The 72,089-nt window shown below is 39.7% G+C and overlaps 2 non-coding genes across 2 annotated transcripts; both read left to right on the top strand.

Moving 5' to 3' along the window:
* Positions 1-37,489: 37,489 nt before the first annotated feature.
* Positions 37,490-37,596, top strand: LOC141618595 (small nucleolar RNA R71). The gene has a single exon (XR_012531438.1). It is a non-coding gene; the product is annotated as a small nucleolar RNA R71 (small nucleolar RNA).
* A 27,034-nt stretch (positions 37,597-64,630) lies between these two features.
* LOC141618174 (small nucleolar RNA R71) lies at positions 64,631-64,737 on the top strand. Its single transcript, XR_012531323.1, has one exon. It is a non-coding gene; the product is annotated as a small nucleolar RNA R71 (small nucleolar RNA).
* The last annotated feature ends 7,352 nt before the right edge of the window (positions 64,738-72,089 follow it).

The raw sequence follows: 72,089 nt of genomic DNA, 5'->3' as shown, positions 1-72,089 counted from the left end.
TAGCTTGTCTTTTGCTGGTACTTTGCTACTTGGATTGGACCTTGCCCCGTTTTCAAGCTAGCTTGAGGGGAGGCTTCTACACTTTAGTATGCTTTCTTGTCCTTCTTTATTTTTCGCATGTGTCATCTCATCTCCCCTTGTTGGTTTTTGTTAGCCCGTCTTTGTGTCACACATTGAGGATAATGTGTTGTTCTATTTTGGGGGAGGGATTTAGTGTGTCTTGCTTTATTGCTTTCACATATATTCAAAAATCCATAAAAATTGAAAAATTGAAAAAAAATGAAAAATAAAATAAACTTTGGTGTTTTGTTGTGTCCACCCTTTTGTCTTATGCATAATGTCAGTCCTCTTTGCATTTTCCATATTGTAGCTTTTTAAGCTAATGAATCATGCTTTATTGACGGGTTTTGCTTTCATGGGGATGTCTTGACATAGTGGGTGAGGGATGGATTTTGGACAAAGTAGACTTGATCTTGTCATCGGCAAACTACATAAATGGTAAGATAGAGCCTCCAAAAGGTCGGTACATCTTTACCCGGTCCTATTTAGGTGTGTGTAGTTTCTCCTCTTGGTGTGTGTTACATCTAAACGCACAAGTATGGTTTTTTGTTCCATTTCTTATGAGTTTTGCTATCATGATTGCATCTAGAAGCCATTCACTTGTTTGCTTACATATAATGCCCAAAAAAATCACCCTTTCTAGCCACATATAAAATTGCCTACCCTTGTTGAGCTATTGACTTGCTACTTGTGTTGGGGTGCTTTCTTATGTAGGATATGGTTATTTGGTGAATGGTGGTAAAGAAAAAAGAAAGTTGAAAAAAGATAGAAAAAAATATGAGAAAAGAAAAAAAAAAAAAGAAATGAAAAGAAAGAAAGAAGCATGAGAAAAATGAGAAAAATGATAAGCAAAGAAGAAAGAAATGTGAGTTGCTTCCATGTTTGAGATATATTGTTTTGGGAAGTAGTCTCTTGTGCTATAATGAATAAATGAGTCATCATCCTATTTTTGGCTCTAGTTCTTGCTCTTGGGAAAAGTTTGTTGGAGCTTGTGTCCTCCACAAATTAGTGTGATAACATTTGTAAATCTCTTACAGGTTCACAAGGGTATACTTCGTATTTTAATCAGTTGATTAACGATTACCTAATAACGGTTGGCTTGCTAGAAAGTTTGACGTTATTATCATACAGATGGCGGTGATCAACTGGTCCCTAAAGGTCACACCTATAGGATGTGTTTGAGAGATGTGGTTATGGAAATGTAATCACATTGATGCCTTATATGACTAAACAGTTAGTCAATGTGTTGATGAGACAATTATTTAATGTAGATTAAATAATATTAGTTGAGACGAATTAACTTTCAATTCGTAAATTGAATATAATAAGTTATATTTAATTAATGTATATAATGTTAGCTTGGACGAATTAATATGTTAGTTCGTAATTAAATGTAATCGGTTATATTTAATCAACAAGATGAATGTGTCATAGTGGTAATAGTGAGGGTACTCAAACCAAGAGGTTATGGGTTCGATCCTCACTAGATGACAATTTATATTTAACACATTTTATACATTTTGGAATAACCGAAAATAAGGATTTTAATCCTTATTATTTCGGTGGGATTTGGGCCGAAATGAGGAAGAAAAAAAACTCCCCATTCATTTCTCTTTTTTCGGTTATAATAAGAGAAGGAGGGAGAATTTTTCTAACCTAATCATTCTAACCTAAACCTAGCCTCCATCTCATCAAAGAAAAACACAAAACTTAAAATTAACCAGTTAATTTGTGGATCGATTCTAGCAAAATCAAAGGGCATTTCTCATATCGTCTTGGGTGCAACTGATAGGCGAATATCAACTTTGATATTGTTCTTAGGCCGTTTTTGCTAGGACCGAAGGTTATTTCTTAATCCTTTATGCTTTTGTTTATGCAATTTAATTTTATGACTAGTATTCATTACTTTATAATTCGTTATAATCCTTAAATTAAAGGGATGCATACAGATAAATCCCACAAGTGGTAACAGAGCCAAGGCCACGAATTTTAATTTTGATGATTCTCATAAAATTGTTTGTAAACAATAATTAGGGTTTCCGAAAAAAAAATTATAATCGGCTGAATTTGTTTTTGAGCCGTGAAGGATTTTTTTTTACAGCCGATTGTTGCGTTTTTTGTTGTTGTTTTATTTCCATTTGATTTTCATATTGTTGTTTTAATCAGTTAAGATAATAATTATGATAATTTGTAGATTTTTCGATTTTATAAATCGAGATGTAAATGGAAATCGTTTTTTGTCGGATTGATGAATTATTTTTGCTGTTTTTGGCATATAACTTAATTTAACAAAAGTTCAAATCAATTATGATAATCGGTTATATCATGATTTAGATATTCTTTTAACATGTTAAATTTGAATAATCTAGTTTGAATATGTATATAAATTATAAGTTGTATATGTCAATCTTGTTAATAGCAACTTTAAACAATTGTTCGTTTTTCCGATCGATGAGTGCGGCTGTTTTTCAAAAGAAAATTTTGTTTTTTTTATGTTTTTTTTTTCAGCCGCAAAGAAAAAAATAAGGGCTGTTTTTAGGCCGAGACAATTAAAAAATAGGGTTTCTATTTTTGTTTCGGTTTTTCAGCCGAGAAAAGATAAAAAAAAAAAAAAAATTTCGTTTCTGTTACTGTTCACGACTGGGCAGAATAAAAAAAAATAATAATAATTTTTCTGTTTTTTTGGTTTTGCCGAGACAAATAAAAAAAAAGGGGTTTTTATTTTTGTTTTGTTTTGGCAAATTAATTATTGTGAAGCGGTTCATAATTAATAGATACCTAATTATTATAAAGCAATTTAAAATATTGATGGATTAAATTCATATTATAAGTTTAATATGAATTAAGATTGAAATTAATGTGATTAATTGAGGAATTGTCACTTAATTTGATAATTTAAATAGGTGGTTTGGATAAAATTAATCAACATAATTAAAGAATTATGTCTTGCATATTTATTTTTTTTAGTTGATGCTTTTATTTTGTTGAATGAATCGTTGAATGAATTTATTTACGTATTTTTGCAATCGGTTGTAATTTGTAATACTTAGTGTGGCCTTAGTGAAATTATGTTTTCGTAATGATGGGAACATAATTTTTATGTAATTTGAGATCTCGAATCTCCTTTATTTTTCTTTAGTTTTTGGGTTTTGAAATTAGAATGTAATAAATAGGTTTATTATGTAAATTTATTTATTGTATTTTTCAAAGAAGACTAAAGATGGAAATTGGAGCTCACTCCCGCTACATGGATCAAGATGGAACATCGAGACAAGCTTCTCGGGTCCAAGGATGGATTCCAAATTTGTATTTAATGTTCATTTTGATAGGATAGGCCACACTAGGACTTTATTATTGTTTTTACGTTTTTCATTCCTATTGCTTTTCATTCACATGATAGTTTATGCATCATTTTCCGCCTAAAACCAAACCACCTACTACTAAAATGCATGAAAATTGACACATATAGGTTGTATGTTAGTTTTCATAGACATACAGATGTCACATGTTTATTAAGCCATCATCTTAGTTTATTCATTCACGCATGCTAGATATTAGTTCACTTAAAATGAATCAAAATAAAGTTGATGGGATCTTCCTCTAAAACGGAAATTGAGATTAGTATTTATAAGGGCAAACAACTATGAATCCCTTCTTCGTCGGTAGGCATAATATGACCCCTTCTACGTTGGGTAAGTAGTTAGTGTTGACTTAGTTTATCTCAACATTATAGCCCGAAGAGTTTCTCGTGATTATGATGGTCTAAAGATAGAATTTACAGAAATTTATCGACCAAGAATTCTAACCGTAGAATTAGCCAAAAGGTTGGCTTATCAATTTACAGATAATTGAGTCTTGGGATCATTTATATAATTCTTGAGGAAGGTCAATTGTATAAATGCTTGAGTCTTCCCGTTATGACATTAGATCATTAGACTTAAATTAAAATCGATGCACATGCTTATTATTTATTCTTCTTTTCGCAGTGTAGAACACGTTTACATTACTGTTACAACAAATGGCTGGAAATAACGAAATCCCAATGCCTAGTGCCACACTTGGACGCGAGTCCTGGCTGAAAGTTTTTATGGACAACATGAATCAGTACACGCGACTGAAGAATGATGGGTCCAACTTTGCGGATCGGGAGGCAAGACTACGGAATGCTGCCATTGCTGACGGTAAGCTCAAGTACTTAACTGAGCCAATACCGGTAAACCCAGGCCCCAATGCGGGAGTTAACGAGTCACTTGCTTATAGTGATTTCGTTATGGAAGCGGGTGCGATAAAGAACGTACTCATCTTTGCAATGGAAACCAATTTGCAGAGACGCTTCATTGCCCAAGGTGCGAACAAGATTTTCACCACGCTCACTAACGAGTTCTCAAAAGCACCGAGGATCGTTACTTATGAGCATACCTGTCGCTTCTTTGATGCGAAACTCCAAAAGGGCCAACCGGTTAGCCCACACATTTTTAACATGATTAAGAATGTCGAGAAGTTGGAGGCACTTGATTGCAAAATCAGTGAGAGCATTGTCATTGACCGAATGCTTCATTCTCTTCACGATGGTTTTGCCCTTTTCAGGGCGAACTACTACATGAATGACTTGAAAAAGAGTCCTCATGAGCTACACTCCCTTCTCGTACAGACCGAGAAGGATATGAAATTGAGTGGGAGCATGAAGCAGGATGTTCTCACGATTTCCAACAAGGGTAAAGGTAAGGGCAAAGCTCCAGGCGACCTAACTGTAGGTAAGCCAAAATTCAAGAAGCCAGGAAACGGTAAGAGTGGGTCCGGTGAGACTAGGGGCTCACAGGGTAAGGCAAAGAGCAAGGGCGGTGACATTGAGTGCCACCATTGTCACAAGACTGGACATTGGAGGAGGAACTATCCCGTCTACCGTGAGGAGATCAAAGCAGGCCGCGTCGTTCCTGTTGGTATGTCATCTTATATTCATATGATTGAGATTAACCATGCAAGTGTCGGAACTTGGGTACTTGATACTGGCTGTGGTTCTCATCTGTGTAATCATTTGCAGGGCCTAAGAAACATCACACCTCTCGGAAAGAGTGATGTGGACCTGCGAGTCGAGAATGGAGCCAGAGTTGCTGTTGTCTCGAAGGGAACATATGTAATCCAACTCCCTAGTGGTTTTGAGTTATTTTTAAATAACTGTTACTATGTACCCAGTTTGTCTAAGAACATTATTTCAGTATCCGTACTTGATAAAGACGGATTTTCATTTTTAATAAAGGATAATAGCTGTATTTTCTCTTTCAATAAAATGATTTATGGTAAAGCGGTTTCCATGAATGGAATTTACATCTTAGATCAAACCACGGAAGTATTACACGTGAATAATAAGAAATTAAAGGTTGATGACAAAGATCAAACCTATCTATGGCATTGTCGAATGGGACACATAAATGAGAAACGCGTAAAGAAACTCGTCGATAATGGGACTATTCCCGCATTCGAATTTTCTACATACGGCACGTGTGAATCATGTCTCATTGGCAAAATGACTCGAATTTCCTTCAAAGGTGTTGGAATGCGCGCTAGTGACCTATTAGGACTCATACATACTGATGTTTGTGGACCTATGTCAATTACCGCTAGAGATGGCTATAGATATTTTATCACTTTCACGGACGATTTGAGTAGATACAGATATGTCTACTTAATGAAGCATAAAAGTGAGTCCTTTGAGAAATTCAAGGAATACCAGAACAGGGTTGAGAACCAACTGGGCAGAAAGGTTAAAGCACTCCGTTCAGATCGGGGTGGCGAATATCTTTCAAATGAGTTTGATCAACACCTTAAAGACTGTGGAATCGTTTTGCAGTTAACTCCACCTGAACACCTCAATTAAATGTCCGAACGGAGAAATCGAACCTTACTTGACATGGTTCGATCCATGATGAGTCACACGGTAGTGTCTGATTCATTATGGGGTTTTTCTCTTTTGTCAGCCGCTCTTATACTTAACCGAAGTCCGACTAAAGCTGTCGACAAGACTCCATATGAAATGTGGAAGGGAACGGTACCAAACTTGTCCTTTATTCGGGTTTGGGGCTGCGAGGCTTATGTCAAGTGGAGACACGAGGATAAGCTCGGCCCGCGATCGGTCAAAACATACTTTATAGGTTATCCAAAAGGAACATTTGGTCATTACTTCTATTCGCCTACCGAACATCGAGTTTTTGTTGCGGCTAGTGCGACGTTCTTAGAGAAAGAATTTCTCGAGAACAAGACAAGTAATAGAACCTTCGAGCTGTCGGAGATTCCAGAACCAACAACCGAGGAACAGATGGAGGAAGTTGTTCCTCCAACTGATGATACGGTTAGTATTCCTGAGGAACCTAGGAGGTCGGGTAGAGTCTCTCATTCTCCGGACAGATACATTGGTATGGTCGAGGAGAATGACGTTTTACTCCTAGAGAGTAATGAACCCGCTACCTATAAAGGTGCTATGGCCTGTTCCGACTCAAAGCTATGGCTCGAAGCCATGAAATCCGAGATGGACTCCATGTATGAGAATGACGTATGGGATCTTGTTGATTTACCTAATAAGGTAAAACCTCTACAGTGCAAATGGCTTTACAAAATAAAGCGTTCTGTAGACGCGCAACCAGATACCTATAAGGCACGACTAGTGGCAAAAGGTTTCACTCAAGTGCACGGATTGCATTATGATGAGATTTTTGCACCTGTAGTCATGCTACGATCCATTCGGATAATCTTAGCGATTGCCGCTTTTCATGATTATGAAATTTGGCAAATGGATGTGAAAACCGCCTTCTTAAACGGTTATTTGGAGGAAGAGTTGTACATGATGCAACCCGAAGGTTTCATAGATCCTGAACATCCTAAGAAAGTATGCAAGCTTAAGCGTTCCATTTATGGACTTAAGCAAGCTTCTCGGAGTTGGAATCATCATTTCGACCAGGTGATAAAAGAGTATGGTTTCACTCGATCGGTCGAAGAACCATGCTTATATATCAAGTCGAGTGGGAGCAAGATTGTATTCTTGATATTGTATGTCGATGACATACTCCTGATTGGGAATGACATTCCTCTCCTATCTTCGGTTAAAGAATGGTTGAAGAACCATTTTCAGATGAAAGATCTGGGTGAGGCATAACGCATTTTGGGAATCCGTATCTACCGAGATAGATCACGACGGGCGTTATCACTTAGTCAGGAGTCTTATTTTGATAAGATTCTTGAGAAGTTCAGCATGACCAATTCCAAGAAGGGGAGCCTTCCAATGACGTCTGGGATGCAGTTGAGCAAGTCTCAGTCACCCACGACGCCTGAAGTGATTGAGCGCATGAGTCGTGTTCGTTATGCATCTGCAATAGGATCAATCATGTATGCCATGATATGCACACGTCCAGACGTGGCATATGCATTGAGTATGACGAGTCGGTACCAAAAGAATCCAGGTGAAACACACTGGATAGCTATTAAAAATATCCTCAAGTACCTACGGAGGACTAAGGATAGGGTATTGACTTATGGAGGCGATTCTAAGCTATGCGCAATCGGTTACGCAGATGCTAGCTTCCAAACGGATCGAGATGATTCAAAATCTCAGTCCGGGTTCGTCTTCACTCTTAATGGTGCTGCGGTCAGCTGGAAGAGTTCCAAACAAAGTGTTGTAGCAGATTTTACCACTGAATCCGAGTACTATACCGCTTCAGAAGCAGCTAAGGAAGCGATATGGATGTGTCAATTCTTACAAGGACTTATGATAGTTCCTAGTTCGAATGACCCGATCACCATCTATTGTGACAATAGAGGTGCCATCTTCCAGGCTAAGGAGCCAAAGTCTAGCAACAAATCTAGACATGTACACCAGAAAGCTCACCTGATCCGTGATTATGTGGAGCAAGAAGAGATAGTGATTGACAAGATTGCGACGGATGATAACATCGCGGACCCTCTCACTAAACCGTTGAATTTTGATAAGCATGAAGGGCACGTTATTTCCATGGGAATTAAACGTGTTCCTGAGTTGTAGTAGTTGATTATGAATTTGATACATTATCTTTTTCATATACTATTTATAACTTCATCGTTTTATTATAATATTTTGTTTTTCATGTGGATTGTACTGACAACATTGAACGCCACAAAGTGAACTGAATTACATTATATTTTGTTTTGGTCCGTAATCGCTTACAAGAGCTGATAACTCTGGCTATAATATTGTGCAGTCGATTGATAGTGGGTTCAACGAGCCATAAGTCAAACTGTTGACTGATCGATCACAAATGCGAGATTATAACGATACCTCGTAGGACAAATTTTTGTGACAACGTAATGGAGTTCTAAATGTTTAAAAACATTCGGTGCCAGGTCGTGGATAGGACATCCATTGTGTTCCTAGAGTCGATTATTTTGACTATCGACTGTCTCTTGAGATTAAGGCAGTTTTTGGGTGACTTTGGTTTCTTTCTGACGGTCTGCCGTAACTGGAGACAAGTAGATTTTTTCTGGGTCATTTCATACTGTGCTTACATCTGCAGGATTCGAGTTGAGGAAAATATCCAACCCTTATCAGGTATAGTTATTTCTCAGGGCCACTCGAGGAGTTGTAACTGAAATGCATGGCCATGCTCGAATGATGATTCATTTATCAGTTAAGTTACTCTCTAGTCGGGGAAACCACTCTTGATACAGATCACTTGTAAAATACGACCTTTGTGAATACAGATTTTGCAAATTGTTTTACATTGAGTGAGAGAAATTTTAGGATATGAGAATCGGTTATCGCACATACACTTGTGAGGACAAGTAGGAGTTTGTTGGAGCTTGTGTCCTCCACAAATTAGTGTGATAACATTTGTAAATCTCTGACAGGTTCACAAGGGTATACTTCGTATTTTAATCAGTTGATTAACGATTACCTAATAACGGTTGGCTTGCTAGAAAGTTTGACGTTATTATCATACAGATGGCGGTGATCAACTGGTCCCTAAAGGTCACACCTATAGGATGTGTTTGAGAGATGTGGTTATGGAAATGTAATCACATTGATGCCTTATATGACTAAACAGTTAGTCAATGTGTTGATGAGACAATTATTTAATGAAGATTAAATAATATTAGTTGAGACGAATTAACTGTCAATTCGTAAATTGAATATAATAAGTTATATTTAATTAATGTATATAATGTTAGATTGGACGAATTAATATGTTAATTCGTAATTAAATGTAATCGGTTATATTTAATCAACAAGATGAATGTGTCATAGTGGTAATAGTGAGGGTACTCAAACCAAGAGGTTATGGGTTCGATCCTCACTAGATGACAATTTATATTTAACACATTTTATACATTTTGGAATAACCGAAAATAAGGATTTTAATCCTTATTATTTCGGTGGGATTTGGGCCGAAATGAGGAAGAAAAATAACTCCCCATTCATTTCTCTTTTTCGGTTATAATAAGAGAAGGAGGGAGAATTTTTCTAACCTAATCATTCTAACCTAAACCTAGCCTCCATCTCATCAAAGAAAAACACAAAACCTAAAATTAATCAGTTAATTTGTGGATCGATTCTAGCAAAATCAAAGGGCATTTCTCATATCGTCTTGGGTGCAACTGATAGGCGAATATCAACTTTGATATTGTTCTTAGGCCGTTTTTGCTAGGACCGAAGGTTATTTCTTAATCCTTTATGCTTTTGTTTATGCAATTTAATTTTATGACTAGTATTCATCACTTTATAATTCGTTATAATCCTTAAATTAAAGGGATGCATACAGATAAATCCCACAAGGTTAAGGTTCGGAATAAGCATCCTTGTACTTTTTGGTTAGTTACTAGCTTGACACTTGCTCCACATGACCAAAAACATTTGTCCACCTTCTTACCTATTTCCCCTAAGCCTTCTTCTTTGTTCTTGGCTTCTTTTCTTGTGCATATTTGATCATGATTAGCATTATCTTGTTGACTTGGAATGTTTACCATACTAGATTGCGGGCGCATTCTCTTGAGTCGTAGATAGGAGAGTGTCACATTCACATATTAATTGCCTTTTTCATTTTATGAGTGTGAGTGAATCCTGTGAGGAGTCTGATGTCAATAAGATCATGCAAAAGTTGAAATGTCCATGTGAAGTCCTTTATGCTACGCCATCATATAAATCTCATCCATGTTGTTGCATTTTCCCTATGCCCACGTTGTTTCGGGATTTGATTCATTAAGCTTTAAAGATTACTTGACGGGAATTGCATTTGGAAGGGATGATTTTTGCTCTTACCCTTGTCCTTATCATACATTATATTGTGTGCTTGCTTGAGGACAAGCAAGGGTTTAGCTTGGGGGAGTTTGATAAGTCCATTTTACATATACTTTAACCCCCTATTTTAGCTCGGTTTATTTAACTATTGCACTTATATTAGTGTATTTGTGAGCTAATTCTGTGTTCTAGTTGTGTTTGCTTGTTTCTCATTGTGTTTTGTAGAAAATTAAGCTTTTAGTAGCTTTTTCCCGTCAAAGTAACAAGTACAAGAGTTCACGAGGCTAATAAGAGCAAGTCTTGATCATACAAAAGTGTTTCAAGAAGCATATGGGCATTTTGGGAAGAAATTTGGAAACCCGAGCAAGAAGAAACCAATCTTAGTTGGTGGATATGTAAATAAATGAAATACAAGTAAAAGCCCAAGCCATCTACAAACATTGGATGCCAAATGATGCTTAGGATGCCTTAGACGGATGCATTAAGAAATAAGCATCGGATTCCGCATCAACAATAAGTGCAAAGTTAAGACGAATTTAGGAGAAAAATGATAAAAGTCACGGCCCCGATCGGGGTTACCCTCCTGTAGCTTATTTCCGTTACTCCCTTCACTCCTATAAATAGAAGCTTTGGTCGACACTTCTTAGATACTTCTTACATACTTTCTACACCACTTTTATACTCTCATTTTAGTTCTTAGTTTAGGTTAGATTAGATTTCCTTTTAGCATTTCCATTTTGTTATAAACAATTTTAATTCAAGTTATATACAATTTACATATCAAGTTATTTATATTTGCATTGTTCTTCAATTCCATTTCCATTTTCATTTCAATGTAATTCTATTCTTATTTTCAATATGTTCATCATTTCAGTTGTCATTAGTTTAGTTTACATTTACATTATGCTAGAGTAGTCTACCTTGTCTAGGGAATGAAGGGAGCCATGCATAAAAAGTATTTGTAACATGATAAACTAGGATGTTATAATATCGTTTCATTGTTTCTATCATATGTTTGTATCGTCGCGTTTAATCTTTGTTTAAAGGCCTTATTCATTGACTAAGTTTGTTAATTCGTTCTATAAGTCGAGAGGCACGAAATCGGATTAGACTAAGCATGTGTAGTAGGACGACCTAGTCATAAACGAGAGTTTCTCTAGGACCCGGTCTATGGTTGACACTAATATCGTGAGGTGGGTGTCTCTAAGCCTAGACAACGATTCATCAATTCCTATGTTCAATTTAAGCATTTACATAATTTGCATGTGTGACCCGACTTTCCTGGACTCCTTTTATCATATAGTTTACATCTTAATATTTGCTAATCATCAAACCAACCAACAAACCAATTCAAACGTAATCGACCTTGAAAAAATTCAGCTCATAACAACTAATTTATAACTCCCGTCTCTCTGTGGATTCGACCCCTACGTACTACATTAATTTGTGTCTAAGGTATTTATTTTTGCATAGGTGTGCGATTGTAACACCCCCGCACATCAAGACGCCTTACCAAGGACCATCCCAGTGTATGAGGATGTTACCATCTCGGTCACCCGAGGTAGTAGATCAAATAGACAATAAAAGAACATTTATAATTAATTACTTAACACTTTACAACCACGGTACAAAACTGAATACAAGTGATAAGTATGACTGCTAAAGAACTCATGCGTCTGAACACTTATGCCGGTAGCGTGGTGACTCGATTCCCTCCATCCCCAACAACAATAATCATCTGTACCTACTAAGCCAACTGCTCACCATCCCCGAATGGATCACCACAGTTTTGAAAACATAACACGGGGTCAGTTACTGAATAATTAAAATAAGACACGTATGATAAGTAACCAGCTGATCATCCACCGTCTCCTGTCTCCCGATCTCACACAGTAACCGACTACACACCAAAGTGTGTAGCCCTGCCAGACTACCCATCGCAACAGGTAGCCCACACCGCCAGTGGGGGACCGCAGCCAATCCCCACCAAAATCCCGCTCATCAACGAGCGATAACCCTGTCCCTTAATGTGCACATCCCTCTCGTGACGGGTTCCACGGAGGGCGAACTAGGGTGTGAAGCCAGTCCCGCAAGTGACTCCACCACAATCAACACAACAACATCACAAGCACCACCACAACACCAACACTCCGATGATCAGCAGAATCAGGCATACACAATACAATCACATCTTAAATCAATTAACAGTAACTGAGTAGGGAAACCCTACCTTAACGCCGACCATGAAAATGCATCCGCACACAGCCAAGCAAGACTTCGAGACGAATCCTACAACAATGACCACATCCTAATATACGACTACTTCCAACAATCTACTGAAGGAAACCACAAAACAGCGACTTACCTAATAACGCGGACCGACGGTGACACGGACGACGACCACGCACACATCCTTCCTATGCAAACCCTGTCTTTCCCATGGTTGAGATGTAGGCTACATATATGAGAGTGTATGGAGGTAGGGGTGATTGGTGAGAGATAGGTAGGCTAGGGTTAGAGGAAGAAGAACTGTCGAAAATGGGAAAATGAAATAAATCTTGCGAACTCGCGTTTTTATATCAACGCGTCAACAGCAGCCATACTCGGTCGAGTACTTACATACTCGGCCGAGTAGGCTATACTCGGTCGAGTATAAACAATACTCGGCCGAGTAGTCCCTGCTAGGTCGATTAACCACTCTCATAAGGTACTTATCCTATCCTAGTCTCTCACCCATCCCTTCCTAAGGTCTTTCCTGGTCAAAGGGTCGGTCAAAAGAGTCCTTAAACATCGTGGGTATTACAGTCTTCCCCCCTTAAAAAAAACTTCGTCCCCGAAGTTCAGCCCACACAACTCTAACAACAAGGTTAATCATCTCGAAGACGATCAACATACATAAAGACGTATCAACTTCGACCATTACTTCCACTACCACATCATATTATTCAAACATGCACCAACACGACCACAAGACTATACTTTCATTCATCACCGGCCGCCAACGATTGCCACTTACAGAACATACAACACAACGGCCTTATCACAGATTCACACCCCATATGTTTCATTATACTTGACTACGTTAACCATACAACACAATATTGCTAGAAGCAACTCCACTATTGCTAATAACATTAAGTCCTCAGGCCATCACAACAACTAACTTCTGAAAATAAATTACACCACATGCCATCTTACTCAATTGCACTATAACCGCTATGAAGCTATCCAAAACAATCAAATAAAGCTATTTAAACAATCGTTCACATATTTTAAAATGCCACTAAAAATACCAAAAATACTATAACATTGATATAATTGCATCATTTTTCTTTCGCGACATTACTCTTCCCCTCTTAAAAGGAACTTCGTTCCCAAAGTTCACCACTAAACAACTTCCCTGCCCCGCAACCCGGTACATATCACATCATATTGACATTACTCATAGACCACAACCAACGTTGATTCATACTGACGTAACCTAATCTTTGACATTACACAACTATAACTCGTAGAAACAGAATATCACCGAAATTATGTGGCACACCTCAAGATATATTATTACTTACTAACAGCAATTTCGCCAATTATTTGTTAATTAGTCACATAAATCATGTTACAACATTATAGCCATTGTATTCCACCTATCCAATTGGACTTGCTGTAAACTACAAGGTAACGCAAATATCACCGAAGGCTGTGTAAATTGACCTAAAATGCATATTCGACTCGTGACAGCAACGATACCTTCTGGTCGTTACACAAATATGACCCACGCGATATACATACACACGCAATTTATCACCTTTAACAGCATACTAGCACTTTATGTTACTCATGGCAAATTAGTTTAACGTTCATAGTCCGACAATATATATATATATATATATATATATATATATATATATATATATATATATATATATATATATATATATATATATATATATATATATATATATATATATATATATATATATACATATATATATATATACATATATATATATATATATATATATATATGTATACATACATATGTAACATGACCGCATCTCATTATATAACTCTTGTTTAAGCTAAGCAACATTACTGAGCACCCACAAAAAGGATTAACATAAAAGTATCCAAAGATCTAATGACTCAAACAATGTTAAACTCGAAAAGTCCCTGTAACAGTGAAACTCAGCCGAGTATCACTACTACAAATCCAGGCAACTACAACGCCCCTTTAACAACGCTTATTCACAAAAATTACCATAGACGTTGTAGAATGGATGGCTGTGACACCCCCATACTCCAAGTGCCTTACCAGGACCACTCAGGTATAGGAACGTCACCATCTCGGTTACCCGAGGCAATGATAATCATCAGACAATAAAGAAACATACTTAAATAGTAAATAACGTTTAACGTGATTACATTCCAAAAACTAAAACTGATAAAGAGATACAAGTTCTCCAAAACTGTCTACTATCAAAAGACTATAAAACTATCAGACACAGCGGAAGACTTCTAAACTGCATCGTGGTGACTCCTCCCAGTTATCCCATACGCATCAGCTCATACCTTCTCAATAACTGCTCACCACTCCCGAATGGATCACCACAGTTTTTAAAACATTTAAACGGGGTCAGTACTGATTACATAAAAACAAATGCCACAAAGAAACAACGTCACAAACAGCTCAAACAGTTCACACAAATCCCCAGTCTCCATCTCCAAACTCCACACAACTGACTACACACTAAAGTGTGTAGTCCTGCCAGAGTACCCATCGCAACAAGTACTCCACGCCGCCAGTGGGAGGCCGCAGCCGTACCCACCAAATCCTCGCTCATCTCCATCGAGCGATAAACCCAAGTTCATTAATGTGCACATCCCCTCTGTGACGGGTTCCACAGAGGGCGAATCAAGGGCGTGAAGCCACTCCCGCAAGTGACTCCACTCAGCCAGGGACGCACCCCGAAGAACACAGACAGAGAAACAGTATGTTGGGGCTGGTGTCCTCTACAGTTAGTGCAATAACATTTAAATCTCTAAAAGGATCAAAGGGTATACTTTTGTATTATTATCAGTTGGTCCACGTTTATCAATAACGGTTGGCTTGCTAGATAAGTTTGACGTTATTGTCATACAGATGGCGGTGATCAACTGGTCCCTAAAAGTCACACCTATAGGATACGTTTGAGAGATGTGACGGTATGAAAATACAGTCATGTTGATGCCAAAGTTGACTAAGCAGTTAGTCGGAGTCATTGACTAATAATTAGTCAAACGCGATGTTGAGATACTTATTTAATACGGATTAAATAATAATGGCTAAGACGAATTAAGCGGTTAATTCGTAAATTAAATATAAACGATTATATTTAATTGATGTATATTGAATTAATTATACAATATTGTCTTTGTCGGACATGTATTAATATTTCAACTAATCCGTGTTATTAGTTGATGTTTTAATAACCGATGACGATTTATAATAAAATCGTGTCATATACATTTAGCAATTTCGAGCCAGACCACGAGTTAAAATTAAGAGGAAGTGGAAGCCCACTTCCCCATGAGGGCTCACGGTTGGCCGAGTAAACAAAAGAGAGGCTCTCTCTCTTTTGTAAACTAAGCATTATTCATTTGCAAAAAAAAAACTAGGGTTTTTGAGAGCATTTTTCTCTGAAAAACCTAGATCTCACATCTAGCAAAACTCATAACAATTCTCTCAATATTGCAAGGCAATTAGAGAATACATTCTAGCACAAGGGCATAGTCTCAGACGGTCTTGGGTGCAACGATTAGGAGGAAATCTCTGTTGATTTCTGATCTTAGGCCGAATTCTCAAGGACCCGAGGTTGATTCTTTATTCCTTATCGTTTCTCTTGTATTTATGTTTTATGACGATAATCACATGTTATATCTACGTTATAGTCCTAAAATTTAAGGGTTTTATACGGATATTACCCCTCAAGTGGTATCAGAGCGAGGCCACGTATATTTTCATTGTGATTTTCATAAAAACGTTTTGAAATGATTTATATTGTCTCGGAAACCGTGCGGCCACATGTTATTCTCGGCTGTTTTGTGTTTTTTCCGATTTGTTTTTTGCATATTGTTATTTTACACGATCATTATAGCAATATGTTAATGTTTTGTCAATTGTTGATTTAATTTTATACGAATTAGGTCAAAATTGCCATAGTTTTTGCTTTGTCAAATCTTTTCACGAGGGTTTTTAATTTTTCAGAACTGTTTTGGTCTGGATCGAGTGGTTTTCTAATCGATCGAGAGCTTTTCTGACTTGTTTTTGCTCGATCGAGTACATGTTATACTCGATCGACCTGTTTTAAAACCCCATCTGTTCGATCGAGAAGCCCTCGTACTCAATCGAACAGGTTTGCTAATAAAAGTCCTCGATCGACCACCAGTTCAGTCGATCGAGCACTTTCTGTTTGGCAATCTTCTCGATCGAGTGGCAGCTTTAGTCGATCGAGCCTTATGTTCTTCGATCGAGGACTTTAGTGTCTTGATCGAGGAATTTTTTGTTATGGCAGCGTGTAAAATTTATTTCTTTTGTTTTAAATTTTCTTTTGGCCATAAAATGTACATTATACGGCTATTGTACACTCGCTTGATAGTGAAACGGTTCACTCACGTACCAGATAGTTATTTTAAAGCGAATTTAAAATAACGGATTGTAATGGATTAAAATTAAGTTGATAGAAGCGGTTTTGTCACATAATTTTAATCGTTAAAAAGGTGGTTTGGATAAATTTAACATAATTATGGAATTATGTCATGAATAAATTTTAATTATAGTTGATGCATTTTATTAATCGTTATTTTGAATGCCTTGAATGCTCTTAATTACGTATATATTTTTACAAACGGTTGTAACTTAGTGTGGCCTTAGTAGAACGTGTTACCGTAATGATGGAACACGGTCTTGGTTGTATTTTGAGATCTCGCATCTCCGTTTTGGTTTTTTCCTTGTAATTGCAGTTTTTTTATTTAGAATGTAAATAGGTTTATATTTTGTAATATTTAAATTGTAATTTTGAGAAGACCAAAGATGGAGAATCGGATGCTCACTCCCGCTGCATGGACAAAGATGGAACATCAAGACAAGCTTCTCGGGTCCAACGGTGGATTCCAAAGTTGTATTATGTTCTTTTTACTAGGATAGGCCACACTAGGAAGTTTTATTTACGTTTTGCATTCTTTTATTTATTTTATCGTAACGATAATTTGCATCATATTCCGCCTAAAACCAAACCACCTAATAATTGCATGAAAACTGACTCATATAGAGGTCACGCGTTAGTTTTCTTTGATATACAGATATCACATGTTTTTAATTAAGCCATCACCTAAGTTAATTCATTCACGTAATGCTAGTTTTTCGTTCACTTAAAATGAATTAAAACTAAGTTGATGGGATCTTTCTCGTATAACCAAAAATTGAGAATAGTCTTTATAGGTCAAACTCCAATGAATCCCTTCTTCGTCGGTAGGCATAATATGACCCCTTCTACGTCGGGTAAGTTGGAACTGATTGACTTATTTTATCTCAACACTATTGTCACTCGTACGATCCTGTGATTATGGTGGACTATAGATAGGATTTACGGAAATGTATCGACCAAGAGTTCTTACGAAAGAACTAGATAAACAGTTGGCTTATCAATTTACGGAAATTGAGTCTTGGGATCACTTGTATTATTCTTGAGGGAGATCAATTATGCAAGTGCAAGAGTCTACACGTTAAAATGTATTTTAAATAGACTTAAATCACCTCGATGAGTTGCTTATTTCGTTTTGTTTTTCCTTTCTTTTTCAGTGTAGATCACGATCACTTAAACTGCTAATAACAAAATGGCTGGCCGTGCTGACGACCCAATGCCAAGTGCCACATTGGACCGTGAGTCCTGGCTTCGGATCTTCATGAATCGATGAATCATCAACTCGATCAAGAATGATGGATCAAACTTCGCGGACCGGGAGGCGGCATTACGGAATGCCGCGGTGACGGAAGCTCAAATTTCTGACAGAGCCCATCCCGTCAAACCCAGGTCCCACGGCTGGAGCTAACGAGATCGCCAAGTATAACGATTTCGTCATGGAAGCGGGTGCAATTAAAAACGTACTCATTTTTGCAATGGAATCCAATTTGCAGAAACGCTTCATAGCCCAAGGTGCAAACAAGATTTTCACCACGCTCACTAAGGAATTCTCGTAAGCACCGAGAATCGTGACCTATGAGCATACCACTAGCTTCTTTGATGCGAGACTCCAGAAGGGCCAACCGGTTAGCCCACACATTCTCAGCATGATTGAGAATGTCGGGAGACTGGAGGCGCTTGATTGTAGAATAAGCGAGAACATCGTGATTGACCGCATGCTTCATTCACTCCACGATGGTTTTGCGCTCTTTAGAGCGAATTACTATATGAATGATTTGAAGAAAAGTCCTCATGAACTACACTCCCTTCTCGTACAGACCGAGAAGGACATGAAGTTCAGTGGGAGCTTGAAACAAGATGTTCTCATTGTGTCAAACAAGGGCAAGGGTAAGGGCAAAGCTCAGGAAGACCTAGCGGTAGGTAAACCGAAGTTCAAGAAGTCGGGATCAGGTAAGAGTGGGCCTGGTGAGGCAAGTAACTCATCAGGCGCGACAAAGAGCAAGACCGAAAACATGGAATGCCATCACTGCCACAAGACTGGGCATTGGAGGCGTACATGTCCTGTTTACCATAAGGACATAAAAGCAGGTCGCGTTAAACCTGTTGGTATGTCTTCTTCCTCTTCTACTTTTATTCATATGCTTGAGATTAACCACGCAAGTTACGGAACTTGGGTACTAGATACTGGTTGTGGTTCTCATCTGTGTAATCATGTGCAGGGGCTCCGAAACATCGAACCCCTCGTAAAGGGTGAGGTGGACCTGCGTGTCGGGAATGGAGCACGAGTGGCTGCCGTCTCGAGGGGAACATACGTGATCCGCTTCCTAGCGGATTTGAGTTATTTTTATATAATCGCTATTATGTACGCATCTTTCTAAAAACATTATTTCGGTTTTCGCACTTGACAAACTTGGTTTTTCATTTGTAATAGAGAATAATACTTGCATTTTCTCATTACACGATATGATTTATGGCAAGGCAGTCTCCATGAACGGAATTTATGTTTTAGATCAGACCACCGAAATATTACACGTAATGAATAAAAATTTAAAGGTTGGTGACAAAGATCAAACGTATCTATGGCACTGTCGTATGGGACACATTAATGAGAAACGCGTAAAACAGCTCATAAAGAACGGAGCTATCTCGGCCTTTGATTTTCAATCATTTGGCACGTGTGAATCATGTCTCATTGGTAAGATGACTCGAATTTCCTTCAAAGGTGTTGGAATGCGCGCTGCTGACCTATTAGGACTCATATATACGGATGTGTGTGGACCCATGTCAATCACCGCACGAGAAGGCTATAGGTATTTCATCTCTTTCACGGACGATTTAAGTAGATATGGCTATGTCTACTTAATGAAGCACAAAAGTGAATCCTTTGAGAAATTCAAGGAATACCAGAATCGGGTACAGTAACCTCTTTGGGTAGAAAGATTAAAACACTGCGATCGGACCGTGGTGGCGAGTATCTTTCTCACGAGTTTGATCAACACCTCAAAGATTGTGGGATTGCCTTACGCTTAACTCCACCAGGAACACCTCGGTTGAATGGTGTGGCGAACGGAGAAATCGAACACTACTTGATATGGTTCGATCCATGATGAGTCACACCGTGTTGCCCGACTCATTGTGGGGTTATGCTTCTGTCACCGCTTTAATACTTAACCGAAGTCCGTCTAAAGCTGTTGACAAGACTCCATATGAACTATGGAAGGGAACGGTCCCTAACTTGTCCTTTATACGGGTTTGGGGTTGCGAGGCTTATGTCAAGTGGAGACACGAGGATAAGCTCGGCCCGCGATTGGTCAAGACATACTTTATAGGTTATCCTAAAGGAACACTTGGTCATTACTTTTATTCGCCAACCGAACAACGCGTATTTGTTGCGGCTAGTGCGACATTCTTAGAGAAGGAATTTCTCGAGAATGCCAAGAGTGATAGAACCTTCGAACTATCGGAGATTCCAGAACCAAATACCGAGCAACCATTGGAGGAACCAATTCCTTCAATCCCGGCTGCGGTTAATATTCCTGAGGAACCTAGGAGGTCGGGAAGAGTCTCTATTCCTCCGGACAGATACATTGGTATGGTCGAGGAACATGACATAGATGACATTCTACTCTTAACGAGTAGTGAACCCGCAACCTATAAAGGTGCCATGACTAGTTCCGACTCAAAGCTATGGCTTGAGGCCATGCAATCCGAGATGGACTCCATGTATGAGAACAACGTATGGGATCTTGTTGACTTACCTGCTAAGGTTCGTCCCCTTCAATGCAAATGGCTTTACAAGATAAAGCATTCTGTGGAAGGTCAACAAGATATCTATAAAGCACGACTAGTTGCTAAAGGTTTCACCCAAGTGCCAGGTTTGCACTACGATGAAATTTTTGCACCCGTAGTCATCTTTGCGTTCCATTCGGATTATCTTAGCGATTGCCGCTTTTCATGACTATGAAATTTGGCAAATGGATGTGAAAACCGCCTTCTTAAACGGTTTTTTGGAGGAAGAGTTGTACATGGTACAACCCGAAGGTTTCATCGATCCTATACATCCTAAGAAAGTGTGCAAGCTTAAGCGTTCCATTTATGGACTTAAGCAAGCTTCTAGGAGTTGGAATCATCGTTTCGACCAAGTGATAAAAGAAAATGGATTTACTCGATCGGTCGAGGAACCATGTCTATATATCAAGTCGAGTGGGAGCAAAATTGTCTTCCTAATATTGTATGTCGATGACATACTCCTGATTGGGAATGACATACCTCTCTTAACTTCGGTAAAAGTATGGTTGAAGAACCATTTCCAGATGAAAGATCTGGGTGAGGCACAAAGAATTTTGGGCATCCGTATCTATCGAGATAGATCACGTCGGATGTTATCTCTCAGTCAGGAGTCTTACATAGACAAGATCCTAGAGAGATTCAGCATGACTAACTCCAAAAAGAGGTTTCTTCCTATGGCTCCAGGGGTGCATTTGAGCAAGTCTCAGGCACCAGAGACACCGGAAGAGAAAGAGCGCATGACACGGATTCCTTATGCCTCGGCTATAGGATCAATCATGTATGCCATGATATGCATACGTCCGGACGTGGCATATGCATTGAGTATGACAAGTCGATTCCAACAGCATCCAGGTGAATCACATTGGATGGTTGTCAAGAACATTCTTAAGTACCTACGGAGGACTAAAGCTTGGGCATTGACTTATGGAGGCGAACAAAAGCTATGCGCAACCGGTTACGCAGATGCTAGCTTCCAAACGGATCGAGATGACTCAAAATCTCAGTCTGGATTCGTTTTTACTCTTAATGGCGCTGCAGTCAGCTGGAAGAGTTCCAAACAAAGTGTTACAGCAGATTCTACGACTGAGTCCGAGTACTATGCCGCGTCTGAAGCTGCAAAGGAAGCGATATGGATGCGTCAATTCTTACAAGGACTATCCGTAGTGCCTAGTTCGAATGACCCGATCACCATCTATTGCGACAATAGAGGTGCCATCTTCCAAGCTAAGGAGCCTAAGTCTAGCAACAAGTCTAGACATGTACAACGGAAAGCTCATCTAATCCGAGATTACGTGGAGCAAAAGGAAGTAGTGATAGAAAAGATTGCTACAGATGATAACATAGCAGATCCTCTCACTAAACCATTACGACAAGATAAGCATGAAGGGCATGTTAATTCCATGGGAATTAAACGTGTTTCTGAGTTGTAGTACTCTTTTATGGATTAGATTCATTCTCTTTTGTACTCTATAAGACATCATCGTTTTGATATTTATATATTTTGTTTTTCATGTGGATTTGTACGACAATTTTGAACACCACAAAGTGAACTGAACAAACATTATATTTTGGTCCTTAATTGCCCACGTGAGCTGATAACTCTGGCAATTATTTTGTGACGTTGGTTGATGGTGGGTTCAACAAGCCATAAGTCAAAAGTTTGACTGACCAATCACAGAGGCGATTTATACGGATATCTCGTAGGACACAATTGTGACATCGACGTGGAGTCCTAAATGTTTTATAACATTCGGTGCCAGGTCGTGGATAGGACCTCCATAGTGATCCTAAGAGTCGATTCTTTTGACTATCGACTGTCTCTTGAGACTAAGGCAGATTTTGGGTGACTTTGGTTTCTTTCTCACGGTCATCCGTAACAGAGGGCCAAGTAGATTTTTTCTGGGTCATTTCATGCTGTGCTTAGATCAGAAGGAGTCGAGTTGAAGGAGATATTTGGCCTTTATCAGGTACTCGATATTTCTCAGGGCCACTCGAGGAGTCAGAATCGAAATGCATGGCCATGCTCGAATACGAATTCGTTTTATCAGTTGAGTTACTCTCTAGTTGGGGAAACCACTCTTGATACAGATCGATTGTAAAATACGACCTTTGCGGATCCGGATCTGCAAATTGTTTTACATTGAGTGGGAGAAATTTTAAATGAATATGAGAATCGGTTATCGCACATACACTTGTACGGACAAGTGGGAGTTTGTTGGAGCTATGTCCTCCAGTTAGTGCGGATAATGTTATTACACATACACTTGTACGGACAAGTGGGAGCTTGTTGGGGCTGGTGTCCTCTACAGTTAGTGCAATAACATTTAAATCTCTAAAAGGATCAAAGGGTATACTTTTGTATTATTATCAGTTGGTCCACGTTTATCAATAACGGTTGGCTTGCTAGATAAGTTTGACGTTATTGTCATACAGATGGCGGTGATCAACTGGTCCCTAAAAGTCACACCTATAGGATACGTTTGAGAGATGTGACGGTATGAAAATACAGTCATGTTGATGCCAAAGTTGACTAAGCAGTTAGTCGGAGTCATTGACTAATAATTAGTCAAACGCGATGTTGAGATAATTATTTAATACGGATTAAATAATAATGGCTAAGACGAATTAAACGGTTAATTCGTAAATTAAATATAAACGATTATATTTAATTGATGTATATTGAATTAATTATACAATATTGTCTTTGTCGGACATGTATTAATATTTCAACTAATCCGTGTTATTAGTTGATGTTTTAATAACCGATGACGATTTATAATAAAATCGCGTCATATACATTTAGCAATTTCGAGCCAGACCACGAGTTAAAATTAAGAGGAAGTGGAAGCCCACTTCCCCATGAGGGCTCACGGTTGGCCGAGTAAACAAAAGAGAGGCTCTCTCTCTTTTGTAAACTAAGCATTATTCATTTGCAAAAAAAAAAACTAGGGTTTTTGAGAGCATTTTTCTCTGAAAAACCTAGATCTCACATCTAGCAAAACTCATAACAATTCTCTCAATATTGCAAGGCAATTAGAGAATACATTCTAGCACAAGGGCATAGTCTCAGACGGTCTTGGGTGCAACGATTAGGAGGAAATCTCTGTTGATTTCTGATCTTAGGCCGAATTCTCAAGGACCCGAGGTTGATTCTTTATTCCTTATCGTTTCTCTTGTATTTATGTTTTATGACGATAATCACATGTTATATCTACGTTATAGTCCTAAAATTTAAGGGTTTTATACGGATATTACCTCTCACAGTAATCACAATACAACCTCAACAACCGTCTGAAACATTCAACAATATGAAATCACAACCGTCTGAAACAATCAACAACATGAAATCACAACTGTCTGAAACAGTCAACAATTACTAACTACAGCACAATCACCACAATCATGTAATTAATACGAGTAAGGAAACCCTACCTGGAGAAGCAACCACCACAGACGATTTAGCAGCTAATCAGAATTCTCCTCTACGAATCCTCCTCCTATAACATGTATACATTCAATTACTACCACACACATACAAATCACCCAAAATCCTCAAAATCACCCAATTAGGGTTTTAAAGAAACTCAACCAAATGCTATAAAAATTATACAAGGAACTTACGCTTGACACGATGATCACAACGGCGTAAAGAACAAGATGATCCGACTCTCCTAGCCTTGGGGATTTGCTAATGATGCGATGAATCAACTTACGTAACTTCCTTCTCTCAATTTAGGATTTTAGAATGATCAAAGATTTAAGAAAAGTGACGGAACTCATTGTATATTAATCTCGCATCATTAACAAAACCCGTCAAAACTCAGCCCGTAAACTCACTTACTTGATCGAGTAAGGCACTTACTCGATCGAGTGCCCTCTACTTGATCGAGTACCCAACTTACTCGATCGAGTACCCTACAGGCAGACTACTGTTTTGCGACAAAAACTACTTACTCGACAGAGTAAGCCCCACTCTATAGAGTACCCATAGACTCATAAAACCGTAGTATTACAGTCTTCCCTCCTTAAAAAGAACTTTGTCCCCGAAGTTCAACCCATAAACAAAAACAAAACACACTAACTCGATCAAGACATAACAACGCAAATAAGAACTCAAAACAAAACTCCAACCCATCAAACATGGACTCCCAACACCAACTCCACCAACTATGTCTACCCCCACAACATGACTCACGATATCATATCCACCACATTATAGCCTCTCTTGACACTAACTCTAAACACTACCAACTACTATCCACAAACGCTGCTAGCTCCGTAACATATTATCCACTAGAAAATGCGATATCAAAACACTCGTAACATCAAACGGAAAGTTACATTCTACCACCCTTAAAAGGAACTTCGTCCTCGAAGTTTACGCACACTTATAAACATCATCATCCAACTGCCAAACTATGGAACTCATAATCATCATCATCATCCAAGTGTCAACACTATCGAAATATTCTCCCATTCCTAAACATCGAACTACTACAAGCACGGCCATGACCTTTAATAAAATCAATCACAACAAAGATCCATCCTTTATGCTACACCAACACTCTACTTCCAAATATACTACAACATGCACAACCATGAAACTCTCTTTTATCGCATCCTGCTCCTCTTAAGACAAATGTTACGTCCTCGTAACTCACTAATACTAAATCCTTAGCTATATCTTCTCATTATCCTCATCACCGTCACATGTCATAGATAACCGCCTATAATCTAAACACTCACCATTCCTATATCCAAGGCTCTCTTACATAAACAGTTCGCATACCTCAATTCACTCGGCACACCACCTAACCTATACCACAAAATCTTTAGCTTAACCAAAACTTCAACTGTTCCCCATTACCGCCAAAACGACATAGTCCTTTATACATGCACCTATCTCCATACTCAGAACGCACGATCCACAATCATTACACACACTCACACTAGATCCTCAAGTTCTTTTCTTTCATTACCGCCAAACTCATCCATAACCTAACATGAAACTAATTCTTAACACCCTATACTCCATGTCTAAAAAAAAAATCATGAACTATCTGCAGCTTCCAGATCAGGACAACACATGTTCCACAAATCACTTGCCATTACTATGTCTACCTAAGCCTCACCTAAAACAAGGTCAAAACAACTGTAACAACCTCTCACAACTGTGTCCCATCAACAGAATATCAATATACCATGACAAAAACGGAAACATACACAACTCTCTTCCATATCATACTCTATCCTCACTCCCAAGCTGAAACTGGTAAGAAGCATCAATAAACAGAACAACCGTCTATCCGTCCAAACTAAAACTCACAGGATACAACAGCAAAAAAAACAACAATATATGTATAACTGATATGTATTCGTATCGTAATCATCCCGCCTACTCCACCACAACCAGTGTCGACATCGCAACACCGCCACCAACAGCCGCACCGCAGCGCAAAAATACCCGCATCACAACATGAAATACCGTGCCCGGATCACCCCCGAGGCACAACAACCACGTCGATAGACATCACAACCACATACAATGCCCATAAACACTGACTCAGTATAACTTTCCGGACAAGAAAAACTTACTCAAATCCACTTTACTAAATCACAACGCAACATATTATATGAATTAATTAGGTAATAACCTCATGGATATCATTCCCTTACCATATCACGAAATGACATATATCATGAATACATACAAGTATAACCAGTCATGCCAGATCACTCAAATTATTACCTTTTTAATCATCATTCCACTAGGTTACCGTATCCAACATATATAATAGAACATTTAGATAACAGCTTTATAACTATCACACCATACCACTTCCCGTGAGGTCAGAACCTCACACAAACATTTATATACATATTAGACCCGTAATGACATCCAACCAGTCAATCATGATCACGTAAGTTACCACCTGATAAAGGTTAGCTCTCGCCCATAACACATTCCTCCATTCGCATAACCATCATCCCCTGCCAAATATAACCATACAGCTAATACTCAACCACTAGCAACCGCCTCCTAAGACCACAACTTATACTTCCCCACAAACGTACATATCAATCCGGCCTCTACCAAATCAACATCTTCAGGATTTCTATCTTTCTAATCTATCATCACCCTTAACCACTAGTGACAACACCACAATAACCCCACTGCTCGTATAACAACCCTTTTACACTCATCTCTAAACATCACGGTTTCTTTCCTACCTTTGGTTAACATCCCCAAACAACGAACATCAAATCCATCAACAAAATTACCTTAACACTATTCCCAAGTCCATCCTTAAATGCATCGTCACCCAACTCACCACCAAGGTCTCATATCGTGTAAATTCTTTACCCGACTTCTTACTTTCCTTAATTCCCCGAAACTCATGACTAATCATGTTGTCCTGAAACTCCTATATAACCATTAACTAACATCCTCATGATAGTATCATACATCTCGACGATTCCTTACATCTATATCACATAACTCCGGTCAACATTTTTCTCAGCTTACTTTTATCCTTCTTTTCTCTTTACACTCAACGATACCAATTAATAGCTCAACTACTTATTACTTCTACCTAACTCTTTAGTAATCCAGTTACCCTTTCGTTGCTCCAAAACTCAAATTCCATTATTTCATATTAGTACCATCTCAATCTTTCTTACCATGGATCTTTTCTTATCATGCTATCACTCACACTCATCACCAATCATCATTTTTTTTTTTGAATTCCAAAACTCATTTCATACCGTTAACTGCCCAAGGAAATCACACATTAGTTTCACCTCTTGATAACATAAATTCTCAAACTCACTCTCTATCTGCAAATCCATGTCGCGACAGGTCTCCATAAAGTTCACTATATACCACTCTTCTCAATCCCTCTAAAACGTCCTTTCATTACATATATTCTTAACCCACACGATTTCTAACCATCTCCCTCCATAATTCGTTATACATCTCAAATTGCCACTATCCACATCCTTCCTTTCAACCTTTTTATTCTCACGTTCCTTAGACTCACATCATCCCTTGCTCACATTCACTTACTTTTACGTTACTCAACACACAATCATAACACTCATCTCATCTCAGAAAACATGCTCTATGCCTCAATTAAGCCATAACGATCTTCCTTTTCATTTTCCATTATCTATCACAACCACATATAACTCATGTCCTCCCACCGAACTCATACTCACCACAGGTGCCACTCCTTACATCATAAGGTTGGGTAACTTACGTATCAGGACCAATACATACGTAAAACAATGCATAAAGAAACAATATAACACTTTTGAATTAAACATAATATGCAACGAAGTAAAAAGGTAATCATATGACTCAAAACAGGGGTCACTAGATCGAGTACAGGCTACTCGATCGAGTGAATAGCCTACTCGATCGAGTAGGTGAAAGTTAGAGACACGTATAACAAATTACCAGGGTTACTCGATCGAGTAAGGGTTACTCGATCGAGTAACAAGAGGTTCACTCGATCGAGTGAGGGCCACTCGATCGAGTACCCTACGCATTTCTCAGCACTGTCCAATTTTCGTAAAACAGTCATAACTCACTCGTTTCTTGATCGTTTTGGGCGTGTGACCTATCGTTAGAATCTTAAAAGAACAAGCTATCACCTCCAATTGGAATCACATCAAAATAGTTTATGCATCTCAAGTTATAACAGTTTAAAGACAACTTCGTTGTAATCAGACGACATAACTATTCGATTTTTACTTCCAAACAACTTAAACAACAAGGTAAACAAAAACAACTCAATACTCATAAAACCAGTATCCATAACCACATGTTACTATTTACAAAAGCCAAACAACAACTTCCATCATGCGCATACATTATTCAACTTACCACTCATGTAATGCCCACATGCTTTTATTCTATAACCTTACATAAAAACAATGACAATATATATAACATAAAATTCCCATTCATGTGTTACTAACATATCAACATTATAAAAAATCCAATTCAGTCATATAAACATGCTTAAATCATGAAATCATATTTTTAAGCAACATTGTCCATCATCCATCATACACTTTATCTAACGCATGCATATAGTATACAGCTTTATTATATAACTTTACGGAACAAAATCATGTATAACCATATCACATCGCCTAATCTCATGTTACTAAGATTGCCACATTATAAATAATTCATCCTGCAATACATTATTGATCGGTCCGTTTAGCATTCACAAATAAATAGATGTGGTGGTTGGTCACGGTCGAATCAAAACACAATTTATAGCTTAACAAGCAACTCTACAATTAGTAAAGAGGCAAGTAAAGGTCGGATCCCAAGGGACGGGAGTTGAAATGAGATTTCTATTGTAACTAGCGGTGTCTAAGGGGTGTCACAAATTGGGTTGATGTAGAAGGTTACTAAACTAGAATAACAATGAAAATAAACAAGCAAGATGAATAAAAAGGGGTGTAAACAATTGATTAAAGGCACTAGGGTGTCATGGGATCATAGGGGAATCATGGGATATGATCATACAAACATGTTCTCAAATTATAAGCAAGCAATTATTGTTGTGATGGATTGAGTTGGGTTATATCTTACAATCCTAGGAAAGTTTGGGTCCCGGAGCCGAATCGATTAGATTGTACAACACCTACAAGTCGACTTAGTCTTCCCTACTCAACAACATGCATGGTCTAATGAGACTCGAGTTGGGTTATGTCTTACAAGTCTCATTGAAAAGATAGGAGATGATAGTAAATTCAAGGATTCTTAGGCTTAGCATTTCATCAAATATAACATGTGCATGAGTTGAGATCAAAACAAGCAAGCAAATAAGATATAAAAGCATATTAATTTAAGCATGAATCATTCCCCATGTTGGTTTCCCCTAATCACCCATTAACCCTAGCTAAGAGACTACTCACTCATTATCATGTTGATCATGCTAGCAAGGTTGTCAATCATACCAACAATATGAAACATGATGAATAAATGAAAGTAATTAACAATAATTAAAAAGGGATTAAGAGATTATACCTACTAATGATTCCAATAATAAAGCAAAGATAATAGAAGTACTTGATGATTGATTGAGAGGTTGTCAATCTCCCAATAATAACCCAAATAATCTTCAATTACCCAAAATAAAGGATGAACAAAAGAGAGATTAAAGAACTAAAACTTGGATTAAAACTTGTTTAATACTTGATTACAATATTGAAGAGAGATTTGATTGATATTAACTACACTAATTATTGATAAGAAGAACATGCTCCTCTAATTAGACTAATGGGGTATTTATAGTGAAAATTAGGGAGGATGCATTAGGGTTAACTAAGGGCTAAACTAGTAATTACACTTTTAAGTTGAGCAAGGAGACTCCGGTATTTTCCGAGAGAAGGGCTTCTCTTTTCGTAGCTTGAAGAAGACAACCGCGCTGTGAAGGAATCCGGGCGGATTAGAGTCGGGACGGCCGGATTTGGGCGGTGCAATCCGAGCGGATTCGGGAATCCGGGCGGATTGTTGAGGGGGAATCCGAGCGGATTCCACTGGGACGCTTCGGATTGTGCAAGGGGGACGGGCGGATTGTTGACAATCCACTCGGATTGTCGATCAGCGTGATACTTCTTCTTTTTCTTCCCTTTTCTTCATAAATTCCTTGGGGATTTCCTTGGGGACTCAAGGATCCTTTCTCAACATTGCTCTTCTACTATGATATGTACAAAGGCCTTCTAATCTTGTCCCTCCTTGATGCTTGGTCATTGAATTTGATCAATTTAGTCTTATTTTGCCACGAAAATGCAAGATTCTTACTCCTTTCCTACCAAGAGATCGAAATCTCAAAGAATATGCAAAACAAAGAACTAAAGATAAGAAATGACCCAAATAAGCACTAAAAAGCATGGAAACAAGGGCAATTCGGGGGCTAAATATGAGCCAATTATGGTCACATCAAATATCCCCAAACCGAACCTTTGCTCGTCCCGAGTAAAGAGGTGACTAAGACTAGGACCAATACTAACCTATCCTAATAATATAGCCGATATGAGACAATTAGCGGGTCTCACTCCGCCCCTTCAACTCACAACAAGACAACCATGAGGTAGGATGCCTTCTTGCAAGGCAAGGTGGGTCTTGCCAAAATGGCGACACATCCAAACATTAAGCACACAAAAACATGTAATGGATGCATCTACAAAAGAATAGCCACTTTCCTCATCTAAGTGGCGGAAATTATCTACAAGGGAAGCAATTCAAGGGTACACAATCCTTCATAGATGCAATTTCTTCAAACTACTAGGCCTAGAAGGATACCAATAAATCACCTCCAAGTTGTGTCAAACTAGGGTACCTTTGTCCTCAATCGTTAAATGCTTTTGTCAAGAGTAGACTCCCTATGGTGTTAGAAACACTGGAGGATCGCGGAATTCCCCCTCTTGCCTAGACAAGAAGAAGGGTCGTCCCCTCTCTACCATGCACAAAAATGGATACGATGGATAAAGGGATCAATAGATATTTGAGTTTCACTTTGGGAGTTTGCTTTTGTTTTTGTTTTTCCCCCCAATTTCATGTGGCATATAACATTTGAGAACACTTTCTTGCCATTTCTTTTTGATTTTTGGCATTTCAATACTTGACAACTTTCAACTTTTTGCATTTTTCTTTTTGAACATTTTCAAAGTCACCCCAATTAGTAACGAGGGTGCCTTGTATTTGAAGCTTAGGAGTCTATTTTTGCTCCTCTTTTCATTTGATGCATTTTTGCAAACTTTCTTTGAACTTTTCATTTCTTTGAACTCAAATCAATTTCTTTTTTTGTGCCCATTCCCTTTTGATGACAAAAATGTGGTAGAACATGGATGATGGATGCATGGTTTCAAGGGTCACCTTGGAATAAACGGTAGCCAAGGAGTTATCACACCACAAGGTACTCTTGACTAGGCCTTAAACCATGGGTCAAAGGATACTAGTATGACACATCCTAGGGTGTTTTACAAGCATTCTAACAAGCAAAGTCTTAAGAACAAAAGGCATCTACTAGGGCCTATATACACTTGTCAAGCTTCCCAAGTAGACGGTTTCGCAAAATTTTTCTAACATGCAAACTACATGCCATGATGCAACTAACATATAAACATCCTAATGCATATGATTCTACCAACTAATATGCCATATAAACTAAATGCAAGTCCTAAGTTCACATTGTTATACCGCATCAATCAAAATAAAGCCACATAGTCATTAACATAAAGAGGAAAAAGGAGATTGGAAAGATCATACCATGCGGTCTTCAATATCCTCATGTCTCGGATGTGGCGTAGTCAATCAATGTGAACAAGGGTAAAACAAACACAATATATACAAGACAATATATACAAGACTACACTACAAAGGAAATGAACATGTTTTTGGATTTTTAAATTTTTCAATTTTTATGATTTTTGAAATTTTTCACTTTTTATGGGTTTTTGAATAAGAGTTAAATGTTAGAATTCTCATCCCCACACTAATATGGGCATTGTCCTCAATGGCCAAAATGATGGAAATTATGCAAAGATGATGCATGATTTCTATACTAAATGCAATTCTATACTAAGCTACACTACATGATGCATGGTTTTTGTTATGACGGAGAGGATAATTTAGATTACCTCCCGTTGTGTATGCATTAACTTCCCCAAACCGAGTGAGACACTATTGCTAATGTCCAAGGATGGGTATAGTTCATGTATACACTATGCTATGCATGAAACTAGTTTGTCATTTTGGATTTTACAAATGGGAACAATAAGAACACCTCAATGGTACCGAGGTGTGAGTCCTTTGATGTTGCTAGGACTAAACCAACAATGATCAAAATGAAATAGAATACAAAGAGACAAGACACAAACTATGGGAGTGTAGGAGTCTCCAAGGCTTACTAGTCTTCCATCATGCTATCATCATCATCACTTCCCTCATGAGAAGTGGTCACATTGCCACTTTCCTTGTCATTTGCTTCTTCACTTTCTTCCTTATCATCATCTTCGTCATCTTCACCATCCCTTTCTTCTTCACTTGCTTCTTCCTCAATATTATCATCAATTTCTTCATCATTTCCAACAACCTCATTGTCTCCCACCACGTCCCTAGATGCACCCGGAAATAAGACTTCTCTATCCGCCCAACTAGGCAAAGGACAAGATGGATCAAGGAGTCCTTGCCTAGCTAGATGTAGGAGGGGTGGATATTGAGCCAAATACGCATTTTTTCGATCTTCATGGGCTTGCTTGTGCATTGCTTGCATGAGAAGAGTCACATAGTCTTTCCCAATTTCAATTCCTTCCGGCTTGAACTCTTCATACTCAAAGGGGTAAGGTGGTATGACAATGGAAGAGGAGGGGGTCTTAAGATCACCCTTTTGTTGCTGAATGATATACTCGGCTTCTTCGGAAAGGGGAAGTAGATAATTTGTCCGGTGGACGCTTAGGCGACAAATCTTTGAAGGCAAGGTGAACGATCTAGCTTCACTAGTTAGCCATCCATATTTAGTGTCAAGGGGGTTATGGGCAACCCACTTGAACTTGTGAATCATGATGTGCATATCAATAAGATGGCCACCTCCCTTTGCTTTGTACTTCTTATCCTTATTGAAATTAGGATCAAAGTGCTTAGCTAGGACCGTGACTAGGCCGCCATTGACAATAACGGTCGTGCCCTTCTTCCCATTATCAACATTAAGCCATCTATCAACCAATAGCCTCAAAGAATTGTAAGGCTTGGTGTGAATTCTTCCGATATTCAAAGCCGATTCAAGGAGAATAAAATCGAGTCTTGTGAAATGATTGGTGTCTTTCCTAGCAATTATGGTATTTCCCACAACCTTGTGCCATACTCTTATGTCCGGATGATGGACCAAAAGAGCACGACATGCATGAAAATCCTCAAATTTCTTCCCGGAGATTGCCTCCCAAAGAGGTTCGGGGTCATACTTTCCATAATGCTTAAGATAACTCGATTCATCGCTAAGACCCAAAATTTCACCTAATTCCGTAAAGGTAATGCGTCTACTAACGTTAGCTAGACGAAACTCGAGATTTTCTCTATTCTCAACTTTGGTGACTTTCAAAGAACTTAAAAATTCCAAGACAAGTGAGGGGTATGTCAACTCCTTTGTTTCAAACAATTTCTTCAACCCCATGGCTTTGAAAAAGGCTTTTGTTTGTTCAAGAACACCCAATTTTTCCAAGGTATCTTCACATATGAATTTGGTGGATTGAAAAGATTTCATAGCAAACTTGACAAAGGTATTTCTATGGGTATCGGAAATAAAAGTTACCTCCGGATAATGCAAAAGTTGATTAATTACCGGAGTAGAAGATGTTGATGGTCCCATAGAAGGTTGTTGTTGTTGTTGCACTTCCAAGTTTGGTGTTGCCACCACCATAGCCAAAGCTTTCTTTGTTTGAAGAGCCTTTTGCCTTTGTGAGAGTGCCTTAGCCTTTGGTGCCTTTGTTGCCTTTGTTGCACCCTTAGTCCTTGCCATTGATGAGCTTAACCAAGAAAAGAGTGAAAAATCTTCTATTTGTAGGATGCCCAAATCGATTTGAAGGTGAAAGGCTTTGCCTTTATGAAAACAAAAATCGACTCAAAGGTTGAAGATTTTGTTCTTGGTTTTGATTTTTGTTGAAGAAGGGGTGATTAAATTGTTGTTGGAAGGGTGGTTTGATTTGTTTTTGTTGAATGTTGTTGAGGGTTTTTGTTTTTATGATGGAGAGGATGAGGGTTTTGATGTTATGGGTAGTGTTTATGAATGAATGAATGAATGAATGAATGAAGGTGGGAGGGATTATAAGGAGGCCGAAATTTTCAAAACTGCAGGGCCAATCCGTGCGGATTAGGCTCAATCCGTGCGGATTCTGCTTCTTCAATCTTTGCAAAAGCTCGCCTAAAGACGGGCGGATTTGGTACAATCCGCTCGGATTTGCTTGAACACGGACGGGCGGATTTCTTCAAAGACGGACGGATTTGATCCAGATTTTTGCTTGTTTTCCTCGCAAAGACGGGCGTCTTTTTTTACAAGACGGACGGATTCTTCAAGACGGGCGGATTTCTGGGAATCCGCTCGGATTCTTTAACAATCAGAAAAATTTCAAATTTCAGCTCAGTTCAAGACGGGCGTCTTTTCTGCAGGACGCTCGGATTGCATAAAACGGACGGATTCTCTGGAATCCGCTCGGATTCTGGTCCTTTGTACCCGGATTCATTTCATTCGTGCACAATGCATTTCCCTTTACCATTCTTCCATTCTTCTTCAAGGCTTGTGTTCTTCATTGTGGGGGCATTACTAAGGCATGGATAGCCTAGGCAATTCCCATCTCCACACTAAGGTAAAGCACTACACATCAATTGAAGTTGTTAGTCCCTCCCTCACTTCTCTCTTACATGACAATTATTTTGATCAAATTAAATAAAAATCCAAAAATGACAAAAATGCAATACAAGAATTGAAATGTAAGTTAGGGAGTTAGAAATATTTACAAGTGGTGGTTTAGGGAGGACTCCACCAAACTCTCATTCTTGATGAGATGTCAAGGGGGCATGTTCAAGGTGTTGTTGATGTTGCTCAACACCTTGAAGAAGTAATCAAAAGCTTGTTCATTATTATGGTAGAGGTCCTCAATAGACCATGGTCCTTGTTGTTGATCATGATCGATGGCATGTCCAATGTAGGGATTAAAAATCCCTTCAAACTCGTCGTCCCAAAGACCACAAACTTCATTGAGTTGATCGTTGAAAATCTCTTGCTTAGATGGAGATAACTCTCCCAATTTCTTCTCTTGGCCAATGAGGCCATCCTCTTCTTCCTTGGTTGATTTTGATGAGCTTTGCAAGCTCTCCTTGTCACAATTCACTTGCTCTTTGAATGGAGCATCTTCAATTTTCTTCCTCCATTGGAGTTCCGATTTCTTCCTTTCATCTTTTTGGCTATAATGATCAATCATGAAACATGGCTCATGCAAACGAGGAGCTCTCATGGTCTTGTCAAGATTAAAAGTTATGCTTTCATCTCCCACTTCTAGAGTGAGCTCTCCATGTTTCACATCAATCACCGCACCCGCGATGTGTAGAAAAGGTCTTCCTAGGATGATTGGAATGTTGGAATCTTCCTCCATATCAACAATGACAAAGTCCACCGGGATGAAAAACTTCCCAATTCGCACGGGGACATCTTCCCATATCCCTAATGGTGTCTTCGTCGATCTATCGGCCATTTGAAGTGTGATGTTGGTGCATTTAAGCTCTCCCATTCCCAACCTTTTACTTACCGAGTACGGCATGACACTCACACTAGCCCCTAGGTCACATAAGGCTTTTTTGATCGTCGTGTCGCCAATGGTACACGGTATTGAGAAGCTTTCCAGATCCTTTAACTTTGGAGGTGAACTCCCTTGAAGTATTGCACTACTCACCTTAGTGAAGGCGATAGTCTCAAGTTTCCGGATTGACTTCTTCTTTGTAAGGATATCTTTCATGTACTTTGCATAGGCTGGAACGTGGTTGATTAATTCCGTGAAAGGAATTGAGACTTCTAAATTCTTCACAATTTCCATGAACTTTCCAAGTTGATCATCAAATTTGGGCTTGGCTTGACGACTTGGAAAAGGAAGTCTAATCACAATGGGCTCCTTCTCTTTGGCCTTGTCTTCATTTTTCTTTGAACTTTCTTCTTTTGATGATTCTCCATCTTTGGAGTTTTGCACAATTTCTTCCTTTTCACTAGCTTCCACAACTTCATCCTCAACTTGCTTCTTCGGTGCTTCATACCTTGTACCACTTCTCAAGTGAATGGCACTAACCGTTTCATGTCTAGGGGGATTACTTTGAGGTGGTAATTGCCCCTTTTGTCTTTGTGAGCTTGAAGATGCTAGTTGAGTTAATTGTGTTTCCAACATCTTGGTGTGAGCTAGAATGTTGTTGATGGTGGTTTCTTTTGCTTGGCTATCTTTTTGCATTTGGGTGAAAAATTCTTGTTGATTCTTTTGCATTTGGAGGACCGCTTTTTGGACATCAAAGCCTTGGTCATTTTGGTGATTGTATGGATTTCGATTTTGGTAACCTTGGTTTTGATTGTAAAAGGGTCTTTGATTTTGGTTTCTCATGGGTGGTGGAGTGTATGTTGTTTGAGGGTTTTGAACATTTTGGCTCTTGTATGAGAGATTTGGATGGAACTTGGTGTTTTCATTGTAAAAATTTGAATAAGGGGTACCACTTTTGTAAGCTTGGAAAGCATTAACTTGTTCGGTTGTTCCCCTACACTCACTTGGGTCATGACCCAAAGTTCCACAATTCTCACATATCCCACTTGGGATTGATGAGGATGCCGTCATGGCATTGACATGATGCTTCGATGATTTTGAGTTTTCCTTAAGTCTAGCCATAACTTGTTCAAACTTCAAGTTGATTGTGTCAATGTGAGCACTAAGTTGAGCACCCAATTGGGTAACGGAGTCCACTTCATGCTTTCCTCCTCTAGTAGCCTTGCGAGGTCTATTATATTGTGAATTATGGACCGCCATTTCCTCAATCTTGTTCCATGTTTGATTGTCATCAACTTCGGTGAACATTCCATTTGATCCCATATTGAGAATGTTCCTAGAATCTTCATATAAACCATTCCAAAATTGTTGCACCAAAAACCATTCGCTAAGTCCATGGTGAGGACATGAGCGACAAATACCTTTAAACCGCTCCCAAGCTTCATACAAAGACTCTTCATCCCTTTGCTTAAAACCCGTAATTTGAGCTCTTAGCATGTTGGTCTTTTCCGGTGGGTAGAATTTTTTGTAGAAAGCTAGAGCCAACTTCTTCCAAGAATCTATTCCAAGGGTGGCCTTATCAAGGCCCTTCAACCATTGCTTTGCGGTGCCGATTAAGGAAAAAGGAAATAAGACCCATCTTATTTGGTCTTGAGTCACGCCCGTTTGAGAGATAGCATCACAATAATCGCAAAAGTTTTCCATATGAGAATGAGGGTCCTCACTAGGCATTCCCCCGAATTGGCTCCTCTCAACTAGTTGGATGAAGGCGAACTTGGCAATAAAATTTCCGGTGAGATGTTGCGGTGTAGGAGTACCATTTGGTAGATTATCCTCGGTGGGTACGGAGTGTGACGAGAATTTTGGCATTGTAGGTGGATTTTGTGGGATATTGTGTAATGGGTTTTCTTCTCCTTCTATTGCGAAAGGATTGACAAACTCACTAGTGGGTTGAACAACTTCACCAACACCTCTCAAATTCCTCCTAACAAGTCTCCTATTGTTCGTCAAGGTTCTTTCGATTTCACGGTCAAAAGGTAACAAATCACTTTGTAACCTTCTAGACATGCAAAATATCAAACAACTCAAAAACAATTAGAACAAACCTTGAGGATTTTTACTTCCTCAAGGCGAAGAAAGACACAACTAATAACAAAAAGGAAATCTAAATCAAACAAACACCGTCCCCGGCAACGGCGCCATTTTTGATCGGTCCGTTTAGCATTCACAAATAAATAGATGTGGTCGTTGGTCACGGTCGAATCAAAACACAATTTATAGCTTAACAAGCAACTCAACAATTAGTAAAGAGGCAAGTAAAGGTCGGATCCCAAGGGACGGGAGTTGAAATGAGATTTCTATTGTAACTAGCGGTGTCTAAGGGGTGTCACAAATTGGGTTGATGTAGAAGGTTACTAAACTAGAATAACAATGAAAATAAACAAGCAAGATGAATAAAAAGGGATGTAAACAATTGATTAAAGGCACTAGGGTGTCATGGGATCATAGGGGAATCATGGGATATGATCATACAAACATGTTCTCAAATTATAAGCAAGCAATTATTGTTGTGATGGATTGAGTTGGGTTATATCTTACAATCCTAGGAAAGTTTGGGTCCCGGAGCCGAATCGATTAGATTGTACAACACCTACAAGTCGACTTAGTCTTCCCTACTCAACAACATGCATGGTCTAATGAGACTCGAGTTGGGTTATGTCTTACAAGTCTCATTGAAAAGATAGGAGATGATAGTAAATGCAAGGATTCATAGGCTTAGCATTTCATCAAATATAACATGTGCATGAGTTGAGATCAAAACAAGCAAGCAAATAAGATATGAAAGCATATTAATTTAAGCATGAATCATTCCCCATGTTGGTTTCCCCTAATCACCCATTAACCCTAGCTAAGAGACTACTCACTCATTATCATGTTGATCATGCTAGCAAGGTTGTCAATCATACCAACAATATGAAACATGATGAATAAATGAAAGTAATTAACAATAATTAAAAAGGGATTAAGAGATTATACCTACTAATGATTCCAATAATAAAGCAAAGATAATAGAAGTACTTGATGATTGATTGAGAGGTTGTCAATCTCCCAATAATAACCCAAATAATCTTCAATTACCCAAAATAAAGGATGAACAAAAGAGAGATTAAAGAACTAAAACTTGGATTAAAACTTGATTAATACTTGATTACAACATTGAAGAGAGATTTGATTGATATTAACTACACTAATTATTGATAAGAAGAACATGCTCCTCTAATTAGACTAATGGGGTATTTATAGTGAAAATTAGGGACGATGCATTAGGGTTAACTAAGGGCTAAACTAGTAATTACACTTTTTAAGTTGAGCAAGGAGACTCCGGTATTTTCTGAGAGAAGGGCTTCTCTTTTCGTAGCTTGAAGAAGACAACCCGCGCTGTGAAGGAATCCGGGCGGATTAGGGTCGGGACGGCCGGATTTGGGCGGTGGAATCCGAGCGGATTCTGGGGAATCCGGGCGGATTGCTGAGGGGGAATCCGAGCGGATTCCAGCTGGGACGCTCGGATTGTGCAAGGGCAGGACGGGCGGATTGTTGACAATCCGCTCGGATTGTCAGTCAGCGTGATACTTCTTCTTTTTCTTCCCTTTTCTTCATAAATTCCTTGGGGATTTCCTTGGGGACTCAAGGATCCTTTCTCAACATTGCTCTTCTACTATGATATGTACAAAGGCCTTCTAATCTTGTCCCTCCTTGATGCTTGGTCATTGAATTTGATCAATTTAGTCTTGTTTTGCCACGAAAATGCAAGATTCTTACTCCTTTCCTACCAAGGGATCGAAATCTCAAAGAATATGCAAAACAAAGGACTAAAGAAAAGAAATGACCCAAATAAGCACTAAAAAGCATGGAAACAAGGGCAATTCGGGGGCTAAATATGCGCCAATTATGGTCACATAAATTATTCATCACATATTATCAAATATGAACTACTTCCTTTTTCCACCACATCATTCATCATTCTCATATACTTTTCCAACAATTCCAACCAACATTGTAAACCAACTATCATTCAACATGCTTTAAACCAACAACATACAAAATCACACCGATTCATGCCACACATCACTATATAGGTACACAATTCATAAAATAAACACATAGCGATCCCGATTCATATCCCATGGTGACCGGTTCAAAATTGTAGGGCGAGTTCGTGACTTTAGGACGTCTCCCAAGTCTTTGCATTAGCTCCTACAACTTCTACCCGGGTTCATTTTATTTTGACTCCCTATGTTCATTAGGTTCATTGGTTACAGGTTTCAGGATCGTCGCCCTGATACCACTTTGTGACACCCCCATACTCCAAGTGCCTTACCAGGACCACTCAGGTATAGGAACGTCACCATCTCGGTTACCCGAGACAATGATAATCATCAGACAATAAAGAAACATACTTAAATAGTAAATAACGTTTAACGTGATTACATGCCAAAAACCAAAACTGATAAAGAGATACAAGTTCTCCAAAACTATCTACTATCAAAAGACTATAAAACTATCAGACACAGCGGAAGACTTCTAAACTGCATCGTAGTGACTCCACTCAGTTATCCCATACGCATCAGCTCATACCTGCTCAATAATTGCTCACCACCCCCGAATGGATCACCACGGTTTTTAAAACATTTAAACGGGGTCAGTACTGATTACATAAAAACAAATGCCACAAAGAAACGTCACAAACAACTCAAGCAGTTCGCACAACTCCCCAGTCTCCATCTCCAAACTCCACACAACTGACTACACACTAAAGTGTGTAGTCCTGCCAGAGTACCCATCGCAACAAGTACTCCACGCCGCCAGTGGGGGACCGCAGCCGTACCCACCAAATCCCCGCTCATCTCCATCGAGCGATAAACCCAAGTTCATTAATGTGCACATCCCCTCTGTGACGGGTTCCACAGAGGGCGAATCAAGGGCGTGAAGCCACTCCAGCAAGTGACTCCACTCAGCCAGGGACGCACCCCGAAGAACACAGACAGAGAAACAGTAATCACAATACAACCTCATCAATCGTCTAAAACATTCAACAATATGAAATCACAACTGTCTGAAACAATCAACAACATGAAATCACAACCGTCTGAAACAATCAATTACTAACTACAGCACAATCACCACAATCATGTAATTAATACCGAGTAGGGAAACCCTACCTGGAGAAGCAACCATCACAGATGATCTAGCAGCTAATCAGAATTCTCCTCTACAAATCCTCCTCCTATAACATGTATACATTCAATTACTACCACGCACATACAAATCACCCAAAATCCTCAAAACCACCCAATTAGGGTTTTAAAGAAACTCAACCAAAGGCAATAAAAATTATACAAGGAACTTACCCTTGACACGATGATCACAACGGCGTAAAGAACAAGATGATCCGACTCTCCTAGCCTTGGGGATTTGCTAATGATGCGATGAATCAACTTACGTAACTTCTTTCTCTCAATTTAGGTTTTTAGAATGATAAAAGATTTAAAAAAAGTGACGGAACTCATTATATATTAATCTCGCATCATTAACAAAACCCGTCAAAACTCAGCCCGTAAACTCACTTACTCGATCGAGTAAGGCACTTACTCGATCGAGTGCCCCCTACTCGATCGAGTACCCTACAGGCAGACTACTGTTTTGCGTCAAAAACTACTTACTCGACAGAGTAAGCCCCACTCGATAGAGTACCCATAGACTCATAAAACCGTAGTATTACAATGGCGCGAATTTTACTAAACTTAACTACAACGGTTATGTGTTGATAACCGTTGTTATAGGTTTTAACAACGGGTCAAACTTTCACAACCGTTGTTAATATAAAAACTAATAACAACAGTTTACTCTGTAATACATAATAACCATTGTTAATAATTTGGCGCAAAATTAGTGAAAAATAATTACAACGGTTACATTTGAAGTCGTTGTTAATACTTTTTAACAACGGTTTTCTAAGACTCGTTGTTAATATATAATCTAATGACAACGGGTTTTTGTGTAAAAACGTTGTCAATACTTTCCATAATATAAACCACACAAACACAGATCAGCTACAGCCACAAACACAAATTAAACCTAACACAAACACAAACACACACTTTCACATCGTCTCTTTCTCTCTTTCTCATCGCCGCTGCTTTATCATCTCCGTCAGCACTGTTATTGTCGTCATCTCTTATTTTTCTCTAATTATCAGGTATCGCTTTATATGCATGGTTTTAGGTTTTGTCATCATCTCAGTAATTATTTTCTTTCTCTAATTATTTCATTTAATTTGCATTATTAGTTTTGTCACTGTTGTTTTTCTGCGTTTATTAGCTTGTAAAACAAATTAAATAAAATAAAACAAAAGAAGAAGATGATGGAGAGGAATGCATAATAAACTTAATTAATTAATATATAATATAAATACATAAAAAATGACTTACATTGCTAAAAATGCAATTCTTAGATATGCATAGAGAGTCTTATTCTCTTCTATGATATCCATCCTCTCCTCCTTTGCTATTTGGAGGTTTCGTTCCGCATTTGCTATATCGTCATATAGCTGCAGCATCTTCTGCTCTGGCAAGCCATTTTTTTTGCCGTCCTTGAGTGCGGTCCGAGCATCCTCAAGGTAGCTCCTGAACCTGTCCTCGATGTCCAGCAGCCGGCGGATGAAACTCTTGTTTTACTCGGTCATGATGCATGTATTACGGATGGTATCATTTATTGTTGAAGGAAGTGTTGAAGGAAGTTTTAGATAATATGGAATGGTTATTGAGATAATGCATGAATTTATACTTAGTAATGTGTCCTTTGAGTTGTTTTTTAATTAATATATGTTTAGGAAGTTGTGCCAACATATCTTCTTCAAATCTTATAACCCTTCTCATTCCATATATTATGTCCTTTCATATGCAGGGATTTGGCATCAGTAATAATGCATGCATCGGTAATGGTAATGCATGCATCTAGTAATATATAAATTAATTTTTTTTTAAAAAAAAAAAATCAATAACAACGGTTATTTAAAAAAACCCATTGTCTTTAGTTATAACAACGGTTTTTTATATTGTAACCGTTGTTATAACTTTCCCACCAAAATTTAGTCACACTTTCCACAACGGTTTTTTCTACTTTAAACCGTTGTTAATAGTTTTCACAACGGGTTTCTTAGAAAAACCAACCGTTGTTAAAACCTACCACAACGGACGCTTTAACAACGTCCGCTTTTTTATATAATAATGGTTTTTAACGGTTGTTATAGCATGTATCTGTAGTAGTGTATGAGTGATAACTCGGTCGAGTAAGCTCTACTCGGTCGAGTATAATAGTGTACTCGACCGAGTAAGCTCTACTCAGTCGAGTATTCCTTATACTCGGTCGAGTTGCCACGAGCAGAGAGCTTTTCCCAGCAATGGAACATGATTCACCCATAAACTATCCTGCAACAAATCAGATTACCATACCGAAAAGCATGTCCAAGTCTAACAAGTCACCCATAGTATGCTAAAATAAGTAACGGCCTTAAGGCCAAGTATAGTCATCCGAAATCAGAGTGTACAACAGAAACGATAAATATCCATCCACAACTAAAATAAGTCTAGACAAAACAAGAAAATCACTGATATGGACCCCCATCCATCTCATCATCGCCGCCTGCACCTGAAGCTTCGGCTCTCGAAGTACTAGCTCCCTGATAACCCGCCGCTGAGTAATCTCCTCCTCCTAACTGGCTGCCATGGTTGGCTCCCCACGGTTCCGCGAGGCAGCCAAACTCGGTCTCCTCAGCTGGCCTCCAAAACCCGGGGTCAACTCCATAGCTGTGGAAGACTCCCGTGTCTACCCCAGGTCCTCTCCACCAGACGAGCTGTGCTAGCTCAGTCCCTATGCCCTGATTATGGGCCATCTCATGCATGTTGCGAAGCACCAAGGTGGTGGAGATCCGCTCGGTCAAGTCGCTCACCTGCATCCTAGGGTCATGAACTGTGGGGTAGGGCGAGTACTACTGTGGATAGAAGCTCGGCATGGAGTAAGAGGGCTCAGCCTCAACCGGGTCCGCCCTAGGCTGTCTGACCCTACGACGCTCCCGAGGTGGGGGAGGAGCATGTTATCCCTCAGGTACTAAGGTAGGTCCAAAAGGATGGGGGGTGGGTCAATCAAGTAGTACTGGGGTCCAGGTCTAGGCACACCACCTACAGGCTCCCACTCAGCTAAGTGGTCAAAAACGGGAAGATGGGCAGGGTCGGGAAGTACCATCCACATAGATCCTCTCACTCTCCAGGCATAAGACCCATCAGCCATCTTCCTCAACCATCTGTTCTAACACCAATACTTGGCGTTCAGGGTAGGCACAGTCTCAACATACTCATCCCCCGAGGGAGGTGGGGCCTCAAAATCGGTCAGACGTTGGGCTAAGCGGGTCACTATGGCCCCGCAAGCAATGTGGCGGTTCGGGGACTGTGTCATATGCTCAAGACTGGAGCACACTATCCCCGGAGCACTATAGTAAAAGGGCTTCCTACGGTGCAGGTTCAGGTAGGACATCAACAACATAACTTCATGGGAATTAAGCTTGCTCACATCATCTCTCGAGTACAAAAGACAGGTCATCATCCTAAGGAACATACGGAGGGACATGTGCTGAATATCGTTAATCAACATAGCACTAGCACTAGGAGCAGGTTGGCCAGTCAAGTAAGGAAGGTAAAGAGGTGCACCACTATTCTTAGCCACATCACTCAGATACCCTGTCCCCTCAGCCTCTAGGCCCAGGTGGCCAGCAAACTCATCCAAAGTCAACTCATGGTCTTCATTCATGAGACGGAAGGAGACAGTCTTCTCCTTTGCATCATAAACAAACGAGCTCAAAAACTCCAAGGTCAAGTGAGGGTAGGATTTCTTTCTCAGATGATACAACCTCTCCATTCCCAAGGTCTCAAAGATATGGGTTATGTCTTCCTTAATCCCCAGTGTCTCCAAAATGTAGGGGTTCACACACCTAGTAGGTCGGAAAGGACGGCTCATTAAGGCTATGAAGGCCTTACGCTGCTTGAAATCAGAAAAAGATTACCGATGGATAGGCCTCCACCGGTGGAACAACAGGTTCTTGACTGGATTGACCCGTCTCAAATCGGACATTGGCACGAGTCCTCTTGTTTGCGTTGCCTCTTGCGTTCGGCATACTGCACACAGGTAGGTTTTTAATAAAGACACTTTACACAAAGATTCTGCCATAGATGGACTATTTTTCTGACTGTATACAATTTTCAGACGAACTTTTAAGGCGAAATTTTGTCACCAAAACACCAAGTATTTTACTTAAAGACATCATTCTCAACATCAAGGGGCTTTGAAATAGCATGTTTAAACAAACAAAAGGCTGAAATTTTCGATTTGGAACAAACCCTAGAAAATTTAAGAAGCGATTGAAGCCATAGAATTGCTCTAGTGACGGCATAAACGATGTTTGTAAGCAATTAAATCCAAATAATCCGAATAAAAAGCTTGATTACAGTTACACATGATAGGGATTCGAAGTTCGAACAAAAACATACCACAACTTTGATAATAAAGGAAGAAATTGATTTAAAACCTTACCTTGGAGGAACTGTTGGCAAGCAAAGAGCAAATAACCACCAAGAAATCACCCAAGAGCTTGAGAGATAAGAGATATGGAGGTTTAGAGGGAAGAAGAAGGAAGTGTTGGAGGCGGAAATGAGAAAAAGAAGAGGCGTTATAGGGTTTTTGAATAACCCGGATGAGTCTCGATAAAACCGTACTCGGTCGAGTATGGTCTACTCGGTCGAGTATTCTGAATACTCGGTCGATTACTCGAAAACAGTAGCATTCTAATATGACAAGAATGAGCACTCGGCCGGGTACTAATATACTCGGCCGAGTGTGGACTACTCGGTCGAGTATGCGTCTTCACTCGGTCGAGTGTCAAAGAGCAGGAACGAAATTTCGAATTTTAATGCACCTGCAAAACAAGTAATATTGTTCGGAGTCCCGTGCAATCGGGCTCGTCACCGTTAGGGCTTACTTCTACCACATACACACACATCGTACACAAATTATGCATATCCAATACCAATTCAATCAACGTTTCCACCTACATTCCTTGCTTCACTACCCCCCACAATTACATCACAACCCGTACGTATAATTCAACTAGTCACTACACCTGCAAGGATTAATCTTTACAGCCACAACATTACACATTCCACAATTCATCTTATACTCACATTACGCAAGACGTTCGTGAAACATTAACCATTGTATGATGAAACCATTATTAAACAGGTCATTCGACTTAACCTTGCCATACGCAACAGAATTTCACATTGCACCACTCAAAGTTCCTCGTCACATTTCAGCAATCCTATTCACCAATTCAAGACTTTTCCAATACCATAGTCACTACATGCAAGACTCACATTAATGCACATTTCTTAATTCACAAGTGCACACGGCAAAAATCCTTACGCAACAACTCTTATCAGCTACCCTTTCCCAGTGACTGGCTTAAGCATGATGGGGCCGTGATTTTGAAATGAGGGCGCCTACTCACCCAAAATCTAGCATCGGCTGGGGCTCCCAATGTACATACACCAGGTTCATTTTAATTTGACGCCCTATATTCATTTGGTTCATTGGTTCAAGTTCCAAAATCGTCATCTCTGATAACACTTTGTAACACCCCCGCACACCAGGACGCCTTACCAAGGACCATCCCAGTGTATGAGGATGTTACCATCTCGGTCACCCGAGGTAGTAGATCAAATAGACAATAAAAGAACATTTATAATTAATTACTTAACACTTTACAACCATGGTACAAAAATGAATACAAGTGATAAGTATGACTGCTAAAGAACTCATGCGTCTGAACACCTATGCCGGTAGCGTGGTGACTCGATTCCCTCCATGCCCGATAGTAATAATCATCTGTACCTGCTAAGCCAACTGCTCACCATCCCCGAATAGATCACCACAGTTTTGAAAACATAATACGAGGTCAGTTACTGAACAATTAAAATAAGACACATATGATAAGTAACCAGCTGATCATCCACCGTCTCCTGTCTCCCGATCTCACACAGTAACCGACTACACACCGAAGTGTGTAGCCCTGCCAGACTACCCATCGCAACAGGTAGCCCACACCGCCAGTGGGGGACTGCAGCCAATCCCCACCAAAATCCCGCTCATCAACGAGCGATAACCCTGTCCCTTAATGTGCACATCCCCTCCCGTGACGGGTTCCACGGAAGGCGAACTAGGGTGTGAAGTCACTCCCGCAAGTGACCCCACCACAATTAACATAACAACATCACAACCACCACCACAACACCAACACTCCGATGATCAGCAGAATCAGGCATACACAATACAATCACATCTTAAATCAATTAACAGTAACTGAGTAGGGAAACCCTACCTTAACGCCGACCATGAAAATGCATCCACACACAGCCAAGCAAGACTCCGAGACGAATCCTACAACGATGACCACATCCTATTATACGACTACTTCCAACAATCTACTGAAGGAAACCACAAAACAACGACTTACCTAATAACACGGACCGACGGTGACACGGACGACGACCACGCACACATCCTTCCTATGCAAACCCCGTCTTTCCCATGGTTGAGATGTAGGCTACATATATGAGAGTGTATGGAGGTAGGGGTGATTGGTGAGAGAGAGGTAGGCTAGGGTTAGAGGAAGAGGAACTGTCAAAAATGGGAAAATGAAATAAATCTTGCGAACTCGCGTTTTTATATCAACGGGTCAACAACAGCCATACTCGGTCGAGTACTTATGTACTCAGCTGAGTAGGCTCGGTCGAGTATAAACAATACTCGGCCGAGTAGTCCCTGCTAGGACGATTAACCACTCTCATAAGGTACTTATCCTATCCTAGTCTCTCACCCATCCCTTCCTAAGGTCTTTCCTGGTCAAAGGGTCGGTCAAAAGAGTCCTTAAACATCGTGGGTATTACAGCGATAGCCTATCAGATAGCCCGTATGATTGAGCAGTAGGATGTAATCCTAGAGGCTCTTAAGAAGGTGGGAAAGGGGGCTGAGAAACCGGTGGACGCAACCCATCTAAGAACCATCATTGCCCGCTTTAACCCTTCGACTTATGAGGGCACCGGAGAACCTAAGCTGCTCGATAACTGGCACCGCGAGATAGAGAGTCTTCTTGAGGTTGTGAAGTATCCGACGGTGTTGGCTGTCGAACAGGTGGTGTACTACCTGAGAGGTGAGGCTGCAATTTGGTGGCAGAACGTAAAAGAAGATGTCAGGGCATACTACAAGGACGAGGGGCTCGATGCTATACCGTGGGCAGGTCTAAAGAGTGCTATGAGGGAGTAGTTTGTGCCGGAGCACATCCGTCACAAGTTTAGAGCTGAGTTTGATTCTTTCACCATGACTAATTATATGACTGTCACAGAGTACTATCACTGGTTCCTTGAGTTGTCACGTTACGCAGAAGATATACAGCTGGGTCAGCGAGGTTTGTCTCTTCGTTTCGAAAAGGGGTTGGCTCTTAATATCATGAACAGGTTACCAGCTGGAGTTCTTAGCAATCTGAAAGAGGTCTATGCGCGGGCTGGGCATGCTGAGAGGTTGGTGGACTTGGCCAAGGAGGCTAACGAAAGAACCACTGAAAAGAGGAAAGCAGAGAATAAGAGTGGAAATCAGTCGAGCCACAAGAAGAGCAACTATGGTCAGTCTAAGGCTATTTCTGGAGGGTCTGGGTTTTCTGGGGGATCTCGAGCATGGGGAAGAGGTGGTGGTCAGAGTGTTAGTGACAACTCCAACCTTACTTGCTTCAACTGTCGTGGAGTGGGTTACAAGAGGAACGACTGTACCAGTGCCAAAGTTGGAGATTTTTCAGGAGCTTATCAGGGGAGTTTCTCTCAGGCTCCGAGCCAGAGTTTTGCTAGCAACAGGCCATTTGGGTCTTGGGGTAACCGTGGAGGGCAGAACAACAACAATGGCGGCTTCAACCGCAACAGTGGAGGATCCTATCAGCGCCCGAACAACAGTGTGACTCAGAACTCGGCAGCTAAGCCGACTACTTCGAATACCTCGGTCCAAGATGGAGGTCAGAAAAACAGCAGGAAGCTCTTTATGATGGGCAAACAGGAAGCAGAGAACGATTCTCGTGTGGTTACCGCTACCTTTCTTGTTTATAATACACCGTCTTTCGTTTTGTTTGACTCAGGGGTAACCCATTCTTTTGTGTCTAGGGGTCATGCCTTATCTATGGGTTTGGGGGAGTATGAGCTTGTAAAAGATAATGTGTTTATACCTTCTGGGGAGTCGGTGTCTTCTGTTAAGCTGTATAGAGATGTTTCCATGTTGGTAGGTGATCGGTCCGTTTCGTATTCACAAGTAAATAGATGTGGTCGTTGGTCACGGTCGAATCAAAACACAATTTATAGCTTAACAAGCAACTCTACAATTAGTAAAGAGGCAAGTAAAGGTCGGATCCCAAGGGACGGGAGTTGAAATGAGATTTCTATTGTAACTAGTGGTGTCTAAGGGGTGTCACAAATTGGGTTGATGTAGAAGGTTACTAAACTAGAATAACAATGAAAATAAACAAGCAAGATGAATTAAAGGGGTGTAAACAATTGATAAAAGGCACTAGGGTGTCATGGGGTCATAGGGGAATCATGGGATATGATCATACAAACATGTTCTCAAATTATAAGCAAGCAATTATTGTTGTGATGGATTGAGTTGGGTTATATCTTACAATCCTAGGAAAGTTTGGGTCCCGGAGCCGAATCGATTAGATTGTACAACACCTACAAGTCGACTTAATCTTCCCTACTCAACAACATGCATGGTCTAATGAGACTCGAGTTGGGTTATGTCTTACAAGTCTCATTGAAAAGATAGGAGATGATAGTAAATGCAAGGATTCATAGGCTTAGCATTTCATCAAATATAACATGTGCATGAGTTGAGATCAAAACAAGCAAGCCAATAAGATATGAAAGCATATTGATTTAAGCATGAATCATTCCCCATGTTGGTTTACCCTAATCACCCATTAACCCTAGCTAAGAGACTACTCACTCATTATCATGTTGATCATGCTAGCAAGGTTGTCAATCATACCAACAATATGAAACATGATGAATAAATGAAAGTAATTAACAATAATTAAAAAGGCATTAAGAGATTATACCTACTAATGATTCCAATAATAAAGCAAGAATAATAGAAGTACTTGAATGCTAGATTGAGAGGTTGTCAATCTCCCAATAATAACCCAAATAATCTTCAATTACCCAAAAATAAAGGATGAACAAAAGAGAGATTAAAGAACTAAAACTTGGATTAAAACTTGATTAATACTTGATTACAATATTGAAGAGAGATTTGATTGATATTAACTACACTAATTATTGATAAGAAGAACATGCTCCTCTAATTAGACTAATGGGGTATTTATAGTGAAAATTAGGGAGGATGCATTAGGGTTAACTAAGGGCTAAACTAGTAATTACACTTTTTAAGTTGAGCAAGGAGAAGCCGGTATTTTTGGAGAGAAGGGCTTCTCTTTTCGTAGCTTGAAGAAGACAACCCGTGCTGTGAAGGAATCCGGGCGGATTAAGGTCGGGACGGCCGTATTTGGGCGATGGAATCCGGGCGGATTCTTTGAGGGGAATCCGAGCGGATTTCACTGGGACGCTCGGATTGTGCAAGGGCGGGACGGGCGGATTGTTGACAATCCGCTCGGATTGTCATCAGCGTGGTAACTTCTTCTTTTCTTCCCTTTTCTTCATAAATTCCTTGGGGATTTCCTTGGGGACTCAAGGATCTTTTCTCAACATTGCTTTTCTACTATGATATGTACAAAGGCCTTCTAATCTTGTCTCTCCTTGATGCTTGGTCATTGAATTTGATCAATTTAGTCTCGATTTGCCATGAAAATGCAAGATTCTTACTCCTTTCCTACCAAGGGATCAAAATCTCAAAGAATATGCAAAACAAAGAACTAAAGATAAGAAATGACCCAAATAAGTACTAAAAACCATGGAAACAAGGGTAATTCGGGGGCTAAATACGCGCCAATTATGGTCACATCAAATATCCCCAAACCGAACCTTTGCTCGTCCCGAGTAAAGAGGTGACAAAGACTAGGACCAATACTAACCTATCCTAATAATATAGCCGATATGAGACAATTAGCGGGTCTCACTCCGCCCCTTCAACTCACAACAAGACAACCATGAGGTAGGATGCCTTCTTGCAAGGCAAGGTGGGTCTTGCCAAAATGGCGACACATCCAAGCATTAAGCACACAAAAACACATAATGGATGCATCTACAAAAAGAATAGCCACTCCCTCATCAAGTGGCGGAAATTATCTACAAGGGAAGCAATTCAAGGGTACACAATCCTTCATAGATGCAATTTGTTCAAACTACTAGGCCTAGAAGGATACCAATAAATCACCTCCAAGTTGTGTCAAGCTAGGGTACCTTTGTCCTCAATCGTTAAATGCTTTTGTCAAGAGTAGGCTCCCTATGGTGTTAGAAACACTGGAAGATCGCGGAATTCCCCTTCTTGCCTAGACAAGAAGAAGGGTCGTCCCCTCTCTACCATGCACAAAAATGGATATGATGGATAAAGGGATCAATAGATATTTGAGTTTCACTTTGGGAGTTTGCTTTCGTTTTTGTTTTTCCCCCCAATTTCTTGTGGCATTTGACATTTGAGAACACTTTCTTTGCCATTTCTTTTTGATTTTTGGCATTTCAATACTTGACAAAATTTTTTGCATTTCTTTTTGAACATTTTCAAAGTCACCCCAATTAGTAACGAGGGTGGCTTGTATTTGAAGCTTTAGGAGTCTATTTTTGCTCCTCTTTTCATTTGATGCATTTTTGCAAACTTTCTTTCACTTTTCATTTCATTGAACTCAAATTGATTTCTTTTTGTGCCCATTCCCTTTGATGACAAAAATATATGGTAGAACATGGATGAATGATGGTTGCATGGTTTCAAGGGTCACCTTGGAATAAACGGTAGCCAAGGAGTTATCACACCACAAGGTACTCTTGACTCGGCCTTAAACCATGGGTCAAAGGATACTAGCATGACACATCCTAGGGTGTTTTACAAGTATTCTAACAAGCAAAGTCTTAAGAATAAAAAGCATCTACTAGGGCCTATATACACTTGTCAAGCTTCCCAAATAGACGGTTTCGCAAAATTTTTCTAACATGCAACTACATGCCATGATGCAACTAACATATAAACATCCTAATGCATATGATTCTACCAACTAATATGACATATAATCTAAATGCAAGTCCTAGATTCACATTGTTATACCGCATCAATCAAAATAAAGCCACATAGTCATTAACATAAAGAGGAAAAAGGAGATTGGAAAGATCATACCATGCGGTCTTCAATATCCTCATGTCTCGGATGTGCGTAGTCAATCAATGTGAAAAAGGATGGACGAACACAATATATACAAAACAATATATACAAGTCTACACTACAAAGGAAATGAACATGTTTTTGGATTTTTCAATTTTTTCAATTTTTATGGTTTTTGTTTATATGAAATTAAAAGACATATTTTTGGGATTTTTCAAAATTTTCAATTTTTATGCATTTTTGGAATATAAATTCCCATCCCCCACTTTATTTTGGACATTGTCCTCAATGTACATGTAGGAGTAGGAAAGAAAAAGAAATACATGTTTTTGGGTTTTTGGTTTTTTGAAATAAAGTACAAATGCCATGATATGATATGAATGAATGCATGCTCTAACTAAATGCAATTCTATATGACATATATAACAAATGAATGCAATCTAAACTATACTATATGATGCATGATAAATGCTTAAGTCACTTATGATCAAACCGATTTAAGCACTATTTCTAGTGTAAAAAAGAATAAGATTGGTCATTAGTGACTATGCATGAATTCTAGTCTATATACAACTATCTACATGTATTAAATTACAATGCAACTATACTAATGATCTAACTAATGTAAATGCAATATGAAATATAATACAAATGTTAGAATTCCCATCCCCACACTAATATGGGCATTGTCCTCAATGGCCAAAATGATGGAAATTATGCAAAGATGATGCATGATTTCTATACTAAATGCAATTCTATACTAAGCTACACTACATGATGCATGGTTTTTGTTATGACGGAGAGGATAATTTAGATTACCTCCCGTTGCGTATGCATTAACTTCCCCAAACCGAGTAAGACACTATTGCTAATGTCCAAGAATGGGTATAGTTCATGCACACACTATGCTATGCATGAAACTAGTTTGTCATTTTGGATTTTACAAATGGGAACAATAAGATAAGAACACCTCAATGGTACCGAGGTGTGAGTCCTTTGATGTTGCTAGGACTAAACCAACAATGATCAAAATGAAATAAAATACAAAGAGATATAGACAAACCATGGGAGTTGATACGTGCATTTTATATAGTCTTTTTAGCCTATTTTATGCACGTATTTCTATGCTTTTATCGTGGTTTTATGCTACGAAATGCCCCGAATATGCTACTTTGGGTTATTATGTCTTAATTGCAGGAATGAACCAGAAAGTAGCGAGATCAAGTCATTTACCGTCCATTTTGCATGCATTTGGAGGAAGAGTGGATTTGGAGCGGGGAATATTGCTGTCTTGGGATGCGTGAAGGTGTTTCGAGAGCTAAAAGGATAAGTCAAAGGCAAATTAACGAGAAATACAAGCTGCTGAAGTCAATTATCACTCGATCGAAGACATTCTTGGTCGATCGAGTGGTTTTAGGTTGAATGATCAGTCGATCGAGTTGTGTTCCTACTCGATCGACCAGATCCTGTATAGCCTTACTCGATCGAGCACCCTTCTTGGTCGATCGAGCTGTTTCTGAGTCAAGTTCACTCGATCGAGTGATTTAAGTGGTCGATCGAGTGGATATTGATGACGGGCTGGGCTTTTTAGTTATTTTCCGTCATTAGGTTTAATCCCACTCCTAATTTCTTATAAATAGGAGTAAGGGTTGTCATTTAGAATGATCCAATAATCCGGGGGAAGGATCACGTTACTCCTTTTCCCTTCCTTAAACACTGTTACTTTTTATTTCTTCCGGATCCCTTAATCTAGTAATTCTTCTTCCCTTTTCTTCTTCCCTTTTAATGTTTATTGTTATTATTTATTTTATTCTTGTTTCCCCCATTCCCATGAGTAGCTAGTTCCCTTAGTATGTTAGGATTAGGGAAGCCGTGGTAGCGATGCTTTAATTGTATTAAATAGATTAGCCCTGCGATAGGAATTGTATTAGGCAATTTAATTGTTATCCGGTCGAATGTATGCATGCAGGAGACCAATAATTCTAGTTAACCCCGACCTAGATCGAAAGATTGGAAGGGAAGGCTTGCTTAATTACAATAGGGTATTGCAGTGAGGGCGAAAGTTAAGCTGTTTACGCTCTAGGGCGGTTTAAGGACCGAAAGGTGACGACCATAGCTCTTCTTATCAGTAGTCTAATCGCCTTAATATTCCCGATAGTATAAGATCTGATAGCTGCCACGGTGGATCGACTCCTAACATACTTCCTTTTCTTCTGTTAAATTCTCTTTTTTATTTCTCTTGCTTTAGTCTCTTTAGTTTAAATCAACACAATCAAAACCCCCAATTGTGACATTTAGACAGATAAACAGACAAATAGATAGTACACCGCCTCCCTGTGGAGATCGACCCTACTTACCGACTTCGTTAGTAGTACTTAGGTATTTTATTTTTGGTACGAAGCGACAGTATCAAATTTTGGCGCCGTTTCGGGAGGCAATCTATTTATTTATTTGTTAAATTTTATCTGTTTTTAGCCTCAGGGGATTTTTCCTTGAGGCCGTCCGATCTTTTTCCTTGAGTCTTTGTTTTGATAGGCCTTAGGTGTACTACCTAGAGTTCTAGGTGAAAGATCGTCAAAGGGAAGGCTTGAGTACCTTTGACCCGTCACCGATGTCCCATTATAGGGAACAGTAGGTGATCTCGCTGCGGGAGATGTGGTCTGCGCCGAGCACAATGCACTGTAGTTGTGCCGCCACATCCATCCTATCAATGGCCACCGCAACAAGATCCTCCCGATATACAAGAAGAAGAGATCATGAGTGAAATCCTTGATGGAGATACTTGCATTCCAAGCGCAAGAATACTTCTCGCGAATTGATAAGCTCGAGTCGTAGTTGCTCGATTAGCGGTGAGATGGAGATAGAAGAGATCGCATGAGCCGACATATTCAATGGTAACACTTGTATCACAAATGCAAGAGTGGAACAAAAATATGGACGCTCGATTCCATGAGCTCGAGGTCGTAGTTGCTCGATTAGCGGTGAGATGCAAGAAGAAGAGGTATACCTTGCTGAGAGCGGTTTTTCCCCTGAAGAAACCGTGTTGCCCAATGCCGAGGATGAATTCTATGATTCGGACGACGAGTTCCTATCATATTTCACTGCCCCACGCGAAGATTTCAGCCCTGTACAGGAGGAATCACTCGATCGAGTGACTTATATAGGTCGATCGAGTGATTTGCCAGGAGAAACTGCTCGATCGAGTGATATCACTGATCGATCGAGTGGAATTCAGGAGGAAATCGGTCGATCGAGTGACTATTTTGCTCGATCGACTGAGTTGGCCATTGGGAGCTATGATTCGTCATATGGGTTTGATTTAGATGACGATTTTGATGATGATAATGGATACGGTGAATCTCCCCTATTCAAAGCCGAGTTGGATGCACTTGAGGTCGCGATTTACGGTGAATTCCACTAAGGAGGGTGACAAAGAGGTAGTGAGTCGGTAATCACTCCTAGCGGATGAGGTAATAAATTCTTTTATCTACGATCCCGTCATTGAGAGCGATCAACCTGAGGTAGTGAACAATAATTTAATTATTGTTTGTTTAAATAGTAAATTGCCTCGTTTGACTTATGCTTTGCATTCTAATGCTTTGCCCCTTCCTAGTAGGTCTTACAACATAACGAATTTTCACCATCCTTATCATTATAAAATTGTTTATCTGAATTGGAGCCCTATATTATCGTCAATTGCTCCGCCGCTCCTTTATTTTGTGGATAAATTTAGGAGCGCCCATAGGAAATTTGTTAGACTTAAATGTTTACATATCTTTATTTCCTACTTTGCTATTCCACTTTTGTGCTACTTATGCTTCTGTGTAGCACATGCGCAGCTCTTTGACAGGTTGCTGCGCGCTTTGAGCTGTTTTGATTGTGATTAATTAGAGAGGCTCGAAGAAAAGAAGGTCGAGCTGGGACCTGACTGAAGCTAGCGCTACCCGGGAGGCAACCCGGCGATTTTATTTTGCATTTTAATTCTTTTCAGTTGTAATAAATGGTTTTCATACCGTAGACTTTATCAGTTTGCTTGTCCAGTTAGTGTACGGGCTGTTTGTCATTGTGTTTTGCAGGTACTCGCTGAGGATCACTCGATCGAGTACTTTTTGTACTCGATCGAGCACTTTTGCTGCCAAATCCATTCGATCGAGCATTTCATCTACTCGATCGACCACCTGCAAAATGAAAAGCCACTCGATCGACCACAATTCTCTTCGATCGAGCAGATTTTGGACGCCCATGTTACTCGATCAGCTACTATTCCTCTTGATCGAGTGTTATTAACTTGGATTAGCTTCCTGAGACGGTTTTCCGGGCCCTTAGCAACCTCCCATTTCATGGTCGGTTTGGGGAGGTCCCCTTATTCGCGCTATCTTGTAAGTTTTCCGCATTTACTCTCTTTCTCCTTCAGTTTGCATTTCCTTTCCATGTTTTGGTACAATGGGGGCATTGTACGGTTTGGTTTGGGGAGGTTATGCATCCATATCTGTGTCTGCATATTGTTTTTATTGCATTTCAGTTATCACGTTTAATTTATGTTTGCATTGTTGTTTATTCTTATTAAAATTTAAAATCTCATAAAAATTAAAAAATTGTTAAAAATTCAAAATTTCACGTTTATTTTAGCATATAGGTTGAGTCGGAACGGTAGATTTCAATGATGAAATTGCTCTACTTTTGTCTTTTTGCTTAAGCCTTGCATTGAACTGTTACCTTTTAGCTTTGTCTTATTGCATAATCTACGAGTTTATGTTTAAATTTAGCTGAACGAATAGACTTGACCTGAAATTTTGGCAACCTACTTATAAATTCTAAGGATTTAGAGCCGTATAAACTGGTGTCATTTATGACCAGTTTCATGTAGGATTGTGAGTAGTTACTCCTTGCATAATATGTATCATTAATTTGCACGTATATGAAATTCAATTGCTTTTTGCCATCATACATTCGGGTTAGTGGTTGGTGTCACATGCAGGGAGGTGCTTACATATTCCCTTTCTTTCATCTTTACCCATAAACTCCACATTAGCCAAATTTGCCTGATGACCCTTTAGCTACATCCAAATTTAGCCTGCCTTGTCAAGCTAGTTTAGATTGTTGTTTTGCGGTATACATTTCATTGTATCAAATATTGGCGCATATTCTATTGATTTGGAGTTGGTAATTTATGAAGAAAAGGAGGATGATGAAAAAGACGTGAAAAAGAAAAAGAATGTGAAAAATGAAAAAAGAAAAAGAAAAAAATCAGAAAAGAAAAAGAAACCGAAAAAAAAACAGAAAGAAAGAAAAAATGAGAAAAAAATGGTTGACGGTTTTCACTCCTATGCTTTATCATTATCATTTGAGGAGTTAGTTCAGTTTGGTTTGGTGAGATTTTATGCCAAATGAAGGGCATGTATTTATTCATAATTGAGTTGGAATCGGATGTTGTCATATGGTTTTGTTTAGGTACTAGCTTGATCACCTATACCTCCACATTCCCATAAATGTTTTGCCTTTTCTTACCCATTGCCTCACTTTACCATATTTTTGTAAGCCCTCGGCTGTGACGGACCTTGTTTGGTTGGAATGTATGTTTGGTAGCTAGAATTGTCTATCATATTAGCTGCATGCATGTTTATGTGGGTCGTAGTCTAGGTGAGCGACTATTCCTCTTTCTCTCTTTTACATATATATGTTCACCCTTTGCTTCATGAGAGAAGAGTGACCCGTGAGAGTCCATTATCAAAGGTCTTGCAAGGTCGACGGTTCAGCTTTATTTATAAACATCTTACAACTCGTTTGCATTTGACTGTCTGCTATAAGTGTTAGTTTGCTTGCATTAAATTGGCTTAAGTGGGCATTTGTAGCTGGCTCTGAGTTATCTATTCCGTTCCATTAGTTGCATTTTAGTTTACTCGGGGACGAGTAAAGGTTTGGTTTGGGGAGATTTGATACGTGCATTTTATATAGTCTTTTTAGCCTATTTTATGCACGTATTTCTATGCTTTTATCGTGGTTTTATGCTACGAAATGCCCCGAATATGCTACTTTGGGTTATTATGTCTTAATTGCAGGAATGAACCAGAAAGTAGCGAGATCAAGTCATTTACCGTCCATTTTGCATGCATTTGGAGGAAGAGTGGATTTGGAGCGGGGAATATTGCTGTCTTGGGATGCGTGAAGGTGTTTCGAGAGCTAAAAGGATAAGTCAAAGGCAAATTAACGAGAAATACAAGCTGCTGAAGTCAATTATCACTCGATCGAAGACATTCTTGGTCGATCGAGTGGTTTTAGGTTGAATGATCAGTCGATCGAGTTGTGTTCCTACTCGATCGACCAGATCCTGTATAGCCTTACTCGATCGAGCACCCTTCTTGGTCGATCGAGCTGTTTCTGAGTCAAGTTCACTCGATCGAGTGATTTAAGTGGTCGATCGAGTGGATATTGATGACGGGCTGGGCTTTTTAGTTATTTTCCGTCATTAGGTTTAATCCCACTCCTAATTTCTTATAAATAGGAGTAAGGGTTGTCATTTAGAATGATCCAATAATCCGGGGGAAGGATCACGTTACTCCTTTTCCCTTCCTTAAACACTGTTACTTTTTATTTCTTCCGGATCCCTTAATCTAGTAATTCTTCTTCCCTTTTCTTCTTCCCTTTTAATGTTTATTGTTATTATTTATTTTATTCTTGTTTCCCCCATTCCCATGAGTAGCTAGTTCCCTTAGTATGTTAGGATTAGGGAAGCCGTGGTAGCGATGCTTTAATTGTATTAAATAGATTAGCCCTGCGATAGGAATTGTATTAGGCAATTTAATTGTTATCCGGTCGAATGTATGCATGCAGGAGACCAATAATTCTAGTTAACCCCGACCTAGATCGAAAGATTGGAAGGGAAGGCTTGCTTAATTACAATAGGGTATTGCGGTGAGGGCGAAAGTTAAGTCGTTTACGCTCTAGGCGGTTTAAGGACCGAAAGGTGACGACCATAGCTCTTCTTATCAGTAGTCTAATCGCCTTAATATTCCCGATAGTATAAGATCTGATAGCTGCCACGGTGGATCGACTCCTAACATACTTCCTTTTCTTCTGTTAAATTCTCTTTTTTATTTCTCTTGCTTTAGTCTCTTTAGTTTAAATCAACACAATCAAAACCCCCAATTGTGACATTTAGACAGATAAACAGACAAATAGATAGTACACCGCCTCCCTGTGGAGATCGACCCTACTTACCGCTGACTTCTGTTAGTAGTACTTAGGTATTTTATTTTTGGTACGAAGCGACAGTATCAGGAGTGTAGGAGTCTCCAAGGCTTGCTAGTCTTCCATCATGCTATCATCATCACCACTTCCCTCATGAGAAGTGGTCACATTGCCACTTTCCTTGTCATTTGCTTCTTCACTTTCTTCCCCATCTTGCTCATCATCATCTTCACCATTTCTTTCTTCTTCCATTGCTTCTTCCTCAATATTATCATCGACTTCTTCATCATTTCCAACAACCTCATTATCTCCCACCACGTCCCTAGATGCACCCGGAAATAAGACTTCTCTATCCGCCCAACTAGGCAAAGGACAAGATGGATCAAGGAGTCCTTGCCTAGCTAGATGTAGGAGGGGTGGATATTGAGCCAAATACGCATTTTTCCGATCTTCATGGGCTTGCTTGTGCATTGCTTGCATGAGAAGAGTCACATAGTCTTTCCCAATTTCAATTCCTTCCGGCTTGAACTCTTCATACTCAAAGGGGTAAGGTGGTATGACAAAGGTAGAGGAGGGGGTTTCAAGATCACCCTTTTGTTGTTGAATGATATACTCGGCTTCTTCGGAAAGGGGAAGTAGATAATTGGTCCGGTGGACGCTTAGGCGACAAATCTTCGAGGGCAAGGTGAACGATCTAACTTCACTAGTTAGCCATCCATATTTAGTGTCAAGGGGGTTATGGGCAACCCACTTGAACTTGTGAATCATAATGTGCATATCGATAAGATGGCCACCTTCCTTTGCTTTGTACTTCTTATCCTTATTGAAATTAGGATCAAAGTGCTTAGCTAGGACCGTGACTAGGCCGCCATTGACAATAACGGTCGTGCCCTTCTTCCCATTATCAACATTAAGCCATCTATCAACCAATAGCCTCAAAGAATTGTAAGGCTTGGTGTGAATTCTTCCGATATTCAAAGCCGATTCAAGGAGAATAAAATCGAGTCTTGTGAAATGATTGGTGTCTTTCCTAGCAATTATGGTATTTCCCACAACCTTGTGCCATACTCTTATGCCCGGATGATGGACCAAAAGAGCACGACACGCATGAAAATCCTCAAATTTCTTCCCGGAGATTGCCTCCCAAAGAGGTTCGGGGTCATACTTTCCATAACTCTTGAAATAACTTTCCTCATCACTAAGACCCAAAATTTCACCCAATTCCTTAAAGGTAATGCGTCTACTAACATTAGCTAGACGAAACTCGATATTTTCCCTATTCTCAACTTTGGTGACTTTCAAAGAACTTAAAAATTCCAAGACAAGGGAGGGGTATGTCAATTCCTTTGTTTCAAACAATTTCTCCAACCCCATGGCTTTGAAAAAGGCTTTTGTTTGTTCAAGAACACCCAATTTCTCCAAGGCATCTTTACATATGAATTTGGTGGATTGAATAGATTTCATAGCAAACTTGACAAAAGTATTTCTATGGGTATCGGAAATAAAAGTTACCTCCGGATAATGCAAAAGTTGATTAATTACCAGAGTAGAGGATGTTGATGGTCCCATAGAAGGTTGTTGTTGTTGTTGGACTTCCAAGTTTGTTGTTGCCACCACCATAGCCAAAGCTTTCTTTGTTTGAAGAGCCTTTTGCCTTTGTGAGAGTGCCTTAGCCTTTGGTGCCTTTGTTGCCTTTGTTGCACCCTTAGTCCTTGCCATTGATAAGCTTAATCAAGAAAAGAATGAAAAATCTTCAATATGTAGGATGCCCAAATCGATTTTAAAATGAAAGGCTTTGCCTTTATGAAAACAAAAATCGACTCAAAGGTTGAAGATTTTGTTCTTGGTTTTGATTTTTGTTGAAGATGGAGTGATTAAATTGTTGTGGGAAGGATGGTTTAATTTGATTTTGGTGAATGTTGTTGAGGGTTTTTATTTTTATGATGGAGAGGATGAGGGTTTTGATGTTGTGGGTAGTGTTTATGAATGAATGAATGAATGAATGAAGGTGAGAGGGGTTTTAAAGAAGCCGAAAATTTCAAAGCTGCAGGGGCAATCCGTGCGGATTAGGCTCAATCCGTGCGGATTCTGCTTCTTCAATCTTTGCAAAAGCTCGCCTAAAGACGGGCGGATTTGGTACAATCCGCTCGGATTTGCTGAACACGGGACGGGCGGATTTCTTCAAAGACGGACGGATTCCATCCGTAGATTTTTGCTTGTTTTCTTTTGCAAAGACGGGCGTCTTTTTTACAAGACGGACGGATTCTTCAAGACGGGCGGATTTTTGGGAATCCGCTCGGATTCTTTTGATCAAGAAAATTCCAAAATTCAGCTCGATTTAAGACGGGCGTCTTTTCGCAGGACGCTCGGATTGCATAAGACGGGCGGATTCTCCGGAATCCGCTCGGATTCTTCCTCGTGTACACGGATTGATTCCATCCGTGCACAGCGCATTCCCTTTTTCATTCTTCCATTCTTTCTTTCAAGGCTTGTGTTCTTCATTGTGGGGGCAATACGAAGGCATGAAAAGCCTAGGCAATTGCCATCCCCACACTAAGGTAAAGCACTACACATCAATTGAAGTCGTTAGTCCCTCCCTCACTTCTCTCTTACATGACAATTATTTTGATCAAAGTAAATAAAAATCCAAAAATGACAAAAATGCAATACAAGAATTGAAATGTAAGTTAGGGAGTTAGAAATACTTACAAGTGGTGGTTTAGGGAGGACTCCACCAAACTCTCATTCTTGATGAGATGTCAAGGGGGCATGTTCAAGGTGTTGTTGATGTTGCTCAACACCTTGAAAAAGTAATCAAAAGCTTGTTCATTATTATGGTAGAGGTCCTCAATAGACTGTGGCCCTTGTTGTTGATCATGATCGATGGCATGCCCAATGTAGGGATTAAAAATCCCTTCAAACTCGTCGTCCCAAAGACCACAAACTTCATTGAGTTGATCATTTAAAATCTCTTGCTTAGATGGAGACAACTCTCCCAATTTCTTCTCTTGGCCAATGAGGCCATCCTCTTCTTCCTTGGTTGATTTTGATGAGCTTTGCAAGCTCTCCTTGTCATAATTCACTTGCTCTTTGAATGGAGCATCTTCAATTTTCTTCCTCCATTGGAGTTCCGATTTCTTCCTTTCATCTTTTCGGCTATAATGATCAATCATGAAACATGGCTCATGCAAACGAGGAGCTCTCATGGTCTTGTCAAGATTAAAAGTTATGCTTTCATCTCCCACTTCTAGAGTGAGCTTTCCATGTTTCATCAATCACCGCACCGGCGGTGTGTAGGAAAGGTCTTCCTAGGATGATTGGAATGTTGGAATCTTCCTCCATATCAACAATGACAAAGTCCACCGGGATGAAAAACTTCCCAATTCGCACGGGGACATCTTCCCATATCCCTAATGGTGTCTTCATCGATCTATCGGCCATTTGGAGTGTGATGTTGGTGCATTTAAGCTCTCCCATTCCCAACCTTTTACTCACCGAGTACGGCATGACACTCATACTAGCCCCTAGATCACATAAGGCTTTGTTGATCGTCGTGTCGCCAATGGTACACGGTATTGAGAAGCTCCCCGGATCCTTTAACTTTGGAGGTGAACTCCCTTGAAGTATTGCACTACTCACCTTAGTGAAGGCGATAGTCTCAAGTTTCCGGATCGACTTCTTCTTTGTGAGGATATCTTTCATGTACTTTGCATAGGCCGGAACGTGGTTAATTAACTCCGTGAAAGGAATTGAGACTTCTAAATTCTTCACAATTTTCATGAACTTTCCAAGTTGATCATCAAATTTGGGCTTGGCTTGACGACTTGGAAAAGGAAGTCTAATCACAATGGGCTCCTTCTCTTTGGCCTTGTCTTCATTTTTCTTTGAACTTTCTTCTTTTGATGATTCTCCATCTTTGGAGTTTTGCACAATTTCTTCCTTTTCACTAGCTTCCACAACTTCATCCTCAACTTGCTTCTTCGGTGCTTCATACCTTGTACCACTTCTCAAGTGTATGGCACTAACCGTTTCATGTCTAGGGGGATTACTTTGAGGTGGTAATTGCCCCTTTTGTCTTTGTGAGCTTGAAGATGCTAGTTGAGTCAATTGTGTTTCCAACATCTTGGTGTGAGCTAGAATGTTGTTGATGGTGGTTTCTTTTGCTTGGCTATCTTTTTGCATTTGGGTGAAAAATTCTTGTTGATTCTTTTGCATTTGGAGGACCGCTTTTTGGACATCAAAACCTTGGTCATTTTGGTGATTGTATGGATTTTGATTTTGGTAACCTTGGTTTTGATTGTAAAAGGGTCTTTGATTTTGGTTTCTCATGGGTGGTGGAGTGTATGTTGTTTGAGGGTTTTGAACATTTTGGCTCTTGTATGAGAGATTTGGATGGAACTTGGTGTTTTCATTGTAAAAATTTGAATAAGGGGTACCACTTTTGTAAGCTTGGAAAGCATTAACTTGTTCGGTTGTTCCCCTACACTCACTTGGGTCATGACCCAAAGTTCCACAATTCTCACATATCCCACTTGGGATTGATGAGGAGGCCGTCATGGCATTGACATGATGCTTCGATGATTTTGAGTTTTCGAGTCTAGCCATAGCTTGTTCAAACTTCAAGTTGATTGTATCGATATGGGAGCTTAGTTGGGCACCTAATTGAGTAACGGCGTCCACTTCATACTTTCCTCCTCTAGTAGCCTTGCGAGGCCTACTATATTGTGAATTGTGGATTGCCATCTCTTCAATTTTGCTCCAAGTTTGGTTGTCATCAACCTCGGTGAACATCCCATTCGATCCCATATTGAGAATGTTCCTAGAATCTTCATATAAACCATTCCAAAATTGTTGCACCAAAAACCATTCGCTAAGTCCATGGTGAGGACATGAGCGACAAATTCCCTTGAACCGCTCCCAAGCTTCATACAAAGACTCTTCATCCCTTTGCTTAAAACCCGTAATTTGAGCTCTTAGCATGTTGGTCTTTTCCGGTGGGTAGAATATTTTGTAGAAAGCTAGAGCCAACTTCTTCCAAGAATCTATTCCAAGGGTGGCCTTATCAAGGCCCTTCAACCATTGCTTTGCGGTGCCGATTAAGGAAAAAGGAAATAAGACCCATCTAATTTGGTCTTGAGTCACGCCCGTTTGAGAGATAGCATCACAATAATCGCAAAAGGTTTCCATATGAGAATGAGGGTCCTCACTAGGCATTCCCCCGAATTGGCTCCTCTCAACTAGTTGGATGAAGGCGGACTTGGCAATAAAATTTCCGGTGAGATGTTGCGGTGTAGGAGTACCATTTGGTAGATTCTCCTCGGTGGGTACGGAGTGTGACGAGAATTTTGGCATTGTAGGTGGATTTTGTGGGGTATTGTGTAATGGGTTTTCTTCTCCTTCTATTGCGAAAGGATTGACAAACTCACTAGTGGGTTGAACAACTTCACTAACACCTCTCAAATTCCTCCTAACAAGTCTCCTATTGTTCGTCAAGGTTCTTTCGATTTCACGGTCAAAAGGTAACAAATCACTTTGTAACCTTCTAGACATGCAAAATATCAAACAACTCAAAAACAATTAGAAAAAACCTTGAGGATTTTTACTTCCTCAAGGCGAAGAAAGACACAACTAATAACAAAAAGGAAATCTAAATCAAACAAACACCGTCCCCGGCAACGGCGCCATTTTTTGATCGGTCCGTTTCGTATTCACAAGTAAATAGATGTGGTCGTTGGTCACGGTCGAATCAAAACACAATTTATAGCTTAACAAGCAACTCTACAATTAGTAAAGAGGCAAGTAAAGGTCGGATCCCAAGGGACGAGAGTTGAAATGAGATTTCTATTGTAACTAGTGGTGTCTAAGGGGTGTCACAAATTGGGTTGATGTAGAAGGTTACTAAACTAGAATAACAATGAAAATAAACAAGCAAGATGAATTAAAGGGGTGTAAACAATTGATAAAAGGCACTAGGGTGTCATGGGGTCATAGGGGAATCATGGGATATGATCATACAAACATGTTCTCAAATTATAAGCAAGCAATTATTGTTGTGATGGATTGAGTTGGGTTATATCTTACAATCCTAGGAAAGTTTGGGTCCCGGAGCCGAATCGATTAGATTGTACAACACCTACAAGTCGACTTAATCTTCCCTACTCAACAACATGCATGGTCTAATGAGACTCGAGTTGGGTTATGTCTTACAAGTCTCATTGAAAAGATAGGAGATGATAGTAAATGCAAGGATTCATAGGTTTAGCATTTCATCAAATATAACATGTGCATGAGTTGAGATCAAAACAAGCAAGCAAATAAGATATGAAAGCATATTGATTTAAGCATGAATCATTCCCCATGTTGGTTTCCCCTAATCACCCATTAACCCTAGCTAAGAGACTACTCACTCATTATCATGTTGATCATGCTAGCAAGGTTGTCAATCATACCAACAATATGAAACATGATGAATAAATAAAAGTAATTAACAATAATTAAAAAGGGATTAAGAGATTATACCTACTAATGATTCCAATAATAAAGCAAGAATAATAGAAGTACTTGAATGCTAGATTGAGAGGTTGTCAATCTCCCAATAATAACCCAAATAATCTTCAATTACCCAAAAATAAAGGATGAACAAAAGAGAGATTAAAGAACTAAAACTTGGATTAAAACTTGATTAATACTTGATTACAATATTGAAGAGAGATTTGATTGATATTAACTACACTAATTATTGATAAGAATAACATGCTCCTCTAATTAGACTAATGGGGTATTTATAGTGAAAATTAGGGAGGATGCATTAGGGTTAACTAAGGGCTAAACTAGTAATTACACTTTTTAAGTTGAGCAAGGAGAAGCCGGTATTTTTGGAGAGAAGGGCTTCTCTTTTCGTAGCTTGAAGAAGACAACCCGTGCTGTGAAGGAATCCGGGCGGATTAAGGTTGGGACGGCCGGATTTGGGCGATGGAATCCGAGCGGATTCTGGGGAATCCGGGCGGATTGCTGAGGGGAATCCGAGCGATTCACTGGGGACGCTCGGATTGTGCAAGGGGGGACGGGCGGATTGTTGACAATCCGCTCGGATTGTCAGTCAGCGTGGTAACTTCTTCTTTTCTTCCCTTTTCTTCATAAATTCCTTGGGGATTTCCTTGGGGACTCAAGGATCTTTTCTCAACATTGCTTTTCTACTATGATATGTACAAAGGCCTTCTAATCTTGTCTCTCCTTGATGCTTGGTCATTGAATTTGATCAATTTAGTCTCGATTTGCCATGAAAATGCAAGATTCTTACTCCTTTCCTACCAAGGGATCAAAATCTCAAAGAATATGCAAAACAAAGAACTAAAGATAAGAAATGACCCAAATAAGTACTAAAAAGCATGGAAACAAGGGTAATTCGGGGGCTAAATACGCGCCAATTATGGTCACATCAGTAGGGGAGGTAGATTTACCGGTCAACTTGTTAGAGTTTCCTATGGATGGGTTTGAGGTCATCGTCGGGATGGACTGGTTGGGTAAGTATGATGCTAAGATAGATTGCCGACAAAAAAAAGTGTCTTTGAAGGGTCCCAAGGGTGTCAGAGTGTCTTATAAGGGGTCTGTTGTGAGGCCAAAGTGTAAGTTCATCGTTTTAATGACTTTAAAGTCATGTTTGAGAAAGAAGTGTCCCTTGATTCTTTGCCAAGTGAGAGATAGACGTACGGAGCAGCTGACAGCATTTGATATACATGTGGTTGGTGAGATACCGGGGTTACCACCTAAGAGAGATATCAACTTCAATGTGGAGCTCAAACCGGGGACATGTCCTATATCTAAAGCATTGTACCGTATGACACCAAAAGAACAGGAAGAGTTGACGAAACAGTTACATGACCTATTAGACAAGGGGTATATCCGGCCTAGTGTGTCACCGTAAGGAGCACCAGTGTTGTTTGTGAAAAAGAAAGATGGGAGCATGAGACTATGCATCGACTATAGAGAGCTGAATCATGTCACGGTGAACAATCTTTGCGAGATAATCAGCTTTATGCCAAGTTATCCAAGTGCGAGTTTTGGCTAGAGAAGATGGCTTTTCTGGGTCACGTGATATCTAAAGAGGGTGTATAGGTGGATCCTAGCAAGATTGGGGTAGTGACCAAGTGGGAATCACGAAAGAATGTTGCTGAGATTCGGAGTTTCTTGAGTTTAGCTGGCTACTACAGGAGGTTTGTGAAAGACTTTTCTACAATCGCGAGGCCTATGACAACTTTGATGAGAAAAGAGACCAGATTTCGGTGGGATGAGAGTTGTGAGATGGCGTTCCAGACCTTAAAGGAGCGTTTGACCACATCTCCTATCTTAGCCCTACCTGAGGGAAGCGGGAACTTTGAAGTATACACTGATGCTTCAAAGAATGGTTTGGGATGTGTTTTGATGCAGAATGGGAAGGTTATAGCTTATGCGTAGAGGCATCTGAAGCCGTAGGAGGAGAACTATCCTACTCATGATTTGGAGTTGGGTGCAGTTGTTTTTGCTCTTAAGATTTGGAGGTACTATCTTTATGGGACAACTTTTAAGGTGTTTTCAGATCATAAGAGTCTGAAGTATATCTACACTCATAAAGAGCTTAACATGCGACAGAGACGATGGATGGAGCTTATTGGAGACTATGACATGAAGATCATCTATCATGAAGATAAGGCCAATGTCGTGGTAGATGCCTTGAGTAGGAAGAGTGTTCATTCGTTGTGTACAGCTATGTCTTTGCTGAAGCTGAGGGATGAGATGTCCAAGATGGGAATCCACATGATTAGGAAAGGGGATACCATAGGGGACTTGACGACGAGCCAGACTTGTATGATGATATAAAGAGGAAACAAAAGCTTGATCCAAAGATCCAAGAATGGAAGTCAAGGATGGAGAGTGGCACTGTTTCCAGGTTTTCTATCCATACACATGGGAATGTTCGTTTTTATGGGAGATGGTGTGTTCCTAATGATGCAGATTTGAGGAGAGTAATCATGATAGAGGCTCATTTCACTCCTTATTCAGTTCACCCAGGAGGTGACAAGCTTTATAAGGATCTCAAGAAAACGTTTTGGTGGCCTAATATGAAGAGGGATGTGGCCGAGCTCGTGGCTAGGTGTCTGACATGCTAGAGAGTAAAGGGTGAGCAACGAAGATCGCAAGGCAAGATTCAGTCACTTGAGGTACCCGAGTGGAAGTGGGATTCGATATCTATGGACTTTATAGTGGGGTTACCAAGGACACAGCAAGGTAACAATATGATTTGGGTGATCGTCGATCGTTTAACTAAGTCAGCTCACTTCATTCCGATGAAGGATACTTGGACCAAGATACAACTAGCTTTGGGTTACAAAAAGCATGTGGTTCGGTTACATGGTGTGCCTAAGGATATAGTGTCGGATCGAGATGCGAGGTTTATATCACGGTTTTGGCAGGAGTTGCGGGATTTGATTGGAACGACCTTAAAGATGAGTACAACTTTTCATCCAGCGACAGATGGTCAGACTGAGAGGACTATCAAGACTTTGGAGAACATGTTGAGGGCTTTTGCCATGGAGTTCGGTGGGAGTTGGGAATATAGGTTGGACTTGATTGAATTTTCTTACAACAACAGCTATCACACCAGTATTGGGATGGCACCGTTCGAGGCTTTGTATGGCAGGAAGTGCAGGAGCCCAGTTTGTTAGGACGATAGTGCAGAGGCAGTGGTTTTAGGACCACAGATGGTGCAAGATATGATTGAGCAAGTTCGTCTGATTCGTCAAAATATGAAAGCAGCTCAAGTTCGACAAAAGAGTTATGCAGATTTGCACCGCAGGGACATCGAGTTCGCAGTGGGTGACTGATACGTGCATTTTATATAGTCCTTTTTGGCCTTTTTATGCACATATTTCCATGCTATTATCGTAGTTTTATGCTACGAAATGCCTCGAATATGCTACTTTGGTTTGTTTTGTCTTATTTGTAGGAATGGACCAGAAAGTAGTGAAATCAAGCCGTTTATCGTCCGTTTTGCATGCATTTGGAGGAAGAGTGAATTTGGAGCGGAAATATTGCTGTCTCGGGATGCGTGAAGCCGTTTCGGGAGCTAAAAAGGACAAGTCAAAGCTGAACTAACGATAATATGGGCTGCTGAAGTTAGATATTACTCGATCGAGTACTTTACTAGTCGATCGAGTGGTTTTGGATCAAATAATAGGTCGATCGAGTACTTTCTTTAAACGATCGAACATTGTCTATTTATGTAATACCCGCCCTTTTAGAGACCCTTTGACCAGCGTTGACTGACCTTGGGAGCGGGAATAGCCTTGGAAGTGAGTGCCAATATCATCTTAGGTTACGTGTTAAGAGTGGTACTCGATATAGTAGAGGCTACTCGATCGAGTAGCTAGGTTAATCGATCGAGTAGGGGGCCACTCGATCGAGTATGTTGGGTACTCGATCGAGTACCGAGTTTTCAGCGAGGGTTTTATATCGCGTTTTGTTAAATCCGCAAATCACTTCCGCCACTTTCCTTCTATCCTTCAGTCGCCTCTTTCCCTTCCCTTCACCTCAAAACCTCCATGGAAGCCTTTGGAAGATCCTTGTGCCTTAGGAGAGCGTCACTTGTGTCGGGTAGCGGTCTCTTGCTGAGTTTTCCCCCTAATAGGTATGTCATAATCATCATCCGTGTCCTTGTTCTTTGCAAATAGGGTTTGCTTGGTAGTAATAGATAATTGTGTTGTGCTTATAGGCGTTGCTTGATTGCTGGGTATGTCATATGTTGGCATGGATTGGTTGCAGTTGCTTAAAGGTAGGTTCGCCTACTTAGTTTCTGTAGATGGTCTAGCGTGTCGGTCATTGTGTTTGTTTTGTGATTGCTTAGTATCGTAATTGTGTTGTGACGGCTGTGGTTGTGATGGTGGTTGTTGTCTCTGGTTCTCGAGATATGTCTCGGCTGAGTGAGGTCACTTGCGGGAGTGGCTTCACGCCCTAGTTTTGCCCTTCGTGGAACCCGCCACGGAAGGGGATGTGCACATTAATGGACAGGGTTATCGCTCGGTATGATGAGCGGGGATTTGGTGGGTACGGCTGCGGTCCCCCACTGGCAGGACTAGTCCAGTGGACAGTTAGTGACAGAGGTTGGTTGGATTATCGTGATTGTGTGTGTGAGTCCGATAGCATCGTATTGTGTTGATAGTTGTAGTTGTTATTGATGTGTCTGATCTCAGTACTGACCTTGTGTGGTTGTTTGTTTGTTATGTGTCTGCCGTGATCCCTTATGGTGAGCAGTCGGTCTTAGCAGCTGTTGATGTTGTTGATAGCTGGAGTCCGGGCAGGGATGAGTCCTCACGAGATATGATGGTCATAGCGAGTAGTCTTTGAGTTGTATCTTTTTATTGTTTATTGGTTTAAATCGCTTGTAATATAACTTAATAGTTCTTTTATCGACATTTGATTATTACTATCCTCGGGCAACCGAGAGGGTAACGCCCTTATATCCTAAGGAAAGCCTAGTTAAGGCTCCTCTAAATATGGGGGTGTTACAAAGTGGTATCAGAGCGACGATTTTGGAACCTGTAACAAATGAATTTACTGAACGTAGAGAGTCTAATAAAATGAACCTGGTGTATGTGTACTGGGAGCCCCAGCTGATGCTAGGTTTTGGGTGAGTAGGCGCCCTCATTTCAAAATCTTGGCCCCATGACACTTAAGCCAGTCACATGGTATGGGAATGTGGAGTCCGTGTGTCTATGTGTGATATGCATGTTAATTGTGCCGGAGCTACCTCCGGTTAAGTCCTTGTTGGAATTAATAGGGGTGTGATAGTGGTATTTGGGCCGCGTATAGTAATCGTTGGTGAAATTAGCGGAGTTTTTGGAACGATTAGTGAGCTTGTACGATAGTTATGAGATATGTGACGAAAGTTTATGTGCCAGAGATGCGTGAAAATGTGGAATTGAATGTTGTGACATGAATAGTGAACACGTAGGTGTTTGCTATAAGTTAATGATGACGGGAGTCATATACGAGTTTATAAATCCACAGTAATTACTATGATGATAGTTATAGTATAGTTGAGTTATAATTCGAGACATATCATATAGTAATGCGTTTATGCCTTACTTGTTGGTTGAAAATTTTCCGCTGCGTAATGTTTGATTCGTGCAAGATGAATTGCTTATGATAGAATGTAAGACATGATTGAGTAATTTGTTTGAAAAGTATGTATTTATGTGATGAGTGAAAGGAAGAATTGATGTTAATTATATGTTTCAAATTGAAGTGAACACGAGTTTAGTAGTAACAAGTAAAGTAAGTTTAAGTGTAATATGATG

This window comes from Silene latifolia, chromosome 1, assembly GCF_048544455.1.
Source record: "Silene latifolia isolate original U9 population chromosome 1, ASM4854445v1, whole genome shotgun sequence".
Lineage (NCBI taxonomy): Eukaryota > Viridiplantae > Streptophyta > Magnoliopsida > Caryophyllales > Caryophyllaceae > Silene > Silene latifolia.
Note: the sequence above shows the minus strand (reverse complement) of the source record. Positions and strands in the feature narration are given on the sequence as shown.